The sequence below is a fragment of the Dromaius novaehollandiae genome, chromosome 1, assembly GCF_036370855.1.
Source record: "Dromaius novaehollandiae isolate bDroNov1 chromosome 1, bDroNov1.hap1, whole genome shotgun sequence".
NCBI classification, from domain to species: Eukaryota; Metazoa; Chordata; class Aves; order Casuariiformes; family Dromaiidae; genus Dromaius; species Dromaius novaehollandiae.
Window position 1 is genome coordinate 30,494,745 of NC_088098.1, and position 69,291 is coordinate 30,564,035.

The following is a 69,291-nucleotide window of genomic DNA, read 5'->3' on the forward strand; positions in this document are numbered from 1 at the left end:
CTACAGCGGGGGCTCTTTGCAACAGCCGGGGCCTGAAAAACATGTTCCCAGTTAGCGTTAGGGTTAGGGTTAGGGTTAGGGTTAGGGTTAGGGTTAGGGTTAGGGTTGAGAGGAAGAGAGAGCGTAGAGGCGCCGTTGGAGTGGGTGTGGAAAGGGTGTGCCAAAGGAAGAGGTTTGGTGCCAAGAGAGCTGTGCTGGGAGGACTTTGGCGTCTGGGCCACCAATGGGGCTTGGTGCCAGCCGGGGCTAGAAAAACCTGTCCCCAATTAGGGTTAAGGTTAGGGTTAGGGTTAGGGCTGAGAGGAAGAGAGAGCGTGGAAGCACCGTTGGAGTGGGTGTGGAAAGGGTGTGCCAAAGGAAGAGGTTTGGTGCCAAGAGAGCTGTGCTTGGAGGACTTTGGGGTCTGGGCTACAGCGGGGGCTCTCTGCGACAGCCGGGGCCTGAAAAGCCTGTTCCCAATTAGGGTTAGGGTTAGGGTTAGGGTTATGGTTAGGGCTGAGAGGAAGAGAGAGCGTAGAGGCGCCGCTGGAGTGGGTGTGGAAAGGGTGTGCCAAAGGAAGAGGTTTGGTGCCAAGAGACCTGTGCTGGAAGGACTTTGGATCTGGGCCACCAATGGGGCTTGGTGCCAGCCGGGGCCTGAAAAACCGGTCCCCAATTAGGGTTAGGGTTAGGCTTAGGGTTAGGGCTGAGAGGAAGAGAGAGCGTAGAGGCGCCATTGGAGTGGGTGTGGAAAGGGTGTGCCAAAGGAAGAGGTTTGGTGCCAAGAGAGCTGTGCTGGGAGCACCTTGGATCTGAGTTACCTAAGGGAGCCTGGGGCAAGCCAGGGCCTGAAAAACGTGTTCCCAATTAGGGTTAGGCTTAGGGTTAGGGTTAGGGTTAGGGTTAGGGTTAGGGTTAGGGTTGAGAGGAAGAGAGAGCGTAGAGGTGCCGTTGGAGTGGGTGTGGAAAGGGTGTGCCAAAGGAAGAGGTTTGGTGCCAAGAGAGCTGTGCTGGGAGCACCTTGGATCTGGGCTACCTAAGGGAACCTGGGGCAAGCCGGGGCCTGAAGAACATGCTCCCAATTAGGGTTAGGGTTAGGGTTAGGCTTAGGGTTAGGGTTGAGAGGAAAAGAGAGCGTAGAGGCATCTTTGGAGTGGGTGTGGAAAGGGTGTGCCAAAGGAAGAGGTTTGGTGCCAAGAGAGCTGTGCTGGGAGGACTTTGGCGTCTGGGCCACCAATGGGGCTTGGTGCCAGCCGGGGCCTGAAAAACCTGTCCCCAGTTAGGGTTAGGGTTAGGCTTAGGGTTAGGGCTGAGAGGAAGACAGAGCGTAGAGGCGCCGTTGGAGTGGGTGTGGAAAGGGTGTGCCAAAGGAAGAGGTTTGGTGCCAAGAGAGCTGTGCTGGGAGGACTTTGGCGTCTGGGCCACCAATGGGCCTTGGTGCCAGCCGGGGCCTGAAAAACCTGTCCCCAGTTAGGGTTAGGGTTAGGCTTAGGGTTAGGGCTGAGAGGAAGAGAGAGCGTAGAGGCGCCGTTGGAGTGGGTGTGGAAAGGGTGTGCCAAAGGAAGAGGTTTGGTGCCAAGAGAGCTGTGCTGGGAGGACCATGGATCTGAGCTACAGCGGGGGACCCTGGGGCAAGCCAGGGCCTGAAAAACGTGTTCCCAGTTAGGGTTAGGGTTAGGGTTAGGGTTAGGGTTAGGGTTGAGAAGAAGAGAGAGCGTAGAGGCGCCGCTGGAGTGGGTGTGGAAAGGGTGTGCCAAAGGAAGAGGTTTGGTGCCAAGAGAGCTGTGCTGGGAGCACCTTGGATCTGGGCTACCTAAGGGAACCTTGGGCAAGCCGGGGCCTGAAAAACGTGTTCCCAACTAGGGTTAGGGTTAGTCTTAGGGTTAGGGTTGAGAGGAAGAGAGAGTGTAGAGGTGCCGTTGGAGTGGGTGTGGAAAGGGTGTGCCAAAGGAAGAGGTTTGGTGCCAAGAGAGCTGTGCTGGGAGCACCTTGGATCTGGGCTACAGCAGGGGACCCTGGGGCAAGCCAGGGCCTGAAAAACGTGTTCCCAGTTAGGGTTAGGGTTAGGGTTAGGCTTAGGCTTAGGGTTGAGAGGAAGAGAGAGCGTAGAGGTGCCGTTGGAGTGGGTGTGGAAAGGGTGTGCCAAAGGAAGAGGTTTGGTGCCAAGAGAGCTGTGCTGGGAGCACCTTGGATCTGGGCTACAGCAGGGGACCCTGGGGCAAGCCAGGGCCTGAAAAACATGTTCCCAGTTAGGGTTAGGGTTAGGGTTAGGGTTAGGGTTAGGGTTGAGAGGAAGAGAGAGCGTAGAGGTGCCGTTGGAGTGGGTGTGGAAAGGGTGTGCCAAAGGAAGAGGTTTGGTGCCAAGAGAGCTGTGCTGGGAGCACCTTGGATCTGGGCTACCTAAGGGAACCTGGGGCAAGCCGGGGCCTGAAAAACATGTTCCCAATTAGGGTTAGGGTTAGGGTTAGGGTTAGGGTTAGGGTTGAGAGGAAGAGAGAGCGTAGAGGTGCCATTGGAGTGGGTGTGGAAAGGGTGTGCCAAAGGAAGAGGTCTGGTGCCAAGAGAGCTGTGCTGGGAGCACCTTGGATCTGGGCTACAGCGGGGGACCCTGGGGCAAGCCGGGGCCTGAAAAACGTGCTCCCAATTAGGGTTAGGGTTAGGGTTAGGGTTAGGGTTGAGAGGAAGAGAGAGCACAGAGGTGCCGTTGGAGTGCGTGCAGAAAGGGTGTGCCAAAGGAAGAGGTTTTTTATGCCAAGAGAGCTGTGCTGGGAGGACTTTGGGGTCTGGGCTACAGCGGGGGACCCTGGGGCAAGCCAGGGCCTGAAAAACATGCTCCCAATTAGGGTTAGGGTTAGAGTTGAGAGGAAGAGAGAGCGTAGAGGTGCCATTGGAGTGGGTGTGGAAAGGGTGTGCCAAAGGAAGAGGTTTGGTGCCAAGAGAGCTGTGCTGGGAGGACTTTGGGGCCTGGGCTACAGCGGGGGCTCTTTGCAACAGCCGGGGCCTGAAAAACATGTTCCCAGTTAGCGTTAGGGTTAGGGTTAGGGTTAGGGTTAGGGTTAGGGTTAGGGTTGAGAGGAAGAGAGAGCGTAGAGGCGCCGTTGGAGTGGGTGTGGAAAGGGTGTGCCAAAGGAAGAGGTTTGGTGCCAAGAGAGCTGTGCTGGGAGGACTTTGGCGTCTGGGCCACCAATGGGGCTTGGTGCCAGCCGGGGCCTGAAAAACCTGTCCCCAATTAGGGTTAAGGTTAGGGTTAGGGTTAGGGCTGAGAGGAAGAGAGAGCGTGGAAGCACCGTTGGAGTGGGTGTGGAAAGGGTGTGCCAAAGGAAGAGGTTTGGTGCCAAGAGAGCTGTGCTTGGAGGACTTTGGGGTCTGGGCTACAGCGGGGGCTCTCTGCGACAGCCGGGGCCTGAAAAGCCTGTTCCCAATTAGGGTTAGGGTTAGGGTTAGGGTTAGGGTTAGGGCTGAGAGGAAGAGAGAGCGTAGAGGCGCCGTTGGAGTGGGTGTGGAAAGGGTGTGCCAAAGGAAGAGGTTTGGTGCCAAGAGACCTGTGCTGGAAGGACTTTGGATCTGGGCCACCAATGGGGCTTGGTGCCAGCCGGGGCCTGAAAAACCTGTCCCCAATTAGGGTTAGGGTTAGGCTTAGGGTTAGGGCTGAGAGGAAGAGAGAGCGTAGAGGCGCCATTGGAGTGGGTGTGGAAAGGGTGTGCCAAAGGAAGAGGTTTGGTGCCAAGAGAGCTGTGCTGGGAGCACCTTGGATCTGAGTTACCTAAGGGACCCTGGGGCAAGCCAGGGCCTGAAAAACGTGTTCCCAATTAGGGTTAGGCTTAGGGTTAGGGTTAGGGTTAGGGTTAGGGTTAGGGTTAGGGTTGAGAGGAAGAGAGAGCGTAGAGGTGCCGTTGGAGTGGGTGTGGAAAGGGTGTGCCAAAGGAAGAGGTTTGGTGCCAAGAGAGCTGTGCTGGGAGCACCTTGGATCTGGGCTACCTAAGGGAACCTGGGGCAAGCCGGGGCCTGAAGAACATGCTCCCAATTAGGGTTAGGGTTAGGGTTAGGCTTAGGGTTAGGGTTGAGAGGAAAAGAGAGCGTAGAGGCATCTTTGGAGTGGGTGTGGAAAGGGTGTGCCAAAGGAAGAGGTTTGGTGCCAAGAGAGCTGTGCTGGGAGGACTTTGGCGTCTGGGCCACCAATGGGGCTTGGTGCCAGCCGGGGCCTGAAAAACCTGTCCCCAGTTAGGGTTAGGCTTAGGCTTAGGGTTAGGGCTGAGAGGAAGAGAGAGCGTAGAGGCGCCGTTGGAGTGGGTGTGGAAAGGGTGTGCCAAAGGAAGAGGTTTGGTGCCAAGAGAGCTGTGCTGGGAGGACTTTGGCGTCTGGGCCACCAATGGGCCTTGGTGCCAGCCGGGGCCTGAAAAACCTGTCCCCAGTTAGGGTTAGGGTTAGGGTTAGGGTTAGGGTTGAGAGGAAGAGAGAGCGTAGAGGCGCCGTTGGAGTGGGTGTGGAAAGGGTGTGCCAAAGGAAGAGGTTTGGTGCCAAGAGAGCTGTGCTGGGAGCACCTTGGATCTGGGCTACAGCGGGGGACCCTGGGGCAAGCCAGGGCCTGAAAAACATGTTTCCAGTCAGGGTTAGGGTTAGGGTTAGGGTTAGGGTTAGGGTTGAGAAGAAGAGAGAGCGTAGAGGCGCCGCTGGAGTGGGTGTGGAAAGGGTGTGCCAAAGGAAGAGGTTTGGTGCCAAGAGAGCTGTGCTGGGAGCACCTTGGATCTGGGCTACCTAAGGGAACCTTGGGCAAGCCGGGGCCTGAAAAACATGTTTCCAGTGAGGGTTAGGGTTAGGGTTAGGGTTAGGGTTAGGGTTAGGGTTAGGGTTGAGCGAAGAGAGAGCGTAGAGGCACCGTTGGAGTGGGTGTGGAAAGGGTGTGCCAAAGGAAGAGGTTTGGTGCCAAGAGAGCTGTGCTGGGAGCACCTTGGATCTGGGCTACCTAAGGGAACCTGGGGCAAGCCAGGGCCTGAAAAACATGTTCCCAGTTAGGGTTAGGGTTAGGGTTGAGAGGAAGAGAGAGCGTAGAAGCACCGTTGGAGTGGGTGTGGAAAGGGTGTGCCAAAGGAAGAGGTTTGGTGCCAAGAGAGCTGTGCTTGGAGGACTTTTGGGTCTGGGCTACAGCGGGGGCTCTTTGTGACAGCCAGGGCCTGAAAAGCCTGTTCCCAATTAGGGTTAGGGTTAGGGTTAGGCTTAGGGTTAGGGCTGAGAGGAAGAGAGAGCGTAGAGGTGCCGTTGGAGTGGGTGTGGAAAGGGTGTGCCAAAGGAAGAGGTTTGGTGCCAAGAGAGCTGTGCTGGGAGGAGCTTGGATCTGGGCTACCTAAGGGAACCTGGGGCAAGCCAGGGCCTGAAAAACATGTTTCCAGTTAGGGTTAGGGTTAGGGTTAGGGTTAGGGTTAGGGTTGAGAGGAAGAGAGAGCGTAGAGGTGCCGTTGGAGTGGGTGTGGAAAGGGTGTGCCAAAGGAAGAGGTTTGGTGCCAAGAGAGCTGTGCTGGGAGCACCTTGGATCTGGGCTACCTAAGGGAACCTGGGGCAAGCCGGGGCCTGAAAAACATGTTCCCAATTAGGGTTAGGGTTAGGGTTAGGGTTAAGGTTAGGGTTGAGAGGAAGAGAGAGCGTAGAGGTGCCATTGGAGTGGGTGTGGAAAGGGTGTGCCAAAGGAAGAGGTTTAGTGCCAAGAGAGCTGTGCTGGGAGCACCTTGGATCTGGGCTACCTACGGGAACCTCGTGCAAGCCAGGGCCTGAAAAACGTGTTCCCAGTTAGGGTTAGGGTTAGGGTTAGGGTTAGGGTTAGGGTTAGGGCTGAGAGGAAGAGAGAGCGTAGAGGCACCGTTGGAGTGGGTGTGGAAAGGGTGTGCCAAAGGAAGAGGTTTGGTGCCAAGAGAGCTGTGCTGGGAGCACCTTGGATCTGAGCTACAGCGGGGGACCCTGGGGCAAGGCAGGGCCTGAAAAACGTGTTCCCAGTTAGGGTTAGGGTTAGGGTTAGGGTTAGGGTTAGGGTTGAGAGGAAGAGAGAGCGTACAGGCACCGTTGGAGTGGGTGTGGAAAGGGTGTGCCAAAGGAAGAGGTTTGGTGCCAAGAGAGCTGTGCTGGGAGGACTTTGGCGTCTGGGCTACCTAAGGGAACCTGGGGCAAGCCAGGGCCTGAAAAACGTGTTCCCAACTAGGGTTAGGGTTAGGCTTAGGGTTAGGGTTGAGAGGAAGAGAGAGTGTAGAGGTGTCGTTGGAGTGGGTGTGGAAAGGGTGTGCCAAAGGAAGAGGTTTGGTGCCAAGAGAGCTGTGCTGGGAGCACCTTGGATCTGGGCTACAGCAGGGGACCCTGGGGCAAGCCAGGGCCGGAAAAACATGTTCCCAGTTAGGGTTAGGGTTAGGGTTAGGGTTAGGGTTAGGGTTGAGAGGAAGAGAGAGCGTAGAGGTGCCATTGGAGTGGGTGTGGAAAGGGTGTGCCAAAGGAAGAGGTTTGGTGCCAAGAGAGCTGTGCTGGGAGCACCTTGGATCTGGGCTACCTAAGGGAACCTGGGGCAAGCCGGGGCCTGAAAAACATGTTCCCAATTAGGGTTAGGGTTAGGGTTAGGGTTAGGGTTAGGGTTGAGAGGAAGAGAGAGCGTAGAGGTGCCATTGGAGTGGGTGTGGAAAGGGTGTGCCAAAGGAAGAGGTTTGGTGCCAAGAGAGCTGTGCTGGGAGCACCTTGGATCTGGGCTACCTAAGGGACCCTGGGGCAAGCCGGGGCCTGAAAAACGTGTTGCCAGTTAGGGTTAGGGTTAGGGTTAGGGTTAGGGTTAGGGTTAGGGTTAGGGTTAAGAAGAAGAGAGAGCGTAGAGGTGCCGTTGGAGTGGGTGTGGAAAGGGTGTGCCAAAGGAAGAGGTTTGGTACCAAGAGAGCTGTGCTGGGAGCACCTTGGATCTGGGCTACCTAAGGGAACCTGGGGCAAGCCGGGGCCTGAAGAACATGTTTCCAGTTAGGGTTAGGGTTAGGGTTAGGGTTAGGGCTGAGAGAAAGAGAGAGCGTAGAGGCACCGTTGGAGTGGGTGTGGAAAGGGTGTGCCAAAGGAAGAGGTTTGGTGCCAAGAGAGCTGTGCTGGGAGGAGCTTGGATCTGGGCTACAGCGGGGGACCCTGGGGCAAGGCAGGGCCTGAAAAACGTGTTCCCAGTTAGGGTTAGGGTTAGGGTTAGGGTTAGGGTTAGGGTTGAGAGGAAGAGAGAGCGTACAGGCACCGTTGGAGTGGGTGTGGAAAGGGTGTGCCAAAGGAAGAGGTTTGGTGCCAAGAGAGCTGTGCTGGGAGCACCTTGGATCTGGGCTACCTAAGGGAACCTGGGGCAAGCCAGGGCCTGAAAAACATGTTCCCAATTAGGATTAGGGTTAGGATTAGGACTATGGTTAGGGCTGAGAGGAAGAGAGAGCGTAGAGGCGCCGCTGGAGTGGGTGTGGAAAGGGTGTGCCAAAGGAAGAGGTTTGGTGCCAAGAGAGCTGTGCTGGGAGCACCTTGGATCTGGGCTACAGCAGGGGACCCTGGGGCAAGCCAGGGCCTGAAAAACATGTTCCCAGTTAGGGTTAGGGTTAGGGTTAGGGTTGAGAGGAAGAGAGAGCGTAGAGGTGCCATTGGAGTGGGTGTGGAAAGGGTGTGCCAAAGGAAGAGGTCTGGTGCCAAGAGAGCTGTGCTGGGAGCACCTTGGATCTGGGCTACGTAAGGGACCCTGGGGCAAGCCGGGGCCTGAAAAATGTGCTCCCAATTAGGGTTAGGGCTAGGGTTAGGGTTAGAGTTGAGAGGAAGAGAGAGCGTAGAGGTGCCGTTGGAGTGGGTGTGGAAAGGGTGTGCCAAAGGAAGAGGTTTGGTGCCAAGAGAGCTGTGCTGGGAGGACTTTGGGGCCTGGGCTACAGCGGGGGCTCTTTGCAACAGCCGGGGCCTGAAAAACATGTTCCCAGTTAGCGTTAGGGTTAGGGTTAGGGTTAGGGTTAGGGTTAGGGTTAGGGTTAGGGTTGAGAGGAAGAGAGAGCGTAGAGGCGCCGTTGGAGTGGGTGTGGAAAGGGTGTGCCAAAGGAAGAGGTTTGGTGCCAAGAGAGCTGTGCTGGGAGGACTTTGGCGTCTGGGCCACCAATGGGGCTTGGTGCCAGCCGGGGCTAGAAAAACCTGTCCCCAATTAGGGTTAAGGTTAGGGTTAGGGTTAGGGCTGAGAGGAAGAGAGAGCGTGGAAGCACCGTTGGAGTGGGTGTGGAAAGGGTGTGCCAAAGGAAGAGGTTTGGTGCCAAGAGAGCTGTGCTTGGAGGACTTTGGGGTCTGGGCTACAGCGGGGGCTCTCTACGACAGCCGGGGCCTGAAAAGCCTGTTCCCAATTAGGGTTAGGGTTAGGGTTAGGGTTATGGTTAGGGCTGAGAGGAAGAGAGAGCGTAGAGGCGCCGCTGGAGTGGGTGTGGAAAGGGTGTGCCAAAGGAAGAGGTTTGGTGCCAAGAGACCTGTGCTGGAAGGACTTTGGATCTGGGCCACCAATGGGGCTTGGTGCCAGCCGGGGCCTGAAAAACCTGTCCCCAATTAGGGTTAGGGTTAGGCTTAGGGTTAGGGCTGAGAGGAAGAGAGAGCGTAGAGGCGCCATTGGAGTGGGTGTGGAAAGGGTGTGCCAAAGGAAGAGGTTTGGTGCCAAGAGAGCTGTGCTGGGAGCACCTTGGATCTGGGCTACCTAAGGGAGCCTGGGGCAAGCCGGGGCCTGAAGAACGTGTTCCCAATTAGGGTTAGGGTTAGGGTTAGGGTTAGGGCTGAGAGGAAGAGAGAGCGTAGAGGCACCGTTGGAGTGGGTGTGGAAAGGGTGTGCCAAAGGAAGAGGTTTGGTGCCAAGAGAGCTGTGCTGGGAGCACCTTGGATCTGAGCTACAGCGGGGGACCCTGGGGCAAGGCAGGGCCTGAAAAACGTGTTCCCAGTTAGGGTTAGGGTTAGGGTTAGGGTTAGGGTTAGGGTTGAGAGGAAGAGAGAGCGTACAGGCACCGTTGGAGTGGGTGTGGAAAGGGTGTGCCAAAGGAAGAGGTTTGGTGCCAAGAGAGCTGTGCTTGGAGGACTTTGGGGTCTGGGCTACCTAAGGGAACCTGGGGCAAGCCAGGGCCTGAAAAACATGTTCCCAATTAGGATTAGGGTTAGGATTAGGACTATGGTTAGGGCTGAGAGGAAGAGAGAGCGTAGAGGCGCCGCTGGAGTGGGTGTGGAAAGGGTGTGCCAAAGGAAGAGGTTTGGTGCCAAGAGAGCTGTGCTGGGAGGACTTTGGCGTCTGGGCTACCTAAGGGAACCTGGGGCAAGCCAGGGCCTGAAAAACGTGTTCCCAACTAGGGTTAGGGTTAGGCTTAGGGTTAGGGTTGAGAGGAAGAGAGAGTGTAGAGGTGTCGTTGGAGTGGGTGTGGAAAGGGTGTGCCAAAGGAAGAGGTTTGGTGCCAAGAGAGCTGTGCTGGGAGCACCTTGGATCTGGGCTACAGCAGGGGACCCTGGGGCAAGCCAGGGCCTGAAAAACATGTTCCCAGTTAGGGTTAGGGTTAGGGTTAGGGTTAGGGTTAGGGTTGAGAGGAAGAGAGAGCGTAGAGGTGCCATTGGAGTGGGTGTGGAAAGGGTGTGCCAAAGGAAGAGGTTTGGTGCCAAGAGAGCTGTGCTGGGAGCACCTTGGATCTGGGCTACCTAAGGGAACCTGGGGCAAGCCGGGGCCTGAGAAGCCTGTTCCCAATTAGGGTTAGGGTTAGGGTTAGGGTTAGGGTTAGGGTTGAGAGGAAGAGAGAGCGTAGAGGTGCCATTGGAGTGGGTGTGGAAAGGGTGTGCCAAAGGAAGAGGTTTGGTGCCAAGAGAGCTGTGCTGGGAGCACCTTGGATCTGGGCTACCTAAGGGACCCTGGGGCAAGCCGGGGCCTGAAAAACGTGTTCCCAGTTAGGGTTAGGGTTAGGGTTAGGGTTAGGGTTAGGGTTAGGGTTAGGGTTAAGAAGAAGAGAGAGCGTAGAGGTGCCGTTGGAGTGGGTGTGGAAAGGGTGTGCCAAAGGAAGAGGTTTGGTGCCAAGAGAGCTGTGCTGGGAGCACCTTGGATCTGGGCTACCTAAGGGAACCTGGGGCAAGCCGGGGCCTGAAGAACATGTTTCCAGTTAGGGTTAGGGTTAGGGTTAGGGTTAGGGCTGAGAGGAAGAGAGAGCGTAGAGGCACCGTTGGAGTGGGTGTGGAAAGGGTGTGCCAAAGGAAGAGGTTTGGTGCCAAGAGAGCTGTGCTGGGAGGAGCTTGGATCTGGGCTACAGCGGGGGACCCTGGGGCAAGGCAGGGCCTGAAAAACGTGTTCCCAGTTAGGGTTAGGGTTAGGGTTAGGGTTAGGGTTAGGGTTGAGAGGAAGAGAGAGCGTACAGGCACCGTTGGAGTGGGTGTGGAAAGGGTGTGCCAAAGGAAGAGGTTTGGTGCCAAGAGAGCTGTGCTGGGAGCACCTTGGATCTGGGCTACCTAAGGGAACCTGGGGCAAGCCAGGGCCTGAAAAACATGTTCCCAATTAGGATTAGGGTTAGGATTAGGACTATGGTTAGGGCTGAGAGGAAGAGAGAGCGTAGAGGCGCCGCTGGAGTGGGTGTGGAAAGGGTGTGCCAAAGGAAGAGGTTTGGTGCCAAGAGAGCTGTGCTGGGAGCACCTTGGATCTGGGCTACAGCAGGGGACCCTGGGGCAAGCCAGGGCCTGAAAAACATGTTCCCAGTTAGGGTTAGGGTTAGGGTTAGGGTTGAGAGGAAGAGAGAGCGTAGAGGTGCCATTGGAGTGGGTGTGGAAAGGGTGTGCCAAAGGAAGAGGTTTGGTGCCAAGAGAGCTGTGCTGGGAGCACCTTGGATCTGGGCTACGTAAGGGACCCTGGGGCAAGCCGGGGCCTGAAAAATGTGCTCCCAATTAGGGTTAGGGCTAGGGTTAGGGTTAGAGTTGAGAGGAAGAGAGAGCGTAGAGGTGCCGTTGGAGTGGGTGTGGAAAGGGTGTGCCAAAGGAAGAGGTTTGGTGCCAAGAGAGCTGTGCTGGGAGGACTTTGGGGCCTGGGCTACAGCGGGGGCTCTTTGCAACAGCCGGGGCCTGAAAAACATGTTCCCAGTTAGCGTTAGGGTTAGGGTTAGGGTTAGGGTTAGGGTTAGGGTTAGGGTTAGGGTTGAGAGGAAGAGAGAGCGTAGAGGCGCCGTTGGAGTGGGTGTGGAAAGGGTGTGCCAAAGGAAGAGGTTTGGTGCCAAGAGAGCTGTGCTGGGAGGACTTTGGCGTCTGGGCCACCAATGGGGCTTGGTGCCAGCCGGGGCTAGAAAAACCTGTCCCCAATTAGGGTTAAGGTTAGGGTTAGGGTTAGGGCTGAGAGGAAGAGAGAGCGTGGAAGCACCGTTGGAGTGGGTGTGGAAAGGGTGTGCCAAAGGAAGAGGTTTGGTGCCAAGAGAGCTGTGCTTGGAGGACTTTGGGGTCTGGGCTACAGCGGGGGCTCTCTGCGACAGCCGGGGCCTGAAAAGCCTGTTCCCAATTAGGGTTAGGGTTAGGGTTAGGGTTATGGTTAGGGCTGAGAGGAAGAGAGAGCGTAGAGGCGCCGCTGGAGTGGGTGTGGAAAGGGTGTGCCAAAGGAAGAGGTTTGGTGCCAAGAGACCTGTGCTGGAAGGACTTTGGATCTGGGCCACCAATGGGGCTTGGTGCCAGCCGGGGCCTGAAAAACCGGTCCCCAATTAGGGTTAGGGTTAGGCTTAGGGTTAGGGCTGAGAGGAAGAGAGAGCGTAGAGGCGCCATTGGAGTGGGTGTGGAAAGGGTGTGCCAAAGGAAGAGGTTTGGTGCCAAGAGAGCTGTGCTGGGAGCACCTTGGATCTGAGTTACCTAAGGGAGCCTGGGGCAAGCCAGGGCCTGAAAAACGTGTTCCCAATTAGGGTTAGGCTTAGGGTTAGGGTTAGGGTTAGGGTTAGGGTTAGGGTTAGGGTTGAGAGGAAGAGAGAGCGTAGAGGTGCCGTTGGAGTGGGTGTGGAAAGGGTGTGCCAAAGGAAGAGGTTTGGTGCCAAGAGAGCTGTGCTGGGAGCACCTTGGATCTGGGCTACCTAAGGGAACCTGGGGCAAGCCGGGGCCTGAAGAACATGCTCCCAATTAGGGTTAGGGTTAGGGTTAGGCTTAGGGTTAGGGTTGAGAGGAAAAGAGAGCGTAGAGGCATCTTTGGAGTGGGTGTGGAAAGGGTGTGCCAAAGGAAGAGGTTTGGTGCCAAGAGAGCTGTGCTGGGAGGACTTTGGCGTCTGGGCCACCAATGGGGCTTGGTGCCAGCCGGGGCCTGAAAAACCTGTCCCCAGTTAGGGTTAGGGTTAGGCTTAGGGTTAGGGCTGAGAGGAAGACAGAGCGTAGAGGCGCCGTTGGAGTGGGTGTGGAAAGGGTGTGCCAAAGGAAGAGGTTTGGTGCCAAGAGAGCTGTGCTGGGAGGACTTTGGCGTCTGGGCCACCAATGGGCCTTGGTGCCAGCCGGGGCCTGAAAAACCTGTCCCCAGTTAGGGTTAGGGTTAGGCTTAGGGTTAGGGCTGAGAGGAAGAGAGAGCGTAGAGGCGCCGTTGGAGTGGGTGTGGAAAGGGTGTGCCAAAGGAAGAGGTTTGGTGCCAAGAGAGCTGTGCTGGGAGGACCATGGATCTGAGCTACAGCGGGGGACCCTGGGGCAAGCCAGGGCCTGAAAAACGTGTTCCCAGTTAGGGTTAGGGTTAGGGTTAGGGTTAGGGTTAGGGTTGAGAAGAAGAGAGAGCGTAGAGGCGCCGCTGGAGTGGGTGTGGAAAGGGTGTGCCAAAGGAAGAGGTTTGGTGCCAAGAGAGCTGTGCTGGGAGCACCTTGGATCTGGGCTACCTAAGGGAACCTTGGGCAAGCCGGGGCCTGAAAAACGTGTTCCCAACTAGGGTTAGGGTTAGTCTTAGGGTTAGGGTTGAGAGGAAGAGAGAGCGTAGAGGTGCCGTTGGAGTGGGTGTGGAAAGGGTGTGCCAAAGGAAGAGGTTTGGTGCCAAGAGAGCTGTGCTGGGAGCACCTTGGATCTGGGCTACAGCAGGGGACCCTGGGGCAAGCCAGGGCCTGAAAAACATGTTCCCAGTTAGGGTTAGGGTTAGGGTTAGGCTTAGGCTTAGGGTTGAGAGGAAGAGAGAGCGTAGAGGTGCCGTTGGAGTGGGTGTGGAAAGGGTGTGCCAAAGGAAGAGGTTTGGTGCCAAGAGAGCTGTGCTGGGAGCACCTTGGATCTGGGCTACCTAAGGGAACCTGGGGCAAGCCGGGGCCTGAAAAACATGTTCCCAATTAGGGTTAGGGTTAGGGTTAGGGTTAGGGTTAGGGTTGAGAGGAAGAGAGAGCGTAGAGGTGCCGTTGGAGTGGGTGTGGAAAGGGTGTGCCAAAGGAAGAGGTTTGGTGCCAAGAGAGCTGTGCTGGGAGCACCTTGGATCTGGGCTACAGCAGGGGACCCTGGGGCAAGCCAGGGCCTGAAAAACATGTTCCCAGTTAGGGTTAGGGTTAGGGTTAGGGTTAGGGTTAGGGTTGAGAGGAAGAGAGAGCGTAGAGGTGCCGTTGGAGTGGGTGTGGAAAGGGTGTGCCAAAGGAAGAGGTTTGGTGCCAAGAGAGCTGTGCTGGGAGCACCTTGGATCTGGGCTACCTAAGGGAACCTGGGGCAAGCCGGGGCCTGAAAAACATGTTCCCAGTTAGGGTTAGGGTTAGGGTTAGGGTTAGGGTTAGGGTTGAGAGGAAGAGAGAGCGTAGAGGTGCCATTGGAGTGGGTGTGGAAAGGGTGTGCCAAAGGAAGAGGTCTGGTGCCAAGAGAGCTGTGCTGGGAGCACCTTGGATCTGGGCTACAGCGGGGGACCCTGGGGCAAGCCGGGGCCTGAAAAACGTGCTCCCAATTAGGGTTAGGGTTAGGGTTAGGGTTAGGGTTGAGAGGAAGAGAGAGCACAGAGGTGCCGTTGGAGTGCGTGCAGAAAGGGTGTGCCAAAGGAAGAGGTTTTTTATGCCAAGAGAGCTGTGCTGGGAGGACTTTGGGGTCTGGGCTACAGCGGGGGACCCTGGGGCAAGCCAGGGCCTGAAAAACATGCTCCCAATTAGGGTTAGGGTTAGAGTTGAGAGGAAGAGAGAGCGTAGAGGTGCCATTGGAGTGGGTGTGGAAAGGGTGTGCCAAAGGAAGAGGTTTGGTGCCAAGAGAGCTGTGCTGGGAGGACTTTGGGGCCTGGGCTACAGCGGGGGCTCTTTGCAACAGCCGGGGCCTGAAAAACATGTTCCCAGTTAGCGTTAGGGTTAGGGTTAGGGTTAGGGTTAGGGTTAGGGTTAGGGTTGAGAGGAAGAGAGAGCGTAGAGGCGCCGTTGGAGTGGGTGTGGAAAGGGTGTGCCAAAGGAAGAGGTTTGGTGCCAAGAGAGCTGTGCTGGGAGGACTTTGGCGTCTGGGCCACCAATGGGGCTTGGTGCCAGCCGGGGCCTGAAAAACCTGTCCCCAATTAGGGTTAAGGTTAGGGTTAGGGTTAGGGCTGAGAGGAAGAGAGAGCGTGGAAGCACCGTTGGAGTGGGTGTGGAAAGGGTGTGCCAAAGGAAGAGGTTTGGTGCCAAGAGAGCTGTGCTTGGAGGACTTTGGGGTCTGGGCTACAGCGGGGGCTCTCTGCGACAGCCGGGGCCTGAAAAGCCTGTTCCCAATTAGGGTTAGGGTTAGGGTTAGGGTTATGGTTAGGGCTGAGAGGAAGAGAGAGCGTAGAGGCGCCGTTGGAGTGGGTGTGGAAAGGGTGTGCCAAAGGAAGAGGTTTGGTGCCAAGAGACCTGTGCTGGAAGGACTTTGGATCTGGGCCACCAATGGGGCTTGGTGCCAGCCGGGGCCTGAAAAACCTGTCCCCAATTAGGGTTAGGGTTAGGCTTAGGGTTAGGGCTGAGAGGAAGAGAGAGCGTAGAGGCGCCATTGGAGTGGGTGTGGAAAGGGTGTGCCAAAGGAAGAGGTTTGGTGCCAAGAGAGCTGTGCTGGGAGCACCTTGGATCTGAGTTACCTAAGGGACCCTGGGGCAAGCCAGGGCCTGAAAAACGTGTTCCCAATTAGGGTTAGGCTTAGGGTTAGGGTTAGGGTTAGGGTTAGGGTTAGGGTTAGGGTTGAGAGGAAGAGAGAGCGTAGAGGTGCCGTTGGAGTGGGTGTGGAAAGGGTGTGCCAAAGGAAGAGGTTTGGTGCCAAGAGAGCTGTGCTGGGAGCACCTTGGATCTGGGCTACCTAAGGGAACCTGGGGCAAGCCGGGGCCTGAAGAACATGCTCCCAATTAGGGTTAGGGTTAGGGTTAGGCTTAGGGTTAGGGTTGAGAGGAAAAGAGAGCGTAGAGGCATCTTTGGAGTGGGTGTGGAAAGGGTGTGCCAAAGGAAGAGGTTTGGTGCCAAGAGAGCTGTGCTGGGAGGACTTTGGCGTCTGGGCCACCAATGGGGCTTGGTGCCAGCCGGGGCCTGAAAAACCTGTCCCCAGTTAGGGTTAGGCTTAGGCTTAGGGTTAGGGCTGAGAGGAAGAGAGAGCGTAGAGGCGCCGTTGGAGTGGGTGTGGAAAGGGTGTGCCAAAGGAAGAGGTTTGGTGCCAAGAGAGCTGTGCTGGGAGGACTTTGGCGTCTGGGCCACCAATGGGCCTTGGTGCCAGCCGGGGCCTGAAAAACCTGTCCCCAGTTAGGGTTAGGGTTAGGGTTAGGGTTAGGGTTGAGAGGAAGAGAGAGCGTAGAGGCGCCGTTGGAGTGGGTGTGGAAAGGGTGTGCCAAAGGAAGAGGTTTGGTGCCAAGAGAGCTGTGCTGGGAGCACCTTGGATCTGGGCTACAGCGGGGGACCCTGGGGCAAGCCAGGGCCTGAAAAACATGTTTCCAGTCAGGGTTAGGGTTAGGGTTAGGGTTAGGGTTAGGGTTGAGAAGAAGAGAGAGCGTAGAGGCGCCGCTGGAGTGGGTGTGGAAAGGGTGTGCCAAAGGAAGAGGTTTGGTGCCAAGAGAGCTGTGCTGGGAGCACCTTGGATCTGGGCTACCTAAGGGAACCTTGGGCAAGCCGGGGCCTGAAAAACATGTTTCCAGTCAGGGTTAGGGTTAGGGTTAGGGTTAGGGTTAGGGTTAGGGTTAGGGTTGAGCGAAGAGAGAGCGTAGAGGCACCGTTGGAGTGGGTGTGGAAAGGGTGTGCCAAAGGAAGAGGTTTGGTGCCAAGAGAGCTGTGCTGGGAGCACCTTGGATCTGGGCTACCTAAGGGAACCTGGGGCAAGCCAGGGCCTGAAAAACATGTTCCCAGTTAGGGTTAGGGTTAGGGTTGAGAGGAAGAGAGAGCGTAGAAGCACCGTTGGAGTGGGTGTGGAAAGGGTGTGCCAAAGGAAGAGGTTTGGTGCCAAGAGAGCTGTGCTTGGAGGACTTTTGGGTCTGGGCTACAGCGGGGGCTCTTTGTGACAGCCAGGGCCTGAAAAGCCTGTTCCCAATTAGGGTTAGGGTTAGGGTTAGGCTTAGGGTTAGGGCTGAGAGGAAGAGAGAGCGTAGAGGTGCCGTTGGAGTGGGTGTGGAAAGGGTGTGCCAAAGGAAGAGGTTTGGTGCCAAGAGAGCTGTGCTGGGAGGACTTTGGCGTCTGGGCTACAGTGGGGGCTGTTTTCGACAGCCCGGGCCTGAAAAACGTGTTCTCAGTTAGGGTTAGGGTTATCGTCAGGATTGAGAGAAGGAGAAGAGTCGTGCTCCGGGAATCAAAATGAAATGCTTAAAAAAGAAATAAAAAAGGACATCGGAAAAGAAGGAGATTCATTGTTCCTTTTAGCTCTTTTACATTTGAGGTTGGCGTTAAACACCCAAAAGCCCATATTGGTGAGAGAAGGCAAGATTTCTGTTTGTACATATGGAGATCAATATGGAACAGAAAAGCATGCCTCTAAGTAGCAGTAAGAAGCAGTAGCTTTTTTTTGTTTGTTTTTTGCTGATGACATTATAAGATGCAAGACAGAGTCCTTTAAAGTCCCTTTTTAAAACTGGAGAAGAGATGAGAAGGCTTCTCAAAATAAGAAATTAGAGAAGTAGCAGGAGAACCAGTAGAGGCTATAGCTACAAAAGGGAGGAGAGAACAAGAAAGGCATTACCAATCTTTCTATAGGAGGCTGACAGCTTAAGGAGGATGACAATGGAGAGCTGATTCTGAGTTTTGATTATGAAGCAGTCATTACAGATTTTAGCAAAAGCTGATTCAGTGAAGATCAAGACAGAGAAACATGACTGAAAAGGATATAAAAAGGAGAGGATTCCAGGTGATGGATGTAAACTTTTCAGTGAGTGAAGAGTTATTAAAAGAGATGGGGAGGGGAGAAGGATTTTGCCCAGAGAGACAAATGGAGTCAAGGATTACTTTTTAACATGACAGAGACCAAAGAATGTTTGTATCATGAGGAAAGAGTCAGGGGAAGGTGGGGCACTAGGAAAGCAAGAGGGGAAAGTGAAGGGAGACAAATGGTAGTGATGATTTCACTGGGGCAAGTAGATCTGTAACAGGAGAAAAGCAAATGAAGGTAAATTAAGATTATTTTGCCAGTCTTCTGGAGGAGACTGGAAAGACCCAATCTACTACTGTCTATGCTATAAAGAGGACACAAGAGGGAGAAGTTTGAAAAGTGAATCTTAGAAATTGAAAACTGAGAGTTACTGAGAGTGAGATTTGTTTAAATTGGCAATGGTGTTGTTTAGCTAGGAAAATGGCAGAACCACAGGAGTCTGGGCTGTAGAAAGGCAATTGAGTCCATAGATGTCTATTAGATGTACTCTACAGGGTGAACATCAGAAGCAGATGTAGGGAGTGTGGCAGGATGAGGGTGGACAGAGAAGGCTATCATGGGTGAGAAGAAAAGGGCTCAAGGTAGAGGCAAATTAAGAATGAACAATCACAGCAGAGCCTAGGGAAAGGAGGCTTAGAGTAGATAATTCATGGACATGATCAACTGGAAGTCATGCAAAAGCCATTTCTTGGGTGATGGATGGAATGAGGAGACGCTTGCTAACTCAGGGATCAAAGTTTTTGATGAAGAGTAAATGAAGTGGCCTTTCTGTGACAGAATAAGGCAAGAAATACACAACCAGAGCAAGACAAGGCTTGCAGACAGAGTTAAATTAAAAAAAAAAAAAATTTAATAGTTGGCAGAACAGACAAGTTTTCAGATCCACGCTGAAAAAGGTCATGTTTGCCTAAAAGCTTGTTTCCATTTTTTTCCCAGCTATATCAATTCATCCAGTGAAAGCTATTACCTGCTCTCACCTACCTTGAATTGCCTATGTCTTTGGATTTTCAAGGCTACAACAATATTACCAAACCAAAAGGCAAATCGGTCATTTATGTGGAAGGTGAAATCACTGAGGACAAATGCAAATGGCTATGGGGAAAAGAAAAAAAGGATCCCAAAGACAAAACTGGTGAGTTTAGTAATTGATTGGTATATGAATGCAGAATGGCAGATACAGCTCTATTCAAGAGAGGAGAGAAAGAAAAAGAGCAGAGTTCAGAGCAAGAAGGAAAAAAAACAGATACCTCTACATGAAGTGGTTAAAACAGACAGTATGAGGAAAACCAATCGCCAGATTGACTGTGTTGTCCAAAAGACAAACATCAATATCAGAGCAACCTATTCACTCTCACAGTAAGACCATTTGACCTTCAGACACTAATCACAAAAGCGATGGCATTGATCCCATGTTTAGGTTTTTCTATTCCAGAACAGTTTGAAGAGAGCTGTAGCAGATTATATATGAAAATCTTTATGGAATTTATTTAAGGAAGGTCTTTAAGGACTTCAAGGAAAGCAACTGGTCTCATCCAGCTTGTAAACAGTATGCAGGTGTATGTGTGTGTGTGTGCTCAGTCAGCTGAGCGTGATGCCCAGGCAAAAGACTTCGGCAGAATACCCAGCCCAACAGAAAACTAAGTTTTTAGTAAACTAGTCAAACACATTACAGATTTTCTGGAAAGTCTAGGGTGTAAGCAGACATGTTTAGAAATCATTCCTATGACTCTATCTATATATGTAGCAGAAGTGCCTCTTTTTCTTCACTGGGAAAAGGCCAGGAGAAGAAGTAGGAAAAAACACAGACCTGTATTCCAGCCTTCAGAAAATGGCTGGCTCCTTCAGGTGGGTAGACAACTCCTTTTTCATTTCACTTCTCAGATCCAGGCTTCATAATTTCCATACTATTTTATTCAAGAACTCGTATTATAACTTTCAGAGCAAAAGAGTTTGACTTGCCCCTTCCTTGGCTGTAAAATGTGCGTGTTGCTATGTTACAGGAAAAGGGCAAAGCAATAGCAGACAGTATTTGGTTGATACAAATCTTTTCATTTCACCTTTTACTCCTTTGTGCTGTAACTTTAGGAGGGATTTTAAATGTATAATGAAATCCAGCTGGCCTTGCATTAGAGAACTGCAGTAGGCTGGAAGAGGGGAGATCAGATGTTCCTGCTCGCCCTCCTGCCCGTGGCAGGATGAAGCCTATTGCTGGCAGTCTGAAAATTGTCTGAAAGTTTTTAAAGAAAGGTTAGATAATGATGGACATTTCACAGCATCCCTGAGCAATCTGTTCCAGTCCTTAACTCTCCTAAACATTAAGAAGTTTCTTCTAATGTCTAATTTAAATCTCCCTTATTGCAGTTTAATCTCATTATATCTTGTATCTGTAATGAATGTGGTGAATAATTGATTCTCTTCCTCTTTGCTGCTACCTTCTGCATATTTGAAAACTGTATCTCGCCTCATCTTTCCGTGCTACAGAGTAAACAACCCTGCTTCCTTCAGTCTTTCCTTGTAGTCCATGTTTTCTTTTTAACCTTTGATCACTCTTGTTCTCCTCAGGGCTCTTTCCATTTGGCTTATATCTTTATTGAAGTGTGATGCCCAACACTGAACATAGTATTGTAGCTGAGGTCTTACCAGTGCAAGGTATGTCAGAGGACCTACTGTACATGTCTTACAGACAACGTTTCAAAGTACACACCCCAGTTTGCAAAACAAATGAATAAATAAATAATGCAAAGCAACAGTAAGATACTGCTGATTTACATTCAGCATGTTATATCTTATAAGCCCTGATCCCCTTCTGTGCAACTGCTGCCTAGCTCTGTATTTGGGCAGTTGTTTGTTCCTGTCTAAGTATAGTCATTTGCATTTTTCTTTCCTGAACTGTATCCTACTTCTTCCAGGCCATTTCTGTAATTTGTCAAGATCATGTTGAATTCTAAAATGCAAGTGACTTCTTCCAGTTTGGTGTCATCTACAAACTTAATAAGGAATCGGTGAAGAGTCAGAAGAAAAATACATTTTTTAAAAACATTGATATATCATTGGTTAAGAAAACATCATTTTAGGAACTGGATTTAATGAAACTTCATCATTTACTATGGACTCTTTCCTCTAAATTGTACTGCATTTTTTTGCTGTGCAATTCATTTACACTTTTCCTTAGTGCAAGTACATCTCCTCCAAAGCTCAGAAATTCTCTTAACACTTTAAGAAACCTCTTCCAGAGTAAGATTTATATATGTCAGGATTTCTCCATGCCACTGCAAACCTAGAGAAAAAGAAGTTTTTTAGCCAGTAAAAACAAGCCATTGATACACGAGCTTCCCATATCAATGCTACCAATGCTATTCAGATCCTGTCATATGCATGATTGTTCATTTTCTGGTGGTTACTAGATGCTAATATTCCAAGCCAGCAGTATTTTATCAGCTACCAAAGAGCTCATGGCTACTGCAAAGGCTTACTGTATGATCCCCATTAAGAACCGGCAGCTCTCACTAACTCTAACCACTAAAATTAATGGCATTCAGTTTTATTCATTTGAGAAACAGCAGAGGTAAGAAAATTAGAACAATCTCTACTGAATAGTGTAGACCATTAAGCAGATCTTAATGCACTGCTTTAAAAACTAAATTTAGGAATTCCAAAAAATGATGCATAAGAAATATCTTATGGACCCATGAATTATGACATTTATAAGTGTCTTTGGAGAAATGAGTTTGGTCTGTTGGGTTCAGAGATATATTGGTTTGAATGGGTGGCTAAGCTGCATTGCCAGCGCAGGCTCAGGGGCATGTAGACTACTCCAGGAGTGAGTTTTCTGATATTTACTTATACTGATTAAAAGGAGTCAAGAAAAACGTAAATCTGGGCAGGAGATTTGGAGTCAAATTTAGCTAACTCAGTGCACGATGGCAAAGACAAGTCTTGGGAATGACCCAAGATTTGAAGGTATCTCTCAGAGAGAAATAACCTTCCTTTGAGAAGGCTGTATGAATGAAAGCAACACAGACTGCGTGAGAAAAACATGTGAATGTTCCTTCTCCTGTGCTATCTTTTCAACCTTTCTTTAGGCAAAAAGAAATTTAAATCTTCTATTTGACCTAAAAATCTATCTTGTTAACAAAGAGCCAAATCCCTAAAAGGATGCAAACATGGAAAACAGAACCCAGGCAGAGTGCATAACCAGCTGAATGGTGGCCCCTACAGGCAGTTACTTCTCCTGGTATTCTAGTTCTCAGCACTAAAGGTCTTCACCTCTCAAAGTCTGGTGTCTGTGCAAGTCCCCAAATGTGTCAGCTTTGACAGGACTTGGAGCTCAGTTAATAGCCATGCACACACCTACTCAGAGTCCAGAAACTGATACTCATCTCCTTGGAGAAGTTTACATTTTCAAAATAAACAGTTCTTGGAAACTGCATGCAGAATGCAGTGGCAGATGACAATGACTTTTAAGATTTGGCTGCTTCTACTCATTTTCTACAAGTTTTTTAGCATCTACACAGAATATAAGTGACCAAGGTCAATTCTTCCTTGGCTGAAAGCTAGTCAAACTCACATCTCCCACTTCCAAAGAGGGTGTCCTGATCACCAAGCTATCCCTATAATGTAGGGGAGGGGGACGTTATTCTTCATTCTGGAGGAGGTATGGTTATTCCATTTTCCATAAAGTAAATCAGGATTCAGGGGCTGGAAAACAGATACATGACTCTACTATAGTGGCTGTTGTAGTCACATGAGGACATAAACTGTCTTCAGTGATAACTTCATCTGAAACATATCCTCATTTCTAAGCAGACTACACTCTTTGCAGTGAAACATCTTCAACAAGAAGGGCAGAGCTGACCCTTCCCCCATGTCGTAACAGCCAGCAGCTACGGCAGTCTCGTGGCCAGATTCAGCCCGACTGCCCAGAGAGATGGTGACTGATTTCAGTGCTCCTAAACCCTGAACTGTACCCCTTAGATTTCTAAGGGGTAAGGTGCCAAAACCCAGAAAACAGAGCAGTAAGGGGTTCTGCTCCGCATCCCCTTTGGTCAGCCTGAAGCAGCTCCCAGTTTGACATGACAGCAACTGTGAGCCTCATGACACATCCCAGCTCTCCTTGCAGGGCTGCCCAGTGTCTCACACAGAAATTAAGGACAACAACTGAGGCCGTAGGACCGGCATCCATTTGCAAATCCTGCTGTAAGTGCTTTGCCACATTAATCCCTTAACTTTTTAGCCCAATGAGCTACACTGTCTCCTGTCATCAGGCATATTTACACCACGAAACATGCAGTTGCCAGCTATTGGGCCTTCAGTGGTACCTCTGACCAGCAGCAAGGGAGCAGGGAAAGCCAATCTGATCTTAAACATCTGATTATAGCAGACCATTCATCATATGCCATCAGGCCATGCCCCTCTGCTACCTTGTGAGGTTGTCTCGTTGCTGTCCTTATCATACACCTTCGGTTATCACTGACAACAGCCAGTTTTTCCCTGTTCTCACAACATTGCTGTCTCAGCACCACAGCAGTAGCATGATGGCAGAGGTCTGACCAGGCTGTCCCTCTGTGGGCTGAGGAGCTGTCACCTCCTGCCCAGGACAAGTAGCGTGCCAGCCCCTGGTTGACACCAGCAAGGGCCCTCACCTCGCCCGGCAGCGGGAGCCCGCTCGCAGAGCTGGGTGTGCCTGTGGGTCCGTGACGTCCCTCTGGAGCACCCAGGCACACGGCGAGCACAGTGTGCACCTGCAGACCAGGCACAGCCCAGAAAACACATCCCTACTGGGACCAGCACGTGGACCAGGAGGCAGGGGACAGTCGTGCAAGGGGACCGTCAGTGCGAGGGGACTACTGGTGTGAGGGGAGGCGGGGGGGGAGTTTGGGGAGGGGCTATCAGTGTGAGGGAGGGTTTGGGGGCCCTTGGTGTGAGGGGAGGTGGGAGGAGGGATGTTGCTGGGAAGGGAGGTTGGGGACAAGCAGTGGTGGGGGGGAAGTACGGGTCAGTTCAAGGAAAGGTTTGGGGGCTGTCAGGGCAGGGGGGAGGCTGGTGCAGAGGGAGGTCGGTGCGGGGGTGGTTGGGGGTTGTTGGGGTGGGGGGAGGCTGGTGCGGGGGCAGGTCAGGGCGGGGGGAGGTTAGGGCAGTCGGGGCAGGGCAAGTCGGGGCAAGGGGAGGTTGGGGGCCATTGGGGCAGGGGAAGGTTGGGGCAGGGGAAGGTTGGGGGCCGTCGGGGCAGAGGGAGGTCGGGGGGCAGGGGGAAGCTGGGGGTTGTCGGGGTTGGGGGAGGCTGGTGCAGGGGGAGGGCAGGGCAGGGCAGGGGGAGGCTGGTGCCCCCGCGGCGGCGGAGCGGGCTGCGCGCGGTTTGCCGAGGGCGGCCGCGGGCCGCGCACGGCGAGTGGGGCGGGCCCCGCCGCCCCGTCCCCACCGCGGGTTATATAGGCCGGGGCGCGGGGGAAGCGCGGCGCAGCCGCCGCGTCCGGCACCGCCATGCCCCGCGCTCGGGCAGCGCGGCGCGCAGCTGAGGCGGGTCCGGGTCCGGGTCCGGGTCCGGGTCCGGGTCCGGGTCCGGGTCCGGGTCCGGGTCCGGGTCCGGGTCCGGGGGGGCGGGGGGTCTGGGGGGCCCCGGCGGGCGGCCCCTGGACGCGCCGCGCTCGCGCAGGTGCCGCCGCGTCGCTGGCGCTGCTGTGGCTGCTGGCGGGGGCGGCGGCGCCGCGGGCCCCCTGCCCGCCCGGGGACACCGGCTGCCGCCTCCTCACCGTGTCCGACCTCTTCGACCGCGTGATCCGGCACTCGGGCAGGATCCACGCCGAGCTGGTGAGTGCCCCACGGCCCCGCTCCGCCGCCGGGGCGGCGCCCCGCCGGGAGGCAGCGGGGGCTGCGGCCGGGGCGTCTCTAGGCTTTCTTCCCCCGCAGGAGAAGTACTTTCCTCCCCGTGGGAACGAGCTGGGGCGGCCCGCGCGGAAGTGCCACACGTCCCGGATGGCGACCCCCAAAGGCAAGGAGCTGGCCCAAAACCTCCCGGTAAGGCCGGCGAAGGGGCGGGCGGGGGCCCTCCGGGGGGCTCGGACCCCCCTGCCCTGCCCCTAGCCGAGGAAAGGCGAAAATGTTACCCCCCACCCCCCAGACGCACACCAGCTGACCCCCAGACGGCTCGCCCGAAAAGGGGGGCAGTGCTGGTGTTACGTCTCTGGTTTGGAGTGAAGAAGCTCCAAGTGTTGCCCCAAGCAGCGGCAGGTCAGGGATGCTGCGTAATGAATCACCATTTTGTTCCATTTAAAAAGATAAATACGGCTAAAAGTCCGTAATTCAAATTCATTACGATAGTTGCCCTAGTGTTTCATGCCAGTGACAGACAGGCATTCCCTTGATTTTGTTGTAGCAGTCCCCATGCAAATGTGACAGGTAGGTTTGATTAATCAATTCCATTGCAAGCTATAAAAAGCAATCAGGAGAAAAAAACACAACAGTCATTATCTCTTTGAATTTGTAATTAGGTAAGGGAAAAAACAGCAGATTGCTTTAGACATGTCATGTCAAAGGGAAAATCCCAAATCAGTTTAGAGAAAAGCAGTAAGAGTTTCTTTAGACAGAGGAAAAGCAGAGATTGCAAGGCTGAGGATACAGCGACAGAAGTCTTTGCCTCTAGGAGGAGACAAACTTAGACAAATGTTATTCTTTTGTCACCTTGCTCTTCAGCTGTGATGGTACGAATGATTTTGCCCAAGATGTTTAGAAACTCGCCTTGAAGTGTAATGGGAAATGAGACCTTTCCTGCTTTAGAAAGGTTTAACCGTTCAACCTTATTTCTGAACTTACCCTGCAAGAGAGTTCTTATGGCCATTTAGTTTCTCCTGGAGAAGCAACCACCCTAACCACCAGACACTTTTAGAAGTGTCTGCAATGGGTGTTTAACTGACATAGCTATAACCACTGTAGGTGTGAGGAAATATCTGCACTTCCAAATCAATAAACTTAAAAGTCTAGATGAGGTTTCTTGGGTTTATGAGATACCCAGGAATTACTGAAAGCTTCTTCAGTAGAAAATAACTCTAACAGGAGTGCCACCATTTTGCTAATGCTGTATTCCACAGTTTTAGGTATTACAGAGTCTGGGAATCTAAGAAAGTTGAGAAGGAAGTCGTGTAAAAATCTGGTGTTTCCTTTCTTATATCTAGGCAAATAACCAGACACGGAGTGCCCCTCAAGTTCTGAATATTTGACAACCACTGAATTGCAGTGACAGACAAATCTTAAGCCTGCCCAGATTTCAGTGAGACTGTCCAGACCTGCGAACTAACAGAAAAATCTTTATTTTAATTTATAAGAGAGAAGAACTAACACACTTGATACTGAGACTTTTGCAAGCCTGGAAAGAACCACTTTCTCACTTTAATCAGCATATGGAGCACCATCAAGAGTTATCTGATGACAGCCTTAGCAAAGCTAAGCAAATCAGCAATATGGTACATGAGCTGAAGACTGGAGTTGAGAAAGTAACAGAAAAGGCAAGATTTTCAATGTAGCTTCTATATATATCAGTCATGATATTGTGGCATCAGTGACTTCTAGTGGCTAATGTCTGCTCTCACTTAGGCTGTAACCTGAATATGAACTGAGGCTCTGATTCAGCAACTTAAGCCTGACAGCTCTTATTCAAATTGCTTAACACTGCCAATCCATTTGAAAAGTACTTTAGTAAAGTAACAATATTCTTCCATTCTTTCATGTTCCTTGAGTCCAAGACAAAAAGTCATGCTAGCAAAATATAGTGGACTCTGTTACAGATCCAGTAGCTTTTCAGCCACAGGCTGTGACTTAGTTTATGGAGTGACAGAAATGTGGATCACATCAGTATTTTATTGATATGAAATATGAGAGTACAAAGAGTAGGACCATTTACAGCTTCATAGATGAGCCAGTATGGACTTACCTCTCTAGGACAGTAAAGGAGATGTGGGTAGACTATGACAAATATTTATTGCTTTCAGTTTTTCTGATTTGCGTTCCAACTAGTTCATGTATAACTGTCTGCTGCAAAGAGCTCTTTCCTACAGCAACAATTTTATGGATAAGTTCTTCAAGAAACAATAGCATCAGCTGAGGTTGACCTTTGTTTGCTTCATTCTATAGCTCAAGCCAGTCGTAAAATTCTAAACTAACTATATGCTTATGGTATATTTATTCTGTTGTGGTTTTTTGTTTTTGTTTTTTTCCCTAAAATACCGTTTGAGGCATTACTAAAAAGGAAGGCTCTCTGAACTTTGGCTTGTTTGTCCCTTTTGACCTATATGTAGTATGGACATGCCACACAGTAGAAATGTAATTAAAAAAACTGAAGCAAACAACATCAAGTAGGAGCAATCTGCATTCCAGTATTTTGCAGCTGTATTTTGCTGTAAGACATCAATTCTAAGCTTGATCCTATTGTGAAGCCGGCACTCTTGAGAGGTGGTAACAGTCTCTAGATTTCACCAGGTTAAACATCACTGGCAAATGCTCACGTTAGAAACTTCCCTTGACAGAACTCATTAAAATAAATGGCTGCGAGTCTAGAGACTGATTTGCTGTATTTGAAAGGAAATAACTATTATCAAACAGTGATTCCTAGTTAAATTCAAATGGCTTTATGTTCATGAATGTGAGGCCAATATTCTTGCGTTACTAGCATATCAGATCATTTCAGGCTAGTCTTCAGATTGTGTAGGCAACTGTTCAAAGAAAATGCAATGTTATGTCTCTGTAAGGAGCTTTACACATCCTCAGTAGGTACATGAAAAGTCCAGAATAGAACAGCCTAACATAGTGATGCATCAGTTGACTTCAGCACTAGTATTTTAAAGATATATATGCTTTTTTCTCCTATGTATAGTTATTTGTCAAACTGGTTTATACTCATAAAACACCATGTACAGTTTTCCTGTTTTCAATACAGATGCAGTCAATGGGGATCATCAGCAATTCATTAAATGGAATGGCATCATCTGAAGCAGCTGGTTTATCCATTAGTAATGAAGCAAACCTGATGAGTGACTCTGACTTTATTCATTGTTTCAGGAGAGACTCCAATAAAGTACAAAGCTACTTAAGAATTCTTAAATGTAGAATTATGCCAGAAAATAGTTGTTGAGCTTTCATCTCTTGACAGGGGGTCTTCAGGAGCGGCATTACATGTTGTTTGTAAAAATAGAAAAATACAATTTATAAACTATCACATTTACAGTAATTATAAATTAATAGGGAAGTGGTTTTGAAATGCTTTGGCAGCTACTTCACACTGTTAACCTATACAGTTGAAATATTAAATAAAGCATAATGTGTGCATGTGGATAAATACACCAGATAAAACAGAGTACTCTACCAGTAGATAAATCAGTATCCTTGCATATTACACTATGACAAACTACAGTATGGCTGGTTTACACCATTTAGATATGCACATAGTTGAAAGTGAAATTCAGTTTGTTAAACCTTGGTAAAAATACACCTCTATACTATAAATAAAATATTTTTTGTGTTAACGTAGTTTTTTGCCCTATTTATTGCCTACAGAATATTGCCTAACACTGAGAAATGGTATTGCTGTTGATCAGTTCATGTAACTGCAGGCCCTGGGGTAGATTTTCTTTATGTTCATGTCATGCTTTTTACTGATTTCTACAGGCTTTCACATGCATCCCATAAGATCTGGATTTTAGTACTTCTATTTGTGTTGAATGTTCTTTTATACCTGTAATAGCATCACTGATTTCACTGGAAACTCTTAAAGAAAAAGTTTCTATATGAAAGGTGAATCAGAATTCTGGTCTAAATACCACTTCAATTTTTAGGGTTGAGTATGGCTGATGCAGCAATAAGTCTCTGTTTCCCATAGCACATCCTGACACAGGGCTTGGGTTGTACAGTAATGATGACATAAATGCTATAGCAAAAAGAATCTGAAATCTGTCAAGGATTTTTTAACAATTACGTTTTCCCAGTGGGGTGGTGCTTACTGCTGTTTTTAGGACAATAGGACAACACAGAATTGCAGAATAGTGTGGGTTTGCAGGTACCTCTGGAGATTTTCTAGTCCAAACCCCCTGCTCAAGCAGGGTTACCTACAGCATGTTGCCCAGGTCTGTGTCCAGACACCTTTTGAGTATCTCTGAGGATGGAGACTCCACAACCTCTCTGAGCAACCTGTGCCAGTGCTCAACCACTCTCACAGTGAAAAAGTGTTTTCTTATGTTCAAGTGGAATTTCCTGTGTATCAGTTTGTGCCTGTTGCCTCTCATCCTGTCACTGGGCACCACTGAAGAGTCTGGCCCCATCCTCATTACACCTTCCCTTCAGATATTTAAATGCACTGGTAAGATCCCCCTGAGCCTTCTCCAGGCTGAACAGTCCCAGCTCTCTCAGGCTCTGCTCATATGAGAGATGCTCCAGTACCTTCATCATCATAGTAGCACTTTGCTGGACTAGCTCCAGTAGCTCCATGTCTTGTACTGGGGAATCCAGAACTGGACCCAGCGCTTCAGATGTGGCCTCACCAGGGCTGAGGAGAGGGGAAAGATCACCTCTCTAAGCCATCTGGCAATGCTCTTCCTAATGCAGGCCAGGATATCAGTGGCCCCCTTTGGGCACATTGCTGGCCCACATTCAAATTGTCCACCAGGATATCCAGGGCCTTCTCTGCAAAGCTGCTCTCCAGCTGGTTGGCCACCAGCATTTACTGGTGTGTGGGGTTATTCCTCCTCAGGTGCAGGATTTTGCATTTCCCTTTGTTGGACTCCATGAGGCTCCCCTCTGCCCATTTCTCCAGCTTGTGGAGGTCCATCTGAATGGCAGCCCAGTCCTGTGGTGTATCAGCCACTCCTGCCAGTATTGTATCATCTGCAAACATCCTTGCATTCAGATTCTAAATGAACATTTATAATCGACATGGATTTATTTTTAATACTCTTGATTATTTGATCCCTGACAGTCCTGCATATACTAGACTACTGAAAATTTTCCCCATGGTGTTTTCATTTACATTTGCAAGCCTGAGGGCAGGGTAGGAATGCAGCTACGCATTTATTGCGAGGAAACTTAAGAAACTTGAAGAGATGACTCAGAACAGGAGAACTTTCTGAGTTATGTCTTAGCTCCCAAAATCTCATCCAAAGCATAGGCAGTTACTTTTTCAAGCCGAACTGCAAACACTCAACAGTTCAGCCAGCATTTTTTCCACACATGAACATTCAGATAAGTAGAAAAGTTCTTATTTGCAGTAGCATAAATGTAAATTGTGCTACTTGCTAAATTTTCATTTCAAAATTAGGAAAGGAGCATGTTCAAGCAGTGTAGGTGCACCAGTGCTTAAAGCAAGAGGAAGTAAGTTAGAGTACTGGTGTGTAGTTTATCTGGCCATGTGGTTTGATTTTCTCCTTTTTGCAGGGTCCACAGCAGCCATTTGACTTCCTGTACCCTCACCTTCATCTGCCTCTTGTCTTTCCTTGTTCTGCATTGTGTAGTTGATGGGATAGTACAAGCAAGTCTGGTCTATTAATGCTCTTTTCTGGCCTCTTCTACTCTTCTTAATGATTGTGGACAGCTGCTGGAGCTCAGGTTGCCAAGAATGGAGAGTAAAATTGCTGATGATTATTTAATATTGACACTGGATTTGCGCTTGAGAAAGAACAGGAAAGCTTTTCAAATAAACCTTTATGCAGAACAGAGGAAGAACAAAGCAACACCTTTTTCACTTACATCCATTTCTATCATCCTGTCTAATAGATGTACTTTTTCAGCCAGAAGCTGTGTTCACAATTCATATCTGGTCCCTGTTGTGCCAGGTATGGTAGAAATGCACTGGACTACATGGTTCCTGCCCTAAAGAAGTTACCAGCTGTAATTTCTTAGACAGTAAGGTACTACATACAAATAACCAAATATCAGCATTAATAATGCAAATTATGAAGAAATTCTGGAAACTAAACACATCTCCCAATGATTCAAATGAAGGAAGGTCTCCTCTGGGCAAATGGCTACACAGAACCAGAGAGGGGCATCTACTCTGTCTACATCTGTCCACAATCACAGAAGATTTAATAGCAATTAATGATTATTTACAGCATTCATTTCTGTCAGCTGCATAATCTGACCTTGAACACAATTCACAGGTATCAGATCCATGTCCTGCTTTACCTGAGGTAAGTATGAAAACTGGTCATTAAAAATATTGTATCCGCAGATGAGTACAGAACATTTATAGTGCCACCTAGTGTAGCCACAACCCCACAGTACATGGGCACTGTAATGTGCTGTGCCCAGCATGTGTACCCGGTATCGGTGGGGGATTATTCCTGTCTCCGAAAGGCCGGAACTGGGAAAATGTGCATTAATTACGTGGGGGAAGGTGCTAGGTTATCATCCCTACACTTTCCAGCAAAGGAGGTGTTGCTTAGAAGAAGTAATAAGCAACACACATCTGAAGCAAAAGCTAACAATATGGGAAGGTTGTTCATGCAAAAGGCAGTCACTGGAAGAGGTGTGTGGGGAGCAGCTCTTGCAGAGGAAGAGTTGGGTACCACAGTGTCAGCTCTATAAAGAAGTGTTTCTGTTACTTTGATCCGACTGAGTCTTTTGGAGAAAGAGCATATACACTGCCTAATCTTTCACAAGGCTTCTTCTTTCACAAGGCTTCTCTGACACAGGCCAAAGAGTCAAACGAAAGGAGGGGACTGGCGAGAGGGCCGCAATCGCGCCCCGGCCATGGCAGGCCCAGGCGCAGGTGGGGCAGAGGGACGGGAAGGGGGGAGGAGAAGAAGAAGAGGGAAGAGGGTTGAGGGAGAGGGGAGCTGCTCCCAGCCGGGGCCCAAGCGGGTGCCGACCCTTCCCCTCCTCGGCAGGGTGGCGAGGCCCAGGCCGCGGCCCCTCTGTGGGGCAGCTGCTGGCCCCGGGCTCCCTCCGGAGGCGCGAGGGTCCCAGCCGGACCGCAGCAGCAGCGCCGCAGCCCGCCTCCCCTGCACGGCCTCCGCGGCCGGCGGGCCCTCAGACGCCGGGGGCTGGGCCCGGCGGCCGGGGCGAGCGGCCCCGCGGCCCCCGGCGCTGCTGCGCCGCGCGCTGCCACGGGAGGCCGCCCCACGGGCAGACGGGAGGGCGCCCCGCGGGCCGGCGGCGGCGCCGCGAGGGGCTGCGCAGGGCGAGGGGGGGGAAATGGCGGCGGCGAAAGGGAGGGGGCAAGGTCGGGAGTAGGGCGGAGGAAAAGGGACGGGGTGAGGGAGAGGGAAATGGAGGGGGTGAGGATGAAGGAAGGGAGAGGGAAAACGGAGAGGGTGAGGGTGAGGATGAGGGAAGGGCGAGGGCTTGCAGGAAAGGTCGGAGCAGCCAGGGCCTGGTATCCTTCAGGGCTGCAGGACGGGGTAAGGGTGTCCCATGGTGCTGGCAGAGCAGTCCGGGCTGCTTTCTGCGTCCGGCCCAGGACCGTCCCGGTGTCTCTCCTCTGCCGCTTCCTGCTTCTTCCGGCCCAGGATCAATGACGCCAGGAGAGATGCTGGTGCTAAAATGTTTAGAGATGCTCTGGACTTGAGCTGCACAGGTGTTTCCTTAGGTGGGAAGAGAGACGACTGCATTGTGGGTCATCCTGCTGCTCAGGGCCCTGGCGAGGCGGACGCGGGCTCGGAGGGGTCAGAGCGGAGGGGAGCCCACATGCCGGGGGCTCGGAGGAGCCGCACACAGCAGTGGGGAAGGGGCTGGCGCTGGCGGAGCGGGGCTGCGGCTGAAGGCAGGGCGCGCTGGGAGTGGGCCCGGGCCTGCCGGACGGCCCCGGGCCTGCAGTCAGTGCTGCCGCCCAGGCATCAACTCCCAGGTCTGAACCCGCAGCTGGGCCCTGCATCACCCTTAAAACAAAAGGGTATTTAACAAGCTGTGTACAAAAGCGATTTCAGCTATCACTGAAATGTATAAATGTGCACTTAAAATGTATTTCCAGAATAGATTTAGGCTACTGAAGGTAACTGCAGCTTACAGTCTCCAGTAAATTCAATCTTTTGCTGTCTAGGGATGACTTTATGCTTTATATTGGCCATGAATTACATTCTGGCAGTATGATGCACAGCATCTGGGTTTTTTTCCCTCAGAAGGGAATGATCGTGACCTAAAGTGGAGGGTGGCCATGACAGTGATTGTTGATTGTCATGGTAACGCTCTATGCCCGGGTGCAGGTGCACCCCGGCACAGCCTTTGAAAAGATAAGGCTGCTTCTTTGTCCAAACGCGTTATAAGGTCACTTGGCATGGATCAGGAAAGTGAACAGTAACTGCTACAAGGATCTTAGGAAGATCCTTCAGTGGCTGCAGCTTACTGTCAGATGGAAAACATCTTATAAATGGAGCAGATCGTAAAAATAATTTTACTGTACTTCTAAGAGCAAAACTCTGGAAATATTTTGTTGTAGAGAAATATGAAAGTACAGAAAATGATAGCATGGGTGCTGCAGAAAGAACAACAGTGTACTAAAATATCCATAGTCATTCATACTAATTTGACATCACAAATTAGTGTTACATTCCATGATTTGCCTATGGCTAAAATGAGGCATGTTGGTAACGAAAGCCATTCTATATTGCCAGCAATGTATTGCATCCTCTTTTGATTGAGAAAACAGTTGAAGAGTTTGCTGAAAAGGGCATGTTTTTCTCTTTGGTGACTGATGCCTCAAATAGAAATATCACTGATGGTTGCTTTTTACACAGGGGAATAGTTCATCATCTGCATGATTTTTCTTCAAGGCAGCAGTGAAACTAGTTAGGAATATTTGAAAATGTAAAAAAGTGCACTAAGATCAAATGTTTTGAAATGTAAGAATACATCATCATTTGCATCTGAGAATACTAATGTAAACTTAGGAGACACAACTTTGTCTACAAATTAATGGAAAATCAAAATGAATATATTTGTTTCCAATTAATTGTTCAGCTCATATACAGCAATATATAGCAATGTATGTTATAGATAAGTCATCACGTAATTTCAGGTTCTGTATCAAAATGTTGCTATTAACTTTCCTCATCAGCCAAGCAAATTTAAGAATTACAAATATTTACTTGGTTCTCCAAACCTTATTATGTGAAATGTTGCAGGATATCCTGAGAATACAGATATCCCCCTCATGGTAGAGGAGGATTTCCTAGTTGTATTTTTTCCATTTTTTAAGGATGATGAAGGATATGGTAGAGAGACACTCTCACTGACTGAACATTACTTTTGTTTCTTTCACAACGTACAAAATGGCTTTGATAATGCATCTTAAATTGAGATTGGATCTGCTGTGTGCTGATGTTGGGTATGATGGATTAACTGAAAGATAAGTTATAAGGGAGAATTTTGTTATAGTTTAACTCTTACCTAAAACCTATCATAGAAAAGCAGAAAAAAAAATGGAAACAGACATCTTTGACTGGTATACATAAACTTTTAAATACCTGACATCACATTCTAATGTTGACATGCAAAGAAAAATTGACTTAAAATATCTTAAGAATTCCTGAAGCACTGAATGTTTATAAAAGGCTAGATGTTTGTATGAATGTTTGGGTGAATACTGGGGGTTCACTATGAAAATGTTGCCTTGAGACATCCCCATCCATCATGCCCAGCTTCATTGCTTAGAACTACAACCAGTATCTGTAAGAAATCAGGGAATGGGAGTTGCAGGTTTTTGACCAACAGTTAATTTAGGTGCAAGTCTACATGGGGAGCATCTTAGATCCAGATTTATATACCTAGGTTTATCTCCTACAGCAGCAGTTGTCAGGCACATAACATAGAAGCATGGTTATTGTAGACCTGTATAGTCAATGGCAATTTAGTCCACTGAGAATGTGAACCTTTTTATGCAGTGGCCGTTTGGTCTCCCTATGGTCCTACACTAAATTTAAAGTTAGTTGGGCCCTAATCTCTCTCTGGACCTTTTTTAGGACACTGAATTTACAGCTAACTTGCTTTAAATTCATGTGTCTTTCTAGTTTGTGAAGATCAGCAACGTTATTGTTCATAGAAGGTACAGAAGCAAATGAATGTAATTTATGTCAGCCTTTGACTGTGGAGCAGATTATGTTCGTCAGAGGAGCTGCGTGGCTAAGGTGATGGCAACGGTATTTAAAACCTCGTCCTAGTAAATCACAGTGGAAAGAACTAATCTGATGGGTAATTGCAGCTAAGGAGTGACATTTGGCCATTGTGTTGTTCTGACATTAAAGTTAGTAATGCAGTTTTGTGCCTCAAAGCAGTCCTGTTCTGTTAAACAGGCCCTCCCAATTAATTCCTGTTTGGCAGAGAATCAAGAGAACTTTTAGAGAATTATTTTATTCTATAAATCTGTACAACCAAAGTTTAAGTGCTGACACACATGTGGTCATTACCTCCAGTTTTTAACAATGTTACATGAAGTCCATGGAGAAGCTAGCTTGCCTCTCATGTTCATGCTCTCAGAGTTGTTTACATGCAATAAAACGTGACTGTGGCTGTGCCTGATAATCTGCCACTCATTCTGGAAATCCACATTCAGACTAGTCTGGGCAATCTCAAATCGGTGGGGTGAGAAAACCTCCTCCTGCTACTGATGCTGCTCCACTGTGCAGCAAGATCTGTAGTATGTCAGCAGGATAGCCTAAGGGAACAGGAGTCTGCAGCTTGGATAACAAAGGGAGTACTGAATCCTAGTCCTTTCTTCCTTTCCCTGTTGTATTTTATATTACATTAGCATTGATAAGTTGCCAGACTAAACAGAGAGGTGCCTAACAAGTATAAGTATCTGCATTGTTAATGGCACACTGAACAGTTAGCTTTTTGTTGCGGTTCTGAATTTAAGGCACCTAAACTCTGCCAAACGACAGGATCACAACAAATGTCTTTCATAATATTCTACAGGCTGAAACTATATAGTCTCAAAATGCCGTACATAAAAATATAGCTCAGATACCCTATAACCATGCTGCAAGATCGTCCACCAAGTCATATCTTTGAAGTCAAAATAGTATGTGCCCAGTTTTAAATGTGAGATGCCATCAGTATCTATTATGTCACTCTGTATTACCAAACCAGGTGCATTATATGCCTTACACCCCTGTAACATGAATGTCAAAGTACTTCAAACACGTACTGGGGATTTTGTGTATCATTTGTTCTTTCATAACTAGTTCTTTCATAACTAGTGTTCATACATTATTTGAAGAAAACTAATAGATAGTACTTGATCCATCACACTCAGAGAAGACTGGCACTTTACGTCTCTCATATTTTCTGTGTGCATACTGAGTGCTGCTTCTCATTTACAAAGATTTCACAGTATGTTGGCACTGAAGAAATTTTCCCTTTAAAAAGCTTAAGATGAGGGGAATCAAGCTTGTTATGTGTTACAGTCCTAAGTCCATTTTGACTAACTGAATCATACTATTTTAGGTATAATTCAGAATTCACATATTTCTAGGGTTTTGAAGAAAGCTGGATCAGCATGTTCAAGTAAAGAGAGGTTTAACCTGGCATACTGAAAATTTATTCTAGCTACGAAATAAGAATTCTAATAGGAAGTGTTAGAGGTTTGGAGGGCCATGAAGTGGTGTAGCTTTAAATAGGCCACCGTGAAACTAGAACTTGCTCAATTTAAAACGTATAACAATGTAACTGTGAATCCAGTTCTGCATGAGCCTTGCTTTATCTTTGCCTCACTGAGAGGTTCTTCAAATGTGATCTGTTTAGCACATCAGTTTTTATAGTAGCTCACATTCAGTGCTTGCAACAGCATCATCAACTGAAAGACTTTCATAGTGAGCATCCTGAATCCCATCCATCAGTGCTGCTGCTAACACTGCCACTCGACTGGGTTGTGGCACGACAGGCTTAGTAAAAGAATACGAGTGGCTGTGAAAACTCTCCCTTCCAGGGCTTCACACTTATACCTGGAAGGTGAGACTGTAAAACCCCATATCGCCCCAAGCATGCACTGTTTCTCTCCAAAATAGGAAGCACTGATGAATATCCTCCTCCCCATCTCTCTATTCAATCATTTGATGATAATTTAGAAATCTCTGCATGCCTTTCATGGTAGGCAGATGCTAGCAGATGCTGTTGCAGATGAATCTGGGCCACTAACTCTTGCTAATCCTTCAGACAGTCCTGCTCTGTTAGACTAGTCTCTCTGATTTCAACAGGACAATCAGAAGGTAAATTCATCCACATGTGTTAAGCAGTCCATCTATCCATCCCTCTCGAAAAGGTCTTATGCAGAATATGGTCAGGTTCTGGGGTTTCTACTGCAGGATAGGAATAAATTTCTCCTCACGTGAGTAAAGAGCATATAAAATATGGCTTACTAAATGTGTTCAAGAGCTCTCTGAGGGTAGGTAGGTATCTAGGTAGCTTGTGCTAACCAGGGTTTCTAACTGGGGGAACAGATGATTTCTTAATTTTTCTGTAATTTCTTTTTTTCTTTAAAGCAAGCCTAAGAATCTACATGCAAAGAATGACATTAGTGCAAGATTAGGGCTGCACAGCTGAGCACTGAAAGGCAGGACGTGCACAGGCTGGGATACAAAATTTGCCTGATCATGCATATTGTTATGATATGCATCTGTCACTGCAGTCTCAAGTTCCTCATCTGCAAATGTATCTAACTTTATTCCCCTTGATATGTTGTATTATTTGGGAGATCGTAGATCATCTTCCAAAGGTAAGACTTTAAATAAAAATTGTATGGCTTTTTGAAAGACCATGATATAGTTCAAAAAGCTATGGAGCTCAAGGCAAAAATAATTAGAAACATGGCATGCATGATGAGGAAGACCAGACTAGATCATCATCATAATCTCTTCTGGCTATAAAATACAGGAATCTGACAGAAATGAAATAGTTCTTATAAAACCTAAATGTTCTTCAAAAGGTTTTGCCTGTAACTTGAAATACTTCCAGTCTTTCTCCTCAACAAATGCATTCACGAAAGTATGATAAAAAACATTTTATATTCCCATTTTGAAATGGGAATGAATGGATGAAGCAAGCAAATCATTTCAAGTGAAGCAATTTTAATAATATTATTTCAGGCTACTTGTATTACATACTGCCCTGTCTTTGATACAGAAATATACTCATATGCACTTATTGGCACCAGTTTAAATAGGAGTAAGTCAAGAATAAGACTATTACGGCATGGCATCTCTTCAAGTTCTTCTCTGAGAGGGCTATGGTGGCAATGTGTCCAATCATAGTTCTGTTGCTTATTCCATTTGGGCTATAATTCTGCATATTGCTGTCGCAATTTTGAAATTCAGAACAGAATACAAGAGATTGCACTAATAATCTGACACAAGCCACTGAAATTCAGAGTTAAGAATGCTGTAAGTTTCATTCACAGGAGAAAAGAAAGGAGTTGGTGAATTGCAGTTCTCAGTATACATTCAAATCAAAGTGATTTAAATGCAGGATATTTTATTAGTGTTGGTTGGTTGTCTTTTAATACTGCAATTTTATTAGGGTAATCAGCTGACTTGTGGCCATGCTATTTAGAACTAACTGGATAATGATCTAAGTGAAGACAGATGGAGAAAATATACTAAAAATTTTTATGTTCATCTAACATGAACCTATTGTGTCATCTTATCAATTTCAAAAAAACACCCAAAGCAACTTCTTATCTTGGAGGAGACAGGGTTATTCTTGTGCACAAAAGAAATTAATTGGTCTGACTGCAATGAGAGATAAAAGTGAGTCTCTATCAGTCTGTTTTAAATGAGTATCTATATACAGCACAGATGTATAAATCAGAGCAAAATTTCAGCTCCATGCTCTTCACTTCATTTTACTTACCATCAGTTCCTATTTCACTTTTAAGGTCAGTACAAGACTGGAAAAGACAGAAGAAAAGACTGAGTATTCAAGAATATTTCTTAAATCATTAGTTGTTTGTCATTTTAATGGTGTTAGACTTTAGAAAATTGATGAGGCATAAACTAGTTAGCTTTACAGTGTCCCAATACTGTTAGTCTTAGAAGACCACCCATCTGAAGCCTGTGCTCTTCACTCAGTTTACAGACTGCCTCTTATTTTCTTAGACTGATGATGTAACTGCCTTATTTGCAGTGTCTTGGTCAGGATACAAATACAGTGGGCTCTGTGATGAATTTGCTCTTGGAGGTGGTTGTGTACTAATCAGTCTTTCGGAAGTTCCTGAAGAATTCTCCCTCCACCTTGTACTTGCCTGCTCCTGAGACACTTCCCACACAGAAGGGCATGGGGAGGTAAAATTCACGGTGGATCTTGAGAGGTAGTTCTCCTGAAGACTCTCTTCTTGGAGGCACCTGTTTGAAAGCACTTCTTTTTCTTTGGAGTTTCGCCATTTCATCCTTCGGTTCTGAAACCAAATTTTCACCTGTTTGCAAGTTAATGAGAGTTTATTACCAGTGTTTTCTTAAAATAACTTTGTCCTAACAGGTTTTTGTTCTTTCCATACCCTCAGTTTTATGTTCCCTCCTCAGTCAATGTCACAGTAGATTTAGTGAAGCTGTCTCATTTACACTAGCTGAGCATTTTCCCATCATTATTTACTACAGCTGGGCCAAATACTCTCCTCAACTTTCCCCACCTCAAAGAGATGATTATTTGGCTTAGACTGGAAAGAGGACACACCAGTGGCTAAGGAGAGAGCAACTTCCTGTAACATCCTTTTTGTAGACAGATAAAGATTCTCAGAGTAACATTAACAAAACTAAGTGATAATATCAGCAATGTGAAGATTTCTACTTAAAGAGGCTGTGAGAACCATGACTGTCCCACTCACAACCACAGCTAAAGATAGCTTGGCTATATAGCTACAAAACGTGCGTTATGACACAGAAGTGAGGATTTAAAGACATTTTGTCTTTCTGACTACAAGTGCTCAGGAGTGGCCTAGAATCCATGTGCTTTTGAGATAAAATCCATTTTCTAAAAACTTTGAATTGCAAAGTTTGATCATGGGGTTCAAAGGCATTCATGAAGTGCTGGGAAAAGCTTAGGCAAATACATATCTAAGAACTGCTTTTTACATGAAGAAAAGACATGTGCTGGGGGGGTGAATCAATCAGATTACTCAGGTTATGTTCTTTTTTTTCCTGAAACATTTACATGAAGTTCTAGTATTCAGATACTTGATATGAAGACAGGGGTGTTATACTTTCAAAAGGTTTGAGAATCATAGCCTTAGATGGCAGATGCTGCTCCCTCAGCACAACCAGTCAGAAAATCTAAGAACTGACCCTCATGAGAACTGTTCTTCCCTTTATGAGAAAAACCTCTGGAGGGCATGATCTGGTCTATCATTATCATGAAATAATTTGCCTGTAATGGTAGTTGTCCTCTCTGTCTCACTCCATTATTTCTTATTTCCCTAGGCTCTCTTGAATATCAAGAACACAGAAAAAAAGCTCAAGGATATAGCTGTAATATTAAGAATTTGACTATATACTGGGAAATTTTTAGGCAGCTCACTGGAGAGTGCAATTGCACCTTCTCACTGAAAAGAAACAGTTTATCCTGCAGAGATGAAAGCTCTGCTCATCATGCTGAGAAGGGCCATAACTACATTCTTTGTCCTTTATGGTTGCAATGCTTGAGACAGAGTCAAAGATTCATTCAGGCTGCAAGGAACCGCTGCAGTCACAAGATCCAACCTCTCATGCAGTGCAAAGTTAGAGCAGGTTGCTTCAGGCCTTGTCAAGTTCTAAAAATCTCCAACATAAAAATAACAAGAGCTCCCATCACCATTCCCAGGCTTTTATGCTCACCAGATAGCTTCAGCTCTCATTTTCTCAGGCACTTTCACTCCTGCCACATGCATAGAAATACAACTGTACTGTCACTCTCTCACCCTCTTTCAGCTGTACTCTGGAGACTTGCATCTCCTTCACTGCCTTCAGAATCCCACCTGCCTGTTGCGACCATGCTCATTTTCTGCTGTCGCACACCCTCCCAAACTTTTTTTCCAGTGTCTTTAGAATTTGTACCATTCAAGCCAGGCACTTTTTCTTTGCCTGCATTTGCAGCTAGGTCGGGCCTCTGAGATTCCAGATTTGGCTACTGCCTCTAGGCATCATCATTAACACATTTCTTTTTTTTTAGTCAGAACACCTTGCCAGAGGTATTAAACCCTCAGCTAAATTCTGAAGTTCTGCAGTAGGCCAAATCAGAGTCATGTGAAAAATCCTACGAAATACGAATTAGTAAGGAAAGTGAGAGCCTTTCAGAAGGTCACCCTGCAAAATTTTCCTTCTAGGGCTTCTCTCAAGTCTGAGGATCTTTTTCCTTGTGGAGCCATGTTTGTTTCTGTAGGGATGACTGCCCTTTCTCTTGGGGCAGAATGACTTCAGAGTGAGTGTTGCTGACTACATCGTCATTAGCTGCTCAGCAGTAGGGGTGCAAAGGGTGCTCAGAGGAATGCAGGAGGGCTCTGTGTGTGTTGCCTTCTGCCTGGATTGCTGCCTATGTGGCAGTGGAAGGGCGCACAATTCAGTACCCCAAAGCCCCTGAGGGGGGCTGTGTCAGACAGCAAAACGGGAGTTGGAAAGGAAATTCAAAGGTCATTTTACTCCCACTTTGTGATGAAATGGAGTGATCAACTTCTGAATGTACATCTTCAGGGAACAAACTAGGGACAGACACTTGTTCAACCATTCCTTGGTTAAAACTGCCATTGATTTACTGAGGTTTTTGCTCAGGGAAGGAGCTCAGGGCTGCCCCTAGGCTGTTCAATTTTCCTTCTGCAAAGCCATTTAAAAGATTTTTGCTTCAAAAAGACAGAAAGTCATGGATGTTCTGTCACTCCTCCTTACCTGTGACTCCTTTAGACCCAGGTTAATGGCCAGTTTCTTCCTGTCTGTTTTACTGATATACTTCTGTTTCTGAAACATTTTCTCCAAAGCTTTCCTCTGCTCTTCAGAAAAGACAGCTCTTCTTAATATACCTCTCCGGGCTTTGGAGTTAGACTCCTGGGTCAGAAGAGGCAGGACACTTTCCTCTCCTAGTGGAAATGGATTAGAGTTTCACATAATATCTAACACATACCAGAGAAATATTAAGCGCTGTCTATTATAGTGCTAGCAGGCTGGTGCCCCACTTTTGATTTGTTGGTGTTATAAGTGTGTGGTAATGCTTCAGTCATGTTCATTAAGGACTAAATCCTCGCTTGGATCTAGAGGTGTTGTCAGTGGTCAAGAGCCTCCCCTTGACATGGTAAAAAGTAAATCAGATGAGTTCATAGAGGAACATTAACACAGGGCCTCTGTACACTCCACTGTAAAATCCAAATATGGTCAGAGAAAAACTTCTCTACTTTCCTTTGCACATTATCACTGAGTAAACTGCAGTAAGTTTTCCCAGCAGTTTATTTTCTCCCGGTATGAAACGTAGTACCAGATAAAAGTGGTCTGTAGACAGAGATTTAAAGGAACTAAATAGGCTTTATATAGTTTAGTTTTCTAAGAAAAGGCTGTCAGAGTGAACTTTCTCTCAGAAAATCACTGGTCATTCACTTATTTATTCTGGAAACTGCAGCAATTACTTTATTACAGGATTTGGAGAGTACTTGAAATTATTTCTTTCAGCCTAGTCTCTAATCCTTTAACATCCCATAGCAAGCCCTGGGAGGGCAGTTTGCAGTGAATTCAGTCATATCCCCTTGATCCATGTCTGGAGAGGGATCCCCTAGAGATCCCCTGTCCTGGAAAACAGTCTCAAAGTTGGGGGACAGAACTGCAGTGGAGGAATTGGGAGTATCCACGCTGTCTGTTCATAGGCCTCACACAGAGCATGGGAAAACCAAATCCAGGTAAATATCTCACCTTCCTCACACCCAATAAAGCCTACAGCCATAGTGCTTTCCCATGCTCCCCATCCCATAGGAGGATTTGGTGTCCCTGGCAAGGAGTGGTATGCCTCCAGCAGTCCCAGCCTGCCCAGGGAACAGTATCAGAGGCCAGCTGAATCTGGCCCAACACCCAATACTGTATGTGATAATTGCCCAGGACATTGTTACAAGCAGTGCAGGAAGGTGCTGCCCTTCGATCCAGACCCCCAGGCCATGGCTGTATAGCCAAAGAACCTAGCAGCTTTCTGTGAGAGGGCAGCTTTGCTTTGTGTCACATGCAATTTAGACTCTAAAGGTGCAAGCTGTCCTCCTTTTGATGGTACCTTCCCACATACCTGCCTCAAGACTGCCTTCAAGATACTGCCTTTGTATCCTAATAAAGGTGTACTGCTGTTCAGTTTCAAGGGTCTGATCCTTTCTGTATCAAAGCCCATGGCAAAATTCCCATCTAAAGCAGATTTTCTAAAAAATTACGTATTTTTTCATGAAGAAGTATATCTGTTCTAGTCAGCTGTAGTGGTAGTGGGGGGAAATTAAATCCATTTGTTCAGTAAATATCATGCTCTTGAAAACATTACTCCCATATGTATCCTCTCCAGCTGTGGCCAGCAGAGGAAGAGTATTAGAAGCTGAGCAACTACAAAATGATCTTTCCCTAAAATACACTCCTAGCACCCAACACTACCAATTCAGAGACCACTGGATTTAGTAGCTTCTGCTAGACATGCCTTTCTTGAAATTTCCTAAACCTTAAGAATCCATCTTTATATTTGGCCCCTATAACAGCCTCTGGCAACAAATAATTATTTAAAATTAATGCATTACAATATAAAGAAATTTCAATTTATATAGATATATTTCAACTTTAAAAATAGTATTTGAAAACATAAAAAAGAAATCATAGCCTACTGGTTACTGTCTTGGTATTTATCACACAGCGAGGCACAGACTCTGTCAAAACTAAAATAAACTATCTGCAGAACAGAAGTCGAAATGTCACATTGGACATTTCTGCAACGGACAAACTGGGTTCATATTTCCCTGAAGAGTGCAACTGCCACCCCTCAAAGTCCTGTTCCTGCCCAGGAAGCTGGGACAAACACTAGCCCATCTTCCTCAAGCAAGTTTTCTATCCTTCTTGCTGGAGTTCATACAATTTAGGTACATTTTTCCAGATAGCCTCCAGGTGGTTCTGATCAATCATTAGGACTTTTTAAAGTTTACTGGAAGGTAAAGTCTGAGAGTGAAAAGGTTCAAACTGGAACATCCTCTCATCCTCACCACTGACACCAGGGAGGAATAAGGCTTAACAGGGCTGGTCCTTGACTCCTGGGCTGAGTTCCACAATGGAGTTGTCAGCCAAGGACAGAGAATGCCAGATTATGTGACCCCTTAAAATTTGTCTTGCCTGGCTGGTTATTAACAGTCAATCAGCTAAGAAAAAACCTCCTGCTGGAGCACTGAAGCTCCAATTAATTCCTATACAAGCAGTACACAGGTTACAGCTTAACACCTGTGTAAGACCAGTGTAATAGTGAAGAATCTACACAGTGTAAGGCACAATATGTGATGGACTATAAAAGCCTAACTAAACAAAATTTAATCATAGGCAGAACGCAGACAAGCATTAGTGACCAACCACTGGGTCAACACTGGGTGAAAAATTTTGTAACTTTTGTTTGGGATAAACCCAGAGATTTTTTTAAGGAGTACCTCATGTTCCAAAATGCATTCTGACTCTGCACACAAAAATTAAATTTCAATCTTTGAATTAAAGGATTTTTCGATATGTTAGGGACAGGCAGTAGTTCACACATTACAACAATTTATCAAAATGAAGTGAGTTTGCAGTCTGTTGCACTGAACATGCATCAAAAGGTTTAGTGCTCTGCTGACATAAATGTGAATCTGTTACCGACTATTTCCTATGTTACTGGCTTGGTTTTTGTTTTGCTTTGTTTTGTTTTTTAAGTCTTTCCTTCGTATCCTAATATATAGTGATAAATGTCTTCTTAATCTGTGGAACAATCTTCATTTGCCTTCATGGCAGAGACCACCTTGAAGGAGCAAGTAAAAGCTTTAGTCATGGTTTCCATTTTTTCATTTGAATTCAATACATTCTAGTTAAATGGACAATTAATAGGTCACTTCCAAAATAGTAGTGTATCAGTCCTGGTTAATAAACAATCCCCACAGTTGATAATGGGCCTATGTATTCAGCAAGTCCCTGTATACACTCAGCTCATCCACTAAATCCCTTTTCAGGTAGACAGGGTTATATGGGAAGATGAGCTAGAATGAGTCTATAAAAGTCAGTTTCATTCACTGCTTTATTTTTCAGTCAAGTGCTTTAAATGGTGTCCAGAAAATCTCTTGGAATGTGAGACAGGAGAAAAGACTGGCACATAGAGTATTGCTTTATGGCCATACAAAAGGGCAAATGACCCTTGCCCAGGCCTTTTCAATGTGAAATGGTTCCTAAAGTTCATCTGCACAGTGAAAAATTGTGGTGAGGTCGCGTGTGGATGAGTAAAGTGAAAGTGGTGATTGGTCATGGTGCTGTCAGCCATTGTGGGAGAGTCGGGGCCATGTAAAACGCTCTGTGGGAAAGTGTCAGCCCCCTAAAGAGGTGCTCAGAAACTTGCAGCTCATTAAACTGCCAGCATTTGCTGCCTCACTTGTCAAGAATCATTCGACTTAGCAACTGCCCTTCTGAAAGATTCATAAAACACATGCACGTAGTCAGGAAGGGTTTGAATGCAACTGTGATAAGAAAGTATATGCTAGAGCATGCATAAGCTCCAATTCTCGTTTGGATTTGACAGACGGTTTGGTCTTTTTACCCCATTTTGAAGGACTAGGAAATGCCTCCTCTCTTTGTATTTCTGAGCCATAAACATCTAAAACCATTAATAACCACTCTTACACTGTGGCACATAAACTTCATGATCAAGGTTAAATTTAGATATGGATTAGATGGAAATGTATTCCAGATCTGAACCCTAAGTATATAATATTAGCCAAAATTCTCTTCAATTAATGTCTTCAACTTTTTACATTATAATTAAAAAAAAAAATCAAATTAAACATGTGCACGCCTTTGACTGCTAAGACCAGAATGACTGTTTTATCTAAATAATGTCACTGCTTCCTGAATCCTAATGTATGCCAAACAGACAATAAAATGCAGCATCCATTTTATGATCTTTCAGCTCTTTTGTTCTCCTATTTGCAAACGTTTATTGACACAGATTTTAAAAAGAGTTAATGATTTTTAAAGAATCTTTTCTAGCAAACTGAAAACAAGAAGCTTTCCTAGGCTAGCTCTGTCTGGGTGTCTCAATGCCATTGGAAATCTCTCACAATTGCTCAGTGTACTTAAGTTTGATAAATCTTTGGAAACCTTCTGAATAGGATTGCTGTGATTTTGCTAAGGAATTAGCTGCTGCCATTGCATCACCAATTAGTTTTCCAGAACACATTAAATCCTGCTGCTTCGGTTTACAGAGTAACTCAAGCATTACTGATGAAGCATAAAAACTTACTTGGAAAAGCAGTGGGGGATGCAGGGTGCTGACAGGACCCACCGCAGCATGCTGAGTAGAATGGCGGGGCTCGGAGAAAAAAGTGTTTGGAAAGAGCTGCAAAGAAAGCATAGATCTAATTGATTATCCATTGAGCTTAGGTGATATTCATAACAACAGTCTTCCAAAAAGTCAGTGTGTAAAGTCCTGCCTCACAAGTTCTTTTTCCTTTTTTCAAGATGGTGATATTTTTAAGGTAAACAATGATAATCCAAGTAATTGTTCTTTAAATTTTTACAAGGTTATTTTATATGTATAGCTTAAATGTTAATATGCAAAACTTTCACAATACATTTATCATGAGAATGAAACCCTGCAGATTTGAAATTTACCTCTGTAATTGCTGTAATTATGTTTTTTTCTAAATATTAGGTTTGAACACATTATTGACATAATGAGTATAATGCATCTGAGAAAGCTATTTTAAACAACTATACTAGCCATAATATCCTGGAAAAGGTCCCTTAAAAATTGAAAAGCAAAACAAAAATCTACAAATGAATCCTGCCTCTTTGGCTTGTACTCCAATGCTGTTATTCGTACTCAAACAAATGAGGACTTCAATAAATAATAAACCTTTAAGAAAAAAATATAAAATCCAATGAGATGATCAAGCTGACCTCTACAGAAACTTTTCCACAAACTACAGGGCTTGATATTCTGCCATCCTGATATTGAACTCTATCTTTCTGGGCAAGTGTTCTCATGAATTTAGACAAACCACTTGCTGAAGAAGGCTCTACCTAGTACAATAAAAACCTGCAAAATCATCCCATTTAATTAGGTAATACCTGGTAACATTTCCATAGAAATTTTTGAACCAGTGAGTTATATGTCTCTGTTATTTCTAAGAAGTGCTTCCAATGCTTAGAAAAGGCTCACTGTCTAATAGTTCCTTAGATTTTTCCATAAAGCTCACAGGGGGGGTTTTGCTAATCTTAATTACCTTCTGATTTCTGCTGGTATTAATCAGCTATGAAATGTGGAATATCTTTTTCCTTTTGAAAATAGATATATCATACTTGCTAAAACTGTAGCCTTGTAAAATGTGATCAGCATCACAACACCTATATCACTTTCTTATCTTACTTTAGGCAAAAAATAAACTGCTCTAGACTTTGCACTGTAATCTGTCTAAATCTCTATAAATAACCTTATTATTTCAAAAACCATAACTACCTACTTAGATTTAAAAATTTAAGAAACAATCGGTAATCAGGAAGGAAGATAGATAAATGCATTTAAGCCATGTTCTTCATTTGTAAAGGTTTTTCAACTGGAATTAAAAACAAAGATCAGCCAAGATTATGTTCCTGAATACATATTTGGGCATCTTAATAAGGTTTCTAATGTTCAAATCCACTGATCTCCCAAAGCAATAAAATATTGCTCTAGAAGTCTAACACAGAACATTTAAAAAATATTTACACCTATTTTTTATCTGAATTCACACAATCTTTGGTGAAAATTTCTTCTACTCTAATTACAAATTAATGAGCATTTTTTACTACAGATTTTCATTAACACTTTGCTCTTTCTAATACAATACAAATATACTCCAAGAGAACTAATTGTCTACATTTGAGCTGTATGCTTGCAAAACATTTACAGAAAGGAATGATTTATATCAGACGTTAGATTTCTAAAGCTTCTGTTTCACATGAGACCATCAGTGTGAAACTGTGTCATAAGGAGCTTAAAAGTATCAAGAACATGCAGCCAAATTTTACCTAGCTTACATATCCAAGGGGCTTCAATGCAACTGGTGAGGTAAGTAAGTTTAGAAGGATTAGTCTGTAATTGAAGCAGTACAGGAGATAGAGAAGGAAAAGGCCTATTAGATAACCTCAGCCATCCTCCTGAACACGAGGGCTTTTTCTTGACAATACACTCACTAATGTTTTGTCTGCTCCATCTTCCAAATTCCCAAGTGAAGGAGTTTTCCTCCATTCCTTGGGAGCCGGATTCCTCGTGCTATTATCAAATTTCCCTAACGAGCAGGTAAAATTTTCCACTTCCAAAAATACAGCTCAGTATATACAAGGTACCATACTCAAATTCTTTGCTTCCCTTTTGTCCACATTTCTCAAATACTCCTTGACTGCTATAATGCCCTATTCCCCTCAGTCATTGCTTTACCACCTTATTCAGGTCATCTGATCTTTGCAAGACATGCCTGCCTGTCCTTGACACTCCCTGGTACGGTTCCTTAATTCTTTTCAGTTCCTTGCTCTTTTTTTGAGAATGTGATGCACATAATGGTATGTGATATAGCCCAGAGAGATATCTGGATAAATAAGAATTGAATAAGCTGTTGTGTCAGAAAGATAGTACACTCCTGCATGTAAAGAGAGAGAAGTAGGGTAGGATAGGGTAGGATAGGGTGGATTAGGGTAGGGTAGGGTGGATTAGGGTAGGGTAGGGTGGGATAGGACGGGACAGGACGGGATAGGACGGGATGGGTTTTTCTCTATTCACTACATCTCAGTTTGTATGCAAGAGCTGCAAGCATAAAGGCAAGAAGATGGATCAGTATCACAACTGAAGACATGCATTTTCTTTGAGAAGACCCTAAACAAGCCACACATTTCCATGGATGCTGCTGGGAATGATGTAGTGCACCAGTACAGCACCATGCTGAAATATTACAGATCTCCAAGGACTTGGTGACAAGTCTGCTCAAATTGATGGGAATTTTGCTTTTCTCTTTCTTGGGCTTTTTGCTTAATTCTCTCAACTGCTAGGTTTTCTGCCTGCATGGTGCATATGCTTCCAGGGGAGAACATTTGTTTAAGAAAGAAGATGTAGAAGATATCCTCATACAGATCTGAACCAGGTGGTACCTGAGACAATTTCTGAAGATTGATTTATTCTAGATCCTGTAGAATAAACAATGGCATTATGTCTCCCTAAACCTATAGCGTAATATCTGGTTTATAAACTTCTTTAATGTGCTCCAACTACACTGATGCACAAGTGAATTTGTGTTAGGTAGATCAAACCACATCCCCAAGTGATGTCTGTTGAAGCAGCTGCACTGAAACAGATGTTTAGGAGTTGCACAGAGTTACATCAGCAACTAATCTGGCATGACAAAGGGATACTCAGCTCTACCTTGGGAGCCCTATGTAGAGAAAAGTGTTAATGCTTCACCCTAATGCATACAAGTGTATTTTTTTGTCTGTGACTGACACATTAAAGAACATTCATTGTATTAAATGGCTTCCGGTGTCTGTGCAAAACTGCATTAACAGAATGAAAATTGCTGGGGGAAAATGATGCATTTAAATTGTATCTATTTCAGAATTATACTCCATGTGATTGTAACTGTAGAAATGACATAATACATATGAGTGTTGAAGACAAGACAGGGAAAACATTGGCTATGTCTTAATTTTCTGGTCACATACATCATGGCCACTCTACCAATATTTGTTGTTCAAGCAATCTAAAGAAAACATTGTTTGCTATTCACATAAGGCTGAAAATTTCTGAAATGTCACAATATTAGTTCTGCATTTATTGGCCAGAATGAAGTATACAGTAACAAAAAGTAGCTTTTGCTCCAAGCCGGGTGGATTAAACATTAACCATGGGCCAAATCCTAATAATTCATATTCAAGATACCTACTCCTTTTTCTGCTTAGCATTCCCATTTCATAAACACAGAGACTGTGTGGTACTAAGCATTTCACAAAAGATTGAGACTTTTCAGGTTTAGCCTCAGATGCATGAAAATAAGATACTGGAATATGATATAAATGCCTTTTGGCACTCCAAAAATTATTCTATATACTATAAAGCAAGTACTCTATGCTTTAAAATAAAATGTATCATGTTATAAATATAAGAGGATGAAATATCTAAAATGAAATCAATAACTTATTTTCACATTTTAGCACAAGATAAATTCCTTGACACTGCAGCTGTCAGTGAATTCAGCTTTGTGAATTCACAACATTTTACAAACACACAATAAGTGGATACTAAACATGCAAGTCAAACTCAAGCTTATCCAGTGCTAAAACTCAGAGATTAGTTCAGACCCTGATATTTTAAAATATATTGCAAGTCTTAAGATAGTCTAAATTCAAAAATCCTTCCATACTAAAAAGTCATACTAACAGAGAGATTAGAAGCTTTCCTTCCAACTCTCCACCATTTTGAGACTAAGTTCCTAAGCACAATTCAGTTGAAATGGATATATACACAGATAGAGCTCAGGCTGTGTGAAAACAGCCCTTAAAAATCTCCAAGTATTGCTAAGCCCATATAAACAGCTCCCCACAGTGATGCCCAGGCTCCAGCCCTGACAGGCAAATTAAAAATATTATCACTAGAGGTATCACATTTCATCTGAGAAACTTGGATGGTTTCTGCCCATGAAGTGGGCTCTAGAAAACTGCCATTTCCCACATTTGTCTGCTTTTGGCAATGATTAAAGCAGACTTTCGCACAGCCGCAGGAAAGTTTCATCTCATGAACAGCTCCCTGCAAACAGTCAAGCAGCAGCTGTGCCAGGTTAGTGGTCCAGCTGAGCCTCACAGCTCCATTTCTGCTCCTGAACTTTGAGCCATGGGTCTGGTAATGAACCACAGCCAGGTCCCTCGCAGTGACTTTGATCAAAGTGCAGGGCTTGAGCAGCAGTCGCACACCCCAAAGCTTTTCAGCCAAGCCAAAGGGAACTCCTGGCAGAGGAGGGGACAGGCACAGGCTGCTGCCATCTCCCACCAAAGGCAGTCACCACCACATGGGCTTGGCTGCGCTTTCTGCAAGAACTTGTGGTATGGCATCCCTCAGAGCCAGAGATGCCCCCCCACACCCAAGGTCACTGGCTACCCACTTTCCATTCATTCCCATATGACACAACTGCATAAACGCTCAAAGGAAGTCAAGTCGAGATGGCAGATGATAGAGGCAGATTAGTTTCAAAAGGCTGGCAAATGATCATACGGTTTTGCAGTCCTAAAAGTGTATCTTGAAATCCTGCACAAAAAGTGGATGTGAGAAGTGGGTTTGCATTCCTATGCTGGGTCTCAATGGGGCTTTCAAAAATTAGTAATTAGTCACTCCAGAAAAGATATGTCACCAAAAAGGACTTGAAATATATTAATAGCATGATCATCTTTTCTTTACATCTACAGCAGTATAGCAGATGATGGAGTCATGCAAAGGACTAGCTGAGGTCATGTGAATCACCTGCAGTTCTCAGAGGCATCATCTGCATGCCTTATTATTAAGGCATGATTTGGTTTATGTGTATGACTTGTTTGTTTCCTTTGCCTGAAGAAACATGGGCTACAAGGTGCCTCAGACTGGTGACAATGCACAGCCAGGCTCTGGTGAGACTGCGCAGCTGGTGCAGGTTTCACTTCTGCAACAATGGAAAAGCAACACCCAACCCCCCACCATCTGCAAAAGACTCTGTGGGTCTCCTGGTGTCAGCAATAAAGGCCACTTCCACCTTGTGGCAGCATCTTCTCTCCATGCGTTCTATACAGCCTTGCTATTGAGAAGAAAAATGGGCATCTGGAAAGCTGGGGACTTACTGGCTCCATCCTTCTCCTTCGAGATGCCCATGTCCTAGTGTGCTCACAGCACTTTCTGCTTACCAGCTCTTGTTAAACATCTCCTTTCTCTCACTTAAATACATTTAAGGGCATTACTGTCACTTCTTTGTCTAAAAGTTCAGTGTGTTGTCTAAGCTACTTGCCTAGGCCTCCTGCGCAATCAATGAGAAGAAATAAGTAGCTCTATATAATGATATATCACCTTAAAACAGACGTCTAAGAAAATAAATTGTGTCATCCTCTGGAGGTGCCTCTCTCTGTATTGACTATAGATTAGACGAGGTATTTAGACAACTGGATTAGACAAGACAGCTACTTTTTTTAAGCAGCTAACGCAATCTATATTGCCATAAGGACACTGTAAAAGCAGCAATGATAAAATTCAGCCCTAAAGGCACAGAAGTTATTTTCTTTGATTTTCAACATACTACAATTTGTTTAGAAATAATTGCCTCAAACAAGCTGAAATTAGGGTCACATGCTGCAAGAGAGCGGTTCACTGGTTTCTCATTGTTGCAACCCTAATTCAAAGTCTTACCATAGGCCAAAATGCTCCATTTATGCCAGCATTAAGCATTTCTTAGCTAAACGTTCCTAGCTGAACCACAACTTACTTGCTGCAGTATTACTACCTCCAGCCAGTCAGAAGTGTCAAGACTGGTTAAACATCATTAAAATTAAAAAGAAAAACAAAGAATAGATTCTTTTTTTTTTCGCTCATAGGGATTTTAGTCTTTTTGCATGTTTAAGTAACGATACTCAATAAGGGGATGAAATGTATTTTTTCAAGGTGAAATCTGAGATTTTTCACTTAGTATATGATTCCAGGGGCTGGGACTTTAACAAAGAACACGAAATTGCCCAAGGTTCATGAGAAGGGTGTAAAGTCCTCAAAAGACGTAGAAAATAACTCAACAGAAATACATGCTATAATTTCAGGAAAAGGCAGCCTCTCAAGGGATATTTTCATGAGGTCTTCAGCATAAAGCAAAGGCCACTTATTCGCCAACCTGATGACCCACAGCCCAGGTCACTGAACATATTTTGGTGCCTAATTTTAAAATGATCTGGGACTATACATCCTGACATTTGAAAATGCCTCCTACTGTTTTCTACACTGGCACCTGTTTTCATTTTGAAAGAATGATCTCCCAGTTCTGCTAAGAGTTATGATTGACCACAGAAGTACCACTTAGAAAAGTTAGAATAAGAATTAGTTTGCAGAGCTGAATTGTGCAAGAATGATTTTTTGTGGACCACCTTCGGTAGGCAAGTGGAGGCACAGAACCTGCCTTCCAAAATTTAGGGGAGTTTGCTAACATTAAAAAAATCACAGCACAATGAAACCTGAAATCTGCATTCAAGAATTAAAGAACTTGCCTGATGAGATTCATCATCGTCTTTCATCTTTCTGTTTTCTAACAAACATGAAAGATACGCTATGAGATTTCAGAAGACCAGCTCATTCTGCAGTATAAAATGCATTTTACAGAAATTAATTCACTAACCATGGGCATCGGTAATTCCATGGTTTCCCCTCTGAGAACTGCTTCCTGTTCCTACAGACTCTGACCACTGGTCACTAGTGTTGCCTTGAGACCTTCTGGCAGTGCTTAAACCTGACTAAGGACCAAACCCAGATGCCTCTTCCTTTCTCAGAGACAGTGCAGCAAGTGTGGTCAGAGGCAAAAGCACTGTCCAGCCAAAGCTTATATTCCCTCTGAGCTCTGACTGATGGACTGGTGGCCAGGTCGCAGTGTGTAACTGGCACCAGTCTTGCTCTGACAACCTTACAACAAAGATAGCTATAAAAGCATTTTGCAGCCACTGTTTTGGGTTATGCTGCGTACCTCAGACTGATTCTACTAAATGGTTCATAAAGGTAATTGGAAGCAAGAGAAATCACGGGGAAATTAACTTCTTGTGATTTCTGATGCTCACAGAAACTCCTCTGTCTTCAAAGACAAACTTTTAAAACAATGAAGAAGTCTCAATACTCCTGGAAACCAGGGCAAAAGAAAAAATGCCAAACAGAGCGCTCTCTCCTCCCTCTGCAAGAAACCTTCTTTCCCCAGAAAACACCTGCAAAACAGGAGAATCTTGAGACTTGTTAGTCAACAAGTTGTTGACTTAAGGAAACAAGTTCTGGAGGCTAGTGAAAATCTAAAGGGAGCTGAGAGTTAAATCACTCAGCTCTTTTCTGCCTATAGTTTCAGTGAGAGTTACAGTGTTACACATCACTTGAGGACGCAGTCTGGCTGCCAGTCAGTTTGTAATGAATAAATAGTGAGCCTTTATTGGAGTAAGATTCACTAAAAGGGGGTCCAAGATGAAGAAGAAAATCACTTAATTCCAGTAACTCAAATATCTCCTCGTTGTTATAAGGAATGAAACACGGAGGTTTTACTAAAAGTGGGAAATAAAGTATATTGACTAAAATAAGAGTGTTGGAGGGCATAATTAATGTCATTATCACCTTGAGTGGAAAAAGTGATGCTGGTCCAGAAAGTTAGCCTGCAGAGGAAGACTTGGTTTTCTTTCCCTGCATTGCTACTCATATTCTTTATTACCTTGGGCAACTCACTTCATTTGTTTTTGCCCTCTTTCCTCCTCTATGCAATGGAGAGAGAAAGTGTCTCCCATCTCACTGGCACATTGTGATGATAAATGTATTAAAATATAAATGTACCCAAATGTTAGAGAAATAGAAGCCACATCCATATCACAGAATGGATGCTGAACATTATGAGACCAATTTATTTTTAAGATGTACTTGTTCTAATTGTTTTTTTTTTTTTTTTTTTTTTTTTTTTTTTTTTGCTGTTACATGTACTGTACTATACTTTATTCTACTCTATTCTGTTGCTGTAGGCAAAAATCCAATCAGCTCAATTTTTCAGCAGATTTTGCAATGGAAATATCTCACTGTTACATTCATATTATTTGTTTCATTGTGCTTTTCGGTTTTATTTCTCTATTACTCTAACAAAATATCCAGATAAAAGCAGAAAGCCAGATTCTTGTCACATAAAAAGCAGAAAGCCAGATTCTTGTCACATATGTACAAGCGAACACATTCATGCTGTAGAGAACTTACTCTCATTTTCCTCTAGGGCAAATTACTTAAGAAGAGCAGAGATTCTCAGAAAGCAATTTCAGGTATCTGAGTAACTGTGCACTTCTCACTGAGGTCACTCTGACCTAGTGTCAGCCAGTACTTCTGGAAACCATGTTACAAGAAAAGATGTGGAATGGATCTCTTCAGAGCCTCCTCTGTGCTACAACAGACTGCATCCCACCATCCTCTGGATGATTTTACTATGCCAGAAAATGCTGAGGAAAACTGCCAAGTCTTATAATTTATCCAGAAGGTAATGACATCTAGCCACTGGAGTACAACGAGAGGGATCAAATCCCAGATTAGTGAGCAGAAATTGGGACCTCCTCCCCACTTAGAGTAGGGTCTGTTAGTTTGGTCACAACTTTTCTCTGAAGCGTTCCTCACCCTTTAACAGGAAGTATAAACTGTATAGCTATGTGCATCCCTGGGAAATGCTGCTTTACAACAGTGCCATTTTTAAACGTTACTGCCCCTTGAGAACACACTCTGAGAGTCCAGTGTCTAAAAGGCAGAACGAGCTTCTGCACGGCTTTACCGAGTCATGCCTGTCAATACACACTGTATGCAAAATTCTAACAAAGCAGACGGCAGGACTGTACATCTATTTATCAAGGCAAAAGGTTTTGAAAGAGAAGAATCAGGCCCATAGCATACAGGCTAGGAGAAATCCAGTTCAGTGAGACAGAAACACGAAGCTTAACATATCCACTGGAACTGGTGGGCCCATAGTTCACTGTTCCATTGCCAACACTGTTTTGTAATGGTGCTTCAGAGGACGAGGCAAGAAATCCTAAAACAGGAATCCTAAATTGGCATAAACTGACATACCACTGCAGAAGGCAAGTGAGTTTATCATCCAGCAATACTGCTCCTTCTGCTTTTCTTTCTCAACTTCCATGTAACATTCCACCTGTTCATGGGATGATACTCTTAAGTCAGAACAATTGAAATTAATTTTAAAAGACTACACTTTGATTACATTTAATTTTTAAAAATCAATATAGCAATAGAAAGTGATAATTTTAATCTTTTACAGACAGCATAAAGATATTTCTTTCAAGAGCACTCATTATATGAGGTAACTTACGGTGTGATAGTTTGTGGGTGAGTATTTCTTGTTCAGTTTTTCCTTTACGATAATTTTGGAAAAGTAGTCAAAATACATATAAACACTTGAAATGATCCAACTAAATCCCTCAAAACTTGTAAAGTACGGGCATGGAAACTTGCTGATAAAACTCCACTGCTGAAGGGTTTCTTGCAAAGGAAAAGGCTGCCCTGACCAGATGTCACAGATCAAGAGTCCCATCCCACCTCGCCTCCTTTGTAGCCATGGATGAGAGTTTCCCAGTTTACAAAAAGAATACAGGATTTTCATTCTTTAGGACTTTTGTAGAGTGTTAAAATGCATTTTAAAATGGAGTGATTTGTTCATGTTTTTCTTTGATAAAAGCTTTAGATACGTGTTATTTTTGGAACTGTAAAAAGGTTTAGCTTATTTGGTTCAGTCCCCAGTGTGATTTTATATTCTTTGCTTTCTCAAAATTTTTGGTGCCCACACTGGAATTTTGGGCTATATCAGCAATACAGATTACTGAACCCAATAATTTTGATTTTTTCAGTTCTGTTTTCTATAGCAGCTGCATTTTTTTTCTTTTAAAAACTCTGGATATTGCCAAGATATTTTGTTAGAGCACTTTTAGTCCCTGCATGACATATACAGCACTTGCTAGTTCAGAAAGATAAAATAAAAAAACATTTGCTTTATCACGTTCAGTAGTCTTCTTAAGGACTCAGGACAAAATATTCCAAAGTGTCATGTGGTTTGGGGGGTCCAAACAGGAGAATGCTTGTTCCTCCTATAACTCACAAAAATCAGTGAATTGAAAACCTTACCTAGTATTAATTCCTTAGTTAAAATACCTTTCATTACTCCCTAAAGACTAAAAATTCTTATTCTGACAAAACACTGTTTTGCTCCATCACTACATAAACAAGAAACATGACACATTGCCTAACCACGCAAGCCTTAATCACAAGTTTAACTGTCCAGCATGTGAACAGTTCCACCAGAGTACGCCTACTCTGCAGAGAAGAGACTCCTTAGAAACCACAAAATCTAGCTCAAAAATTTCTGTCCTAATTTATACTTATGAAAGTTCATCATCTTAGAGTACTCATCACTTTAAGCCACCTAAGTCAGATCAGGATCTATGTATATTTGTTGCACGTCTCATACATTAGCGAGAGACTTTTTTCTGAGTGCATAATGCCCGAGGAAGCCTAGATTTTATCACTGTTCAAACGTGAGGTCCTGGTTCTTCAGACGAAAGCTCCCTCTGAAATCCCTGGGAGCTGCAGGATCAGACTGTAAAGCACTAAGAAGACCTGACCTTGCAATGCATTGCTAAATTCACGACTTCCACTTTTGTCCCACTGGACAAAAGAAGAACTAATTCTGGAAATAAGCACTCGGAAAACTGGGCATGCAGTAACATCTACAATACCTAGAAAAAGTTTACCTATAATGAGGAGTGGCAGGGAATCTCCTGTCTCCCCTGGTGCTTTGCAAATAGAAACAGAACTTTTTGAGAAAAAGAATGTGTACCTATTTCTGTAAAGATGTACTTATCCTGTTTCCTGAGCTAGTCTACATTGTATTAACTTATACACAGAAAGATAAGCTTAAATAACTGAGGTCTGGAATATTCAGAAATGTTAAGGCACATTTCTTTGACTCTGTCCTGCTTACCTTAATAGTACATCAGGTAAAAGGAACAAAAATGTTCTGGAAGTTGCAGGACAGTTTGTAGGGTTTAATCAAAGTAAAGTAAACTATGTTTGAAAAGAAAATTACTGTTAATTCCAGCTCTAAAATGAGCCTTTTGGGGTTGTGCCTAAATGTCGTATTTCAATAAATATACTTCTGTTTATCTTAAGTACATTTAAAACTGCATGATCGGGTATGAGAGCTCTGAAAATACCACAGGAGGCTGAAATAAATTGATATACCATAATGAAACAGCAAAGTACAATACAGATGGCGAGTCTAACACTGAATTTTATGAATTAGATTTTAAATTGAATTCAAAGGGTCCAAGACTGACAGAAATGCGCATCCTACAAATGTTTTTATATTATTTTTGTTCAGACAAAATACATTTACGTGGGAATTGGCACACTAAAGAAATATCATTTAGATATAAATATATATGTTAAATTCAGTAATACAGCTAACTGTGGGCCTGCTAAAGTCATAGTCACCACAAGATACATCGAAACCGTGGGCAGATCGGGTTGCCAGAGAACCGCGTTAAACCGGTACCAAAGGAGAAACGTTTCGTGTAGATGCATCACGCGGCAGAGCACGGGCGTTTAACACCGAGTCGAATCGCCAATTAGGGCCCTTTTACATAGTTGTAAAGTTTTTTTGTGGTGAAGAGTGTCCCTCCCGGCTTTGTCCAAGCTTCCAGAAAACGGGCTGCTCTGCCCCAAGGAGCGTTCCCAGCGGCAGGAAGAGCCCGATCCGCCGCCCGCGGCGGGCAGGGCGCCTCAGGAGGCGGCGGTCGCCCCCGCGGCGGCACCCCGAGCCCGCCGGCTGCGCCCCTTCCCGTGCGCCCGGCCCTCCCGCACGGCGCCAGTCCCCCAGCAGCAAGCAGCCCCGCGGCGGCCGCTGCTCAGAGCCCTTACAAGCACCGGTCACGGCCGGCCAGGCACTTCGCGCCGCTCGCGAGTTCCACAGGTGCGCGGGCACGCGACGCCAACGGCCGCCCTCCGCGGCGCGCGGGCTCAGCCGCCGCCATGCCGCCGCCCGGGCCCCGTGGGCACCGCGCCCCGAGCCCGCTCCTCAGCTCCGCCCGCCTCCGCCTCCCCGCCGGCTCCGCGGCTCCTCCGCCGTTCGCGGCGGCCGCGGGCTCCCGGGCCGAGGGAGACGCTCCCGCGGGGGCCGGCCCGCCGCCCCGCGGCGCAGTTCTCGGCCCGGCGCTCACCTGTGGCCGCCGGCGGAAAGACGTCGCCTCTGTCCGCCGCCGCAGCCCGCGCGGGCAGACGGCCGCCGTCCGCCGCGGAGGGGTTGAGCACTTGGAAGGCCCATCGGGTGGGGAAGGGGCCGCCCGAGGGGCTGAGGGGCTCCGCCGCGGGGCACAGCTTGAGGGGCACGGGGCTGGCGGGCAGGGGACGCGGCTGGGCCGCGCTCTGCGGCGCGCCGGCCCGCAGCAAGTTCTCGATGAGGAAACTTTTGCCCAGGCTGCCGAAGCCCGGCGCCGCCGGCAGGTTGAGCAGCGCCGAGGAGCCCACCAGGTCCCAGTACAGGGCGCTGGGCAGCATAGCGAGGGCGGGCTGCCCGCCCGGCCCGGCCCGGCCCGGCCCGGCCCCTCAGCGCGCTGCGACGGGGCGGCAGGCGGCGGGCGGCGCCGCTGCCCGCGGCGGGCTGCGGAGCAGCGCGGAGCGAAGCGGCCGGGCGCGGAGGCGCGGCGGGCGGCTCTGCCGGGCCGGAAGGTGTGTCCAAGCTCACTCATTATGTCAGCCGGGCCGCGCCGTGACGGACGCGGCCAACAAAGCCGCCGGGCCCGGCAGCCCCCCGCCTGCCTCGTCCGCCCGCCCCGGGCTGGCGCGGGGCGGGCAGGACCCGCCGGCCGCACCTGCGCGCGGGGAGGCCGCGGCGGCGGCGAGGTCATGTCGACCTCTTGGTCTCATGAGGTAATAGGGAGACAGTCATTAGCTCACTCCCTCCGGGCTTTCCTATCTGCTCAGCTCTTCCACTGGGTTTTAACGTGGGTCTCCATAAATCTCGTTGGGATCAGCACTGCACTCTTAATCATGTTTTCCCTGAGATGTGCAACGGTGCCTTCTGAAGGCATAAACATCTTTTGGCAGGAGTGGTGCTGGCTGTTTCTGCCTGTTTGTGTGTGCATCGCTTACTTGGTTATTTGCACACCACATAACATGGCAGAGACATATCATAATTTGCCGGTTAAACACACACACACACCCACACCCCCACACACACCCACAAAGTTAAATTGAATGCCGTTCCCAAAGACTTTGGGAATGGTGAAGTGAGTTTGCCCACAAATCCTCTTACTTCAAGCAGCAGCTAACCAGTGTCTTCTGCAAAATCCTCTGGACCAGGTGTGTCTGATGTTACTGCATAGCAGGAGGGGCACAATCCCTAATTGTGGCCTTGGATGCTATCGCAGGACAGTTACTAACTGCAACCCACTGGAAAAATGGAAGTGTTGTCAGACTCCAGATGGGAAGGATGTTTATACCGCTGAGATACTAGGTAACAGCTCAGGAGAAGTGATTTAATCACTTGGATGTCCCAGGGTTTCCTTCATGTCCTTGGGCAGCACCACACTTTGGGCACTTACCTGGCCATCTGAGGTCAATGCTTCCCTAAGAAGACAAGACTGGTAGCTCTGTTTTGCCCTAGGGGTCCACTCTTTGGTCTTTAGCAGTGGCTATATGAATACAGAAGAATAAGAACAGGACAAGCATATCTGATCCTTTCTCCTGATATACTTCCATTCTCCATTCTTCTCAGCTCAAGGGATTTCTATGCTTAAGCACTTGCTTTTACAGATCTGAAGGCCTTGATTTCTTTAAACTGAAGATATTAATGTAAGTATTTCACTTGTGAGCATTCTGAGACCCCTGTGTTACAGAATTTAGCTTAATGGAGCCCAGAGTACATGTGATGGTAGTATATATATCACTGTAATATGAAGAAGAAGAAATATGTATTTATTATGTTTTTAAAGGAAAGAAGTGAGTCTTCCCAGGAGAGCACCTGCTTTGGAGCATTGCAAGTCACTGGCTTTCTAATTACCCCTCATAAATTTATTCACACTTCAGGATTTATTCTGTCTTTTCTTTCACTGGCCAAATTCTCATAGAGTTCCCAAGGGCCTGAGACACTGAAAACCATAATTCAACACTTGGGCAAGTGCAGTTAGTCCATCCAGCTGTGCTGCATGAATAAAAGGTGTTCACCATGCAAAAGAGAGTTGTCAAAGACAGTAGCTTTCAAAGAGAGGCTTGGAGTTTGGTTTCCTTCAAAGCCGTTTCTCATCCCAAAGTGTCTGCTATTGTGTTATGACAATCATAAGTGTGCTAGATCTGTTAATCTTAGCTGTGTGGTTCAATAAAGTGTGATTAGCAAATTAGACGTTTCTGTGAAATACAAGACTCCCACATGTTGCATTTGACAACAGCTGTGCTCCGTTGAAGAGTGTGATCTGTGACACAATGGGTTAACAATTCACATCAGGTTTCGTTGTAGTTCCCAGGTACAACTCATTCATGATGAGGACTGTTTTAGGAGTTTTCTTACTCTCTCCCCCTTTAATCGGTCAGTGGCCTCTCACTCATACTCTGGCTCCACTCCCTTAGCTGTACCATCAAAAGACTGCAAACTAGATCAGCGAACTCATCCAGGTTTTAAATAAGACAGTCAAATATGGTTATTTTTCAAGGGATCCCCAGCACAGAGCTAAAATCAGTTGTGTGAGCTTAGACCAGGGTCGCACTGGAGAATAGCTGAATGAACTCATTAAAGCAGGACAGCCTTTGAGCGCTTCGTGTCAGGGAAAAACATCTCCATAGCTGTGCCAAGCAGCAGCTAGCAAATTCTGTTTATCCTCTGGCTGTGTGATAATCAGGTACAGTCAGGCCCAAGAAATGTTACCTTTCTAAAGCTGGAGAGAACAGTGATTTAGCAGAAAAGTATAGGTTCCTCATTCTTATTTGGGGTATGAACTGCCTTGAGTGTGAAAGCAAGTGGCATTCCTAAACACAGATCCTTTTCCATGGATGCAACCAGAAATGTGTGACAAATGGATCATTAGCTAGGGAGCTGGAAAGTCATTGCATGTATGGTAGCTTGATAGATACAGTGAGCAGAGACAATATTCGCATGATGAATATCTTTCATTCCTTTTCATCTGGTTCTGCAAACTTAGAGAGTATTTAGTCTGTATTTGTATTTTGCCAATTTATTTATTTACTTTTACCTTAACCAGAACAAAAGTTTTCCTTAACTGGATATCTATATCTGGCATGTTTTGGGGGAATGGAGAACATTAAGATGGAGATTTCTCAGATTTCAGTGTTTAAAAATGGGATATATGAACATTCATGAAATGCCCAGCACTCCCTGTTATGCCTCCCCATGGGGAGTCCAGGGTGCAGTCTTACTGCCAAGACAGGCAGTTTATTTAACATACCAAGTGCAGCCAAATGAAGTCTCCCTTTTCTGTATCAGCTCTGCCCTTTCTCAATTGCTTTTCCATCCTTGAATTGTGGGGTTTCTCTCTTGCAGCTCCTTCCTTGTAGTAATTCATGTTAAGCTGAATCCTGTCTCTAGTTCACACTTTTTCTTACAAACCTTTCCATTGCTTAACTTGAGGCAATATTAGCTGTCAGATGCTCCTTCTAACTTTCTTTCCAATAACTTCTCACTTGTTGACATATTTGACTTACTTCTTTTAAAACTGCTAAATATATGACTAAGTCATAAGCTGCAGCAGTCAACCACAAAACCCAAACAACAGAATCAATTCTTTATTCTTTAATCATTTCCTTATTTCACACTCTACCGGATTCAATCGACATCTACATTATTTGGCAAATTAATATACATTTAATTTTCCTGCAGCCCATTTTAACAACCAGAGTCTCTCTGGCTAAGAAAGTTGCTTAAGGCTTAAGCACCTAAGGTTTAGGTCTACACTCCAGTAAATTGCTCCAAGGTATCCAAAGGGTAATGGGAGTGCTCTTTTATTTTACTGCATAGGCTATGTTGGAAGCTGGTAGCATAGGTGCAAGATGCATTGTCCAGGACCTTGTGGCAGCAGCACCTAAAAAGCCTTGTATTTCAAAAGAAGCTTGTAAAAGGCCTACCTAGTCCAGGGCAAATTCACACTCTGCTGTTTCTGGCTATAAGAGTTTTCCAAAAGGCATCTCCAATCATCATGGATAAAATGCCCAAAACTGATTAAAAAACATATTTAAGTCATTTCAATGGTCTTTACATTCTCTTAAATTCAGATACACAGAAACTCTAGTACAGCTGCCATTTCTACCTGTGAAGACCTCACATGGTGTGAGCCATCTGCCTCCACACTTCCAAACCATGTTCCACTTTGGCAGCCTGAGATACTGAAACAGTATTACTGCCATTTTATTCAGTATAGCCAAGAACAGGGATCTCGATATAGAAACAGACACACATTCACAGGAGACAGAGATGAGGTAATTCAATACAGGTCTTTTCTAATGCTGTCTTTGCTTAGGCGTGCTAAAGGCAGCTCTACGCAGTCGTAATTTTAGTGGATTCTGCGTATGACATTTTAGTGACATCTATTTTAACTTACTTATTAATGATTCCCAACTTTGCTTTCCAGCAAAAATAATGCCAAACCCTCCCTCCTTTTCTGCTTGTAAGCTTTAGAGTGACGTATTCCAGTCAAAGGAATAATACATGAATCCTAGCGGAGTATATGCACACTTCCTGGGATTGACCCTGAAGTTCTCTGTCACCAAATGCCCTGGGCTTAGGCATCATAATGCACGTCCAATAGCATAATCATCTGCCATTTTGCAAGTGAGATGCATTTTCCGCACTCCTGGAGAGGTTCTTCATACTGTTCTGTCTGCCCTAAGCATGATAGACAACAGTCTGCAAAAGTACAGTCTTCAAAATAATACTAAGCTTGACAAGCAAAGGCTAGGAGATGTCATAACTGCAGAACTGCTATAGGCTTTTAGCCAGATACTGCTCTGAATTTCCCTTCCCCACTCAAAAATGCCTCACCTGACATTTTAGTCATAATCATATATGAGGAGGCTGAGTGTCACAGCCAGAGAAAGCAGCTCCCTGTCAGGTTATGCTAACCTGGGTGCAGATCACCCTGCCGAGCTCCACGCTGGAGGCACCACAGAACAACAGCGACAGCAGCAGCCCAGGTGCTCAGCAAACTAGGAGCAAAGCTGGTATCTGCAGAAGGAGTTTAAGTTTTGATCATGAGTTTATTTCTAAGTTCTTGTACCATAACCCAAACTATTTTGGCTTAAAACTGCTACTTCAGCTACCATGAAGCTTAGGGCACAGTTCAAATAGAAAGTATGGCACCTGCATGTTGTGAAGCACTGATCTGGTGTAAGCTGACTTCTTAAGCATAGTTTACACCAAAAAATGTTGGGGTAACTTTCACTGGACCGAATTCTGCTGGATGAGTGTCACTTACCTGCACCACTTCATGGTTGGATGTCCCACACGCAGCCCAGGCTTTTCTTTCCTGCTTTCCTCCCTCTCTGCTGCAAAGCCTTCTCCTGGTGTCCCTGTCTTCCAGTAGAGCAGATGCAGGTCCATGTCCTACGTTGTTCAACTGGGCAGCTGCTGGCATCAAACCTTTCCCTCCCAGCTGCCAGTTTCCCCAGATTTGGACCCACCACTCACAGTCAGCCTCTCCTCTTGGCTCTGGGACTGAACATGTCTTGCTTGTGCTCTTTGCTAGGAGATACATCCGCCAAGGCTGCCTTTCTGCCTGAACAAAATCACTTTGGTTTTAAACCACCAAATGGTTGAATTCTAACACTAAGCAATGCCTAGGCAGAGCCAGAGCAGTGCTGAGCGGGGCACAAACCTGGCCCAGCCCTTCCAAAGCAAAAAGCATGCTGCAGTTTACACGGGGCCTTCAAAAGTCTATAAGCTTCTCAAGGTCTAAATTAAACTCTTAGGTACTGAAGATTTTACAGCACGGACAGGTAATTATGAGCTCACTTCCATCAGACAGAACTCTTAACTCTGCAGGATTGACTTTATAATTTAGGTGGTCTGAAGTACAGCTGTAGAGATTTACTGGTAGAGGAAGAGGGTGCCTGTGTATGAGCGTTAGAATACAGAATAGAAGATAATAGTAATATGGTCAGCTAACATTACTGACAATGGTAGGCTTAAAAATTTAGGCTAATTTATTGGTTATGAATGTTTCACTGTTGTTTACAAGACACTTTCATTGGGTTGTTTCTTTATTGGGCTATTTACTGAACATTCTCATGCTTTTGTGCGACAAATGACAGAATTATTTAATCATTTATTCAGTTGACTTATAAGCACTGGCATGTGCTGTGAAAGAGTACATATCCTGCTTGTTGCATTTTGGGGAGATTTGTACTGTACAGGAAGGCTGCAATTTCTCTGCAAATAGCTGTGGAGGTTGGGGATGCTTTTGGAAAGCACAATGGAGCATGCAGGGTGGGAGAGAGACTCCATGCAGCAGACGTATTGCATATACACAGACTGGGAGATACCCAAGTGGAGGAGAGATCCTGCCATCAGAGTAGCACACCTGATTTTCTTCAGGAGACGAGAGATAAGAGCTCATGTGGGCTTTATTTGATCTAAGACACCAAAAGATGATCTACTGGAAAGCAAGACCAAAGGCAAGAACTTGCCATGTGGGACTACTGTAGAAGGAAGATTTTCAAACCTTCCAATTTAATCTTATTAGATCTTTTTTTGTTTGTTTGTTTACTCTAGATAAATAATTATTCTGTTCTGGCTTATTACTTTTGTACCGTAATAAAAGATAGCTGTAGAGAAGCCTTTGGTATCTCTTTCTGGAAAAGGGTAGTGTGTGGAAGGAGGAGAAAATTCTGTTTCCATACTCTGGCCAAGCTGGGGTCCTCTCATATCTCAGGACTGGCTCCATCTGGCTTGAAGATGTCTTCAGCGCATAGGGAGACACGGGCAGTGCTCAGAAACCAGAGTAGGAAACTATGCTGCCATCTCACTCTGCGTGCAGCAGCAAGGGGGACCTCGAGGCCAGGGTGGGCTTGCATTGGATGTGGCGAGCTGTGCTCACGAAGGCACCTGACCTTGCAAGCCACTGCCGCCTCATGAAGGAACAGCGACTTGCCACAAAACTGGCATCCAGCCCACAACACTGGAAGATTTGGGGCACCCTATTGTTGCCATTTTAATTTTTCAATTTTTAATTTTCCGTTTAATCTCTGGCACTTACTTCTCTTCCTACCTCCCACTGTTTTTTACACAGCTCTGACATAAAATTTGCCAGGTTAGTCAAGCTTTTGAGAAGTTTACATTTAACAAAAGCATTTCACAGGACTCCTGGCTGAACGTAAGTGTTCACCGGGAAACTGCTGTGCTGAGGAATCACCATCATTCTCAACAAATACAGATGGAATTAGCAGTCTTTCAATCCAGGTCCATAAAAAGCTTTTCAATTTTAAATGACTGAAATCATTTCCATCAGAACTGCCTTGGCATTAGATCTCAGCAAGTTGCAAAAAATACATAGAAGTAAAATGTTGGAAGTGTGAAAAGAAATTGATTCCCTGTCAGTTATGTTGCAGATGTGTGCAAAATCTTACCACAACATGCACCCTGGCTTCCATGCGTGATTTTAACACATGTTGAAATCTAGCTATGTGAATGTGGCTAGAACGTTTAAAACTATGCTTCTTCCTGCAGAAATCACACATGGAAAATTTCTGTCCTCATGCATTTTATTTGGTGAATTTCATTTTCATAGTTGAACTTTTTTCATTTATGTGACGTATCAGGAATAAAGTGGAACATGTGAAAGAGAGCTTATATAATGCAACTTGTAATTTACATTTAATTAGATAGTAGCAGGATCTACTGCTCCTGCTCAGATACAAAGGATTCAGAAGGCAGCATATGAAACATACATGAGTGAGCTCTCAGAAGATGACTTATGTTCCTAAGAATAAATCATATTTCCAACTCTGCTGATGTGTAATACAGAGCTTATCCTATAGTCTGTACAGCATCGCCTTATATACTTTGGTATGATTTACTGTCCACGCAGCAGTGCTGTTACTTCAGGAATCTGGTGATAGAAAAAACAGAGTGAGGTCCTTTCTGAATGTCTTGGGTCTTTCACACAATTTGTACTGTGTACCTTTGCACTCCTGGGAAAGTGGTGGTGTTAGAGACTTGTGTAATTGTTTCAGGGAATGTTTTTTGATATTGGGTTAATCTGCTGAAATCCATGTAGCGCTCAGAAGTACCAGGTGGTCAGAGCACTGTGATCCTCTCACAGATCATAGTTTCCAGCTGTTTTTTTAACCAAAAGACTAAATTATTAAATGTCCTTCTAGCAATTTATAGCTTGAAGTAGTTTAAAGAAGGTGTGAGAATCATTTCCCTCAGCCCCCCTCCCTCGCCAGGAGGTTTCTGCTGCCAGTTCTCTACCATGGTCCATCTTCCCCTTACTTCCTATTTGCTGCTGCTGCTGCAGTTTTCAAGGCTTTAGCATCTTCAGGACAGAGGACGGGACAGCACGCTGCTGCTGTGCTCCTGTGCAGGTGGGTCTGTCTCCAAATAACCAGAACAGATGGACATTTTTTTTCTATTCACAATATGTGTTTTCATTAATACACTAGTTTTCTTTTTTTACTGTGCTAAAAGGGCCCTACAATAACACATACACATAATATTATTGAAGGAGAAATCAGATACCTTCATATTATCAGGTAAAATTCCCCCAAGCTGAGAGTTTTCCTGAATAAAGGCTGCAGGGTTGGAATCTTTAAAGTCTGCAGCATAAACTGGGACATGGAGGACTCCACCAATAATCCCCAAGATTTTAACAGGAAGCCAGTTCTTTATAAGCTTTTAAGTTTGCTGAGAAAACCTATTAAGTAGATGCATATTTCTTTGCTCCTCTATGTTTTGTCTTGCCGTAATAAGGCTGCTGGGAGTAATATGTGCCATTCTGCTGTGTGTACCTTCCTTGAAACAGAACCAGTTCAGTTATTTTTTAAGTTCCTTAAACATTGCAAACACTTGTTTCCCCAAAACAGCACAGAATCAAAATGTGTGTGCATGAAAAAAGGAACGTTTGCCCACGTATTCTCACTGACTTCATTGTTTTGTTTTAAATTTAGCAACGTAAGGCAGGGGAGCATGTGGAGGTGGGCTACTGCATTCAGAAGCATTTTACCCTCAGAGGTGAACGGTCACAGTTTGGTTAGGTCCCAAATGGCTGACTTGGATGACTCCAATACTTCCTAACTGAAGTGTTAGGTAGTATAATGAAATTTCAAGGCAAAGAAAAACACAAATAGTTTTTGCAGTTGTGAAAGGAGTAAAATCTTGAAAACAAGGTCTCAACCCAGCATTTACAATCCACTTCTGTGGTCCATTAGGTGAGCAAAAGTCCCACTCAAGTAACATTGCAGAAAAAGCACCAGACTGGTTCCCTGTGGCAGTTTGCCTTTACCACACACCATCGTAACATCATGGATTGTTTCCTTCCCCCTGAGAGAAGCCTATTACTAGAATACCGAAAGAAAAGATACTGAAGTTCAGAGCAAAGAGGACAATAGGATGTGAGCTAGATGTGCTTTTCAAATGTTGTACAAAGAAACAGAGATTTGCCAACGTTTTCCTGAAAAACAAATAATGAAATAAATAAGCATCGGTTGTTGAATATAGCCATTCATTTATCCAAAGTCAACATCTTTTCTCTTTCTGCAGGTAGAATAACTGCAATCCATTTTCAAAGGAAGACTAGTGCAATTGCCTGTTTGATATTAGTAATTGAGCACTTTTCACAATTCAGGGACCATCTTTTGTGCAAGTCTAGCCAAGGTGTCACTGAAGAAAATAGCAGTATTTCAGTCTGGTACTCTCAAAAGGTTTGAGCCCACCTGATCCAGTTAGCTGACAGGTTACATATCAGGCTGATCATGGCAACTGAACACCACTAAAGTCAAGATGACCATTCAGAAGAGTTAGGCTTTTAGAGAACTGGACTTTAAAATTTCCCAAAGGAAATCTCATGATTTTGCTATTTTTCTGCTCACAAAGGAACTTTTCATTTTCATGGTAACCAAAAACAGGTTGAAGCAAAACCCCCAAATACCCCATTTCTGAGGAAACAAGCACAAATGCTTCACAAACAATATTTGGGACGGGGGGAAGAAGGAGTGTGAAGCTGCAGTGAGGGATATAGTCTGCAGGAGAGCAGGATGGGATTCCTGCTTAGCAGCTGACAAAGCTTTTATTGCTAAGAGCAATGCAGGGACCAGGCAGGCTGACCAAGCACCCTGACCCACAGGAAAACAGCATTTCTGCAGACAAAGATAGCGCTTAAATCTACTTACCCTAATTTATCCCATTGACTTCAGTGGGGCTAACTGACAGACTAAGGCAAGGAAATATGATCCTGCTAAATAATCTCCAAAATGATATTTTGCATTTAAGTTGTTACTTTCTGGGAAAGTCTGCTCTGTGTGTTACAAACTTTTTTTGTTCTTGTGTTTTACGTTGTTTTTCCCAGACATTGCTGTTTGATGTGCATAGGGCACTATGCCATTTGCGTCACATCTTTCCTGCACATGATCTATAAGTCTGTAAAATTCCCCTGTTTTTCACAGGAAGAGCTAGTGATCTAATAAAATCCAGTAAAAGCAGGATTGGAAAAATCTTTCAAGACTAATTACTCTTCCGTAGTTTTTTTAAAATCAAATAGATCTTTTTCTGGAAATTCTTTATATTTAATGAAGTAAAGCTATCACAGAAAACCATTAGCATTTTTTAAACTTCCTCTGGAAATTTTTTATTTGCTAGACTGTGGAAGACATATATTTTCCTGGTTGCTACAGATACAAATGACAGAAAAGACACGTTTACTTCTATGTACCAACTTCTTACCAAGAGTGTTCTCCTCAGTTGTTTCCAAAGCCTGAGATACCTGAATGTTTAAGCACTTCTCTGTCTGAATTCAGTCTTGTCTCATGTGAACGTTTGCCAGGCAGGAACTGGGCTGTCAGCTTCATCCCATCAAAAGGACTTTCAGTGCCATGAGCTGCAGGCAGGTTCCAATTGTTAAGTCATTCTTGCCTGGGCTGAATTTAAAGTCAGGCTCCTGGAGCGAATGGAAGTTGCTGGAGGCAACTGTT

The 69,291-nt window shown here is 45.8% G+C and overlaps 2 protein-coding genes across 2 annotated transcripts; one reads left to right on the top strand and one right to left on the bottom strand.

The window, feature by feature from the left end:
- The first annotated feature begins 23,688 nt into the window (after positions 1-23,688).
- Positions 23,689-27,717, top strand: LOC112983055 (prolactin-like). Its single transcript, XM_026099896.2, has 4 exons — positions 23,689-24,015; positions 24,115-24,222; positions 25,527-25,706; positions 27,134-27,717. The coding sequence occupies exons 1-4, from the start codon at positions 23,689-23,691 to the stop codon at positions 27,326-27,328; spliced, it is 810 nt and encodes a 269-aa protein (XP_025955681.2). The 3' UTR covers positions 27,329-27,717.
- Positions 27,718-34,560: 6,843 nt separating this feature from the next.
- DBX2 (developing brain homeobox 2) lies at positions 34,561-58,659 on the bottom strand. The gene is made up of 4 exons (XM_026099917.2): positions 58,323-58,659; positions 45,604-45,699; positions 41,025-41,212; positions 34,561-38,587 (listed from the first exon to the last, which is right to left on the bottom strand). The coding sequence occupies exons 1-4, from the start codon at positions 58,657-58,659 to the stop codon at positions 38,267-38,269; spliced, it is 942 nt and encodes a 313-aa protein (XP_025955702.1). The 3' UTR covers positions 34,561-38,266.
- Positions 58,660-69,291: the final 10,632 nt, after the last annotated feature.

What these genes read in the sequence shown, in the direction of transcription:
- LOC112983055 (XM_026099896.2), top strand. Translation starts at nt 23,689, where the DNA reads ATGCCCCGCGCTCGGGCAGCGCGGCGCGCAGCTGAGGCGGGTCCGGGT. An exon ending in GCAGGATCCACGCCGAGCTG is followed by an intron (nt 24,016 to 24,114) that starts GTGAGTGCCCCA and finishes CTTCCCCCGCAG; the next exon opens with GAGAAGTACTTTCCTCCCCG. An exon ending in AGCTGGCCCAAAACCTCCCG is followed by an intron (nt 24,223 to 25,526) that starts GTAAGGCCGGCG and finishes TTAATTTATAAG; the next exon opens with AGAGAAGAACTAACACACTT.
- DBX2 (XM_026099917.2), bottom strand. Translation starts at nt 58,659, where the DNA reads ATGCTGCCCAGCGCCCTGTACTGGGACCTGGTGGGCTCCTCGGCGCTG. An exon ending in ATCCCCCACTGCTTTTCCAA is followed by an intron (nt 41,213 to 45,603) that starts GTAAGTTTTTAT and finishes CATTTCCACTAG; the next exon opens with GAGAGGAAAGTGTCCTGCCT. An exon ending in TGGGTCTAAAGGAGTCACAG is followed by an intron (nt 38,588 to 41,024) that starts GTAAGGAGGAGT and finishes ACTTGCAAACAG; the next exon opens with GTGAAAATTTGGTTTCAGAA.